This window comes from Hibiscus syriacus, unplaced genomic scaffold (genome assembly GCF_006381635.1).
Source record: "Hibiscus syriacus cultivar Baekdansim isolate YM2019G1 unplaced genomic scaffold, ASM638163v2 tig00011761_pilon, whole genome shotgun sequence".
Lineage (NCBI taxonomy): Eukaryota > Viridiplantae > Streptophyta > Magnoliopsida > Malvales > Malvaceae > Hibiscus > Hibiscus syriacus.
The window spans coordinates 889,739-961,827 of NW_024062256.1; the positions used below are offsets into that span (position 1 = coordinate 889,739).

General features: G+C 34.4%; 3 protein-coding genes and 1 pseudogene across 3 annotated transcripts; 1 reads left to right on the top strand and 3 right to left on the bottom strand.

The window, feature by feature from the left end:
• The window catches only part of LOC120204912, an 18,119-nt pseudogene extending 14,535 nt beyond the window's left edge, over positions 1-3,584 (bottom strand).
• Positions 3,585-24,874: 21,290 nt separating this feature from the next.
• Positions 24,875-26,092, bottom strand: LOC120204929 (ubiquitin-conjugating enzyme E2 19). Its single transcript, XM_039204918.1, has 6 exons — positions 25,789-26,092; positions 25,643-25,670; positions 25,335-25,562; positions 25,194-25,257; positions 25,057-25,116; positions 24,875-24,959 (listed from the first exon to the last, which is right to left on the bottom strand). The coding sequence occupies exons 1-6, from the start codon at positions 25,896-25,898 to the stop codon at positions 24,925-24,927; spliced, it is 525 nt and encodes a 174-aa protein (XP_039060849.1). The 5' UTR covers positions 25,899-26,092; the 3' UTR covers positions 24,875-24,924.
• Positions 26,093-40,156: 14,064 nt separating this feature from the next.
• LOC120204961 lies at positions 40,157-40,910 on the bottom strand. Its single transcript, XM_039204942.1, has one exon. The coding sequence runs from the start codon at positions 40,874-40,876 to the stop codon at positions 40,196-40,198; it is 681 nt and encodes a 226-aa protein (XP_039060873.1). The 5' UTR covers positions 40,877-40,910; the 3' UTR covers positions 40,157-40,195.
• A 15,224-nt stretch (positions 40,911-56,134) lies between these two features.
• Positions 56,135-58,221, top strand: LOC120204913 (zinc finger protein 7-like). Its single transcript, XM_039204907.1, has 2 exons — positions 56,135-56,299; positions 57,675-58,221. The coding sequence occupies exons 1-2, from the start codon at positions 56,135-56,137 to the stop codon at positions 58,179-58,181; spliced, it is 672 nt and encodes a 223-aa protein (XP_039060838.1). The 3' UTR covers positions 58,182-58,221.
• The last annotated feature ends 13,868 nt before the right edge of the window (positions 58,222-72,089 follow it).

A 72,089-nucleotide genomic window follows, 5' to 3' on the forward strand; every position in this document is an offset into this window, starting at 1 on the left:
TTGCTTTTCTTGGCCATGTTGTATCGGTAGATGTCACAAGGGTAGACCCCAAGAGAATTCATGCTATAGTGGATTGGAAACTCCCAAAGAATGTCTCAAAAGTTTAGAGTTTGTTGGGACTTGATGATTACTATCAAAGGTTCGTGAAGAACTTTACGATTTTAATGACCAAAATGAAAAATTTGAAAGTTTAGTGACCAAAGTATAAACTTTGGAAAAATTTAGGGACCAAAATGGGAATTTTTAAAAAATACATTTTGGCCTCGTAAATAAATAGTTTATCTCAATAATAATTTTTCTATGGGAATAATAATTTTAATACGAGTTTTATATTAAAAGTTATAAAGCAATGAAGTTTGAGGAAAATTCGGTAAATTAGATTGAATAAAAATTTTAGGAAAAAACTGAATGATGATAATTTAGACTTAGAAATATTATTTCCACATTTTAAAATGTTGGAAAATTATATAAATCTTTGGATTTGAGGATTTAATTCCATGTTTATTATGGACCGTTGGATTAAAGTGGCAAGATTGTAATTTTTGGAAAAATGCAAGGATAAATCGGTAAATTAAGATTTTGTTTGTCCATATTTGACTTTAAGAAGATGATAAGGTTGAGGTATCTTGGTTGGATGGTAAATGTGAAGTTTCATTAAGGGTAAGGTCTTTTTCCAATTTAATGAATTTAATATTCATTAAAGTTAAATTAAAGATAAATTTAGCATGAAATTATCTAAAATTCATGCCAAATTGTTGTCATCTTCTCCAAGTTTTCTATGAGCTTCCAAAGGTAAGAGAAAAATTTTTGGTTTCCATTTTTGAGCTATTTTATTTGGATTTCAAGTTATGCCGTGAAATAGAAAAATGATCTATTCGAAAAACGCTATCTTTTGGTACCAATTATGCTTGCTCAACTTGCTTGATTTTAAAAATCCCCAAATATTAGGGTTTGTGTTCACACTAGGGTATTGAAATTGATGATGAATCTTGATGATTTAGAGGTTGTAAATTCATTTTCAAGCTTGATTTATTATTAGAACATGTTCAAACTTCCTAGAAATCATTCTATGATTTTCAGCCAAAAGAGGAAATTGTAGAACTTTGTGTTTTGATGAGATTTGATTAGGGCTTTGATTATAGAGATGTTGTAAAGTTGTTTGGAAGTTGATTTCATGCTTGAATCGAATCGAAATCGAGTAAAATCATGAAAACCTAGATTTAAAGGTTAAAGCATTCGACCATGGTATTGTTGAGTGAGAAAATTATGGAAAACTTTTAAAAGGGCTGGAATTGATGTAGGAAGTATGTTTCAAGCCTTAGAAAAATTTAGGGACCATTATCTAATTTTTGAAAAGTTGGGGGACCAATTTGACAATTTTGGAAAAGTTGTGAATGGTTGTGGAATAATCTAATAGTTGATGTACTATGCTAGAATTTACTATTTTGCAATTGAAATGAGTATTAAGATGTGAAATATGACCATTTTGGAAGTTTGAAAAGCTTGGTGATCTAAGTGCAATATTCATATAGTTGGGGTGCTTAAATGTAATTGTACCTTGTAAAAGCACTTGGATGGTAATAATTTCAGTTTTGTAAACTTTGTATTAAAATTCAAGTGATAAAATGGTGAAGGACCATTTTGTGTAAATTGGAAAAGTTGGTGCCAATATTAAAAAGAATTATTAAGTGTTAAGTATTTTGGTAGGAAATAAGTTCCAAATATATTATGGATTTTGTTTTGAGGATGTGATTATGTTAGTATAACACTAACATATGTATCGACATCAATTTGTGATTTTGTACAGATGTGAATGAGTTTTGTGATCAAAGCAAATCGAATATAAAAGGATCTAGTGTGAAGCATAGTGAGGCACATCTTTTGATATATAAAGTGTCAAGGTGAGTGCATTTATTATGTACTTATATGATATGAGGACGACTTACAATGAGTCAACCTCGAATGTTTTTATAAAAGCATGTTTTACCATATTTTGAAATATTTTGGCATAATGCAAACAAATATCCCTAACGTTTGACAATATATGCAATATTGCCCATATTTTTTTGTAACATTTGACCTCCCTACGTTTCATTTTGGGTCAAAAAGCACCCTCGTTGGATGAAAACCGTTAGTCAACTGACGGTCAATGCCTGAAGCTGACTCAACAAGAACATGTGGAGGGAGATGCTGACGTGGCATGTCTATATCATAGTAGATGATGTCATGGCAGATCCATGTAGACTAAATGCTGACGTGACATGTACACGTGTAATGCCACATCAATAATCTTTTTTAAAAAATTAATAATAAATAATTATTTTTTACTAAATTAATAGCAACCAATCAAATGTTTCCACGTGGCACATGGATTTTTTATTAAATTAAGAAAAGAGAGATTAAATCTCCACAAAATTTTGCAACCCATGGGTCTAAGGGAGAAAGGCTTGATGCCTAACCACCAGGTTAAATCACTCGGTTGCTAATGTTAGGCTAATAACAATATTTAAGGTACATAGTAGCCAATAAAACCACCACTTACACAAGCACTTTTTTAAATTATAGTTAGATTTAAATTGTTAGAATTATTTGAGTCAATTTAAATTCTTATTTAAAATTTAAATTAATTTTAAATTTATAAACTTAAAATAAAAATAAAAATAAAACGATTTGAAGGGAGAAAGGTGTCCGTTGTGTTCTGGCTGTTGAGTGGTCCTCTTATAAGCCTCCATGGTATGCAATAGTTGCTCTAAAGAAATTAATCGCCCCACCAAATATCGAAGCTTGATCACTCTGGAAATGGTTAATGTATATATTAGTTTGTTGTATGATAAAGAAAGATATGTAGCTGACCTAGTCTACAAATCTAAATGGTTTCCATGATTCATGAAAGTCAATAATTTCTCAAGTTCTTCACCCAATGCCTTTTAAAGTTCATAAACAAAAACGGTTATATTATGTTAATAAGTGGGTGTTTGATTAGGGTTGTATAAACTTATTTTAAAGGTTAATATTCTTTTATTAATTGAAATTATCAAAAAGTGTGTGAGAGAGATAAAAACTGACACTTTGAACATAAGAAGATGGCATCAGAGCTCTAATCGCATCCAGATAGTCATTCATTTGTTTCCGACGATTGCGTTCAACAACGATATGAGTCATTCTCTGGTTCTCCAGATCTTCTTTGTTCTTGCTGCTCCTGGTGCGACGACGTTTTCTTCTAGTACCGTTGGTCTCCATTGTGTTGCACTGTAAGCTTGTTGTGGTTCCGTTGGAGCTTGGAAACCAGCAGTTGCAGGGGTGGGGAGAGACTGATCGGCAGTGCAAGCTTCGGATAAAGAAGGGTAAGGATCCCATAGTTCATTTGTATGTTGTTGCATGACTGAAGTAGAAGAGGAGTTCCAATTTGCATGCAAATAATGATGATGATTCTCTTGTTGTTCTAAATTGCTTTCAAGAATCACAATAAGAGCTTCATCTTCTTCTTGGAAGCCAAAAGCATAACCCCAAGCTCCTCCGAGAAATTGGTCCTTGAAACCATAGGTAAATCGATCTGGAGGGTAAACCACTGCTTCTAATGCCATGTTTTGAACGAACCTAGATCCTTATCACACTTGCAAAATTCACTATAATTTAAATTGACTCAAATAATTCTAACAATTTAAATCTAACTATAATTTAAAAAAATTACTTGTGTTAGTGGTGGTTTTATTGGCTACAATATACCTTAAATAATGTTATTAGCTTAACATTAATAACCAAGTGATTTGGCCTGGTGGTTAGGCATCAAGCCTTTCATCATTTAGACCTAGGTTCAAATCCCATAGGTTGTAAAATTTTGTGGAGGTTTAATCCCTCCTTTCTTAATTTAATAAAAAATTCATGTGTCACGTGGCAACATCTGATTGGTTGCTATTAATTTAGTAAAAAATAATTATTTATTATTAATTATTTATTTAAAAAAATTGCTTATGTGGTATCACACATGTACATGCCATGTCAGCATCCAATCTACGTGGATTTGCACGTCATCATCTACTATGATATGGACATGCCATGTCAGCATCTCCCTCCACATGTTCTTGCTGAGCCAGCTTCAGGCGTTGACCGTCAATTGACTAACGATTTTCATCCAACGAGGGTGATTTTTGACCCAAAATGAAACATGGGGAGGTCAAATGTTCCAAAAAAACAATATGGGCAAAATTGCATATAAAATGATTTTACGAATAATTTTAGGGTATGAACTGCCCTAAAATAGATGTATGAACTTTTATATTATTTTAACAACTATCGATGTTTCAGAATAAATGTTTAATCTGCGAATTTGATTTAAAGGCCTATTGTATGTGCATTGAGAGTCATAGGTGCATTTCGACATACTTTGTGTATGATGGTTATCGATCGATTTTGTTTAATGCATATGTTGCGTTTTTGTATCAGTACTTTGTGTACTTTTGACACTATGTGTGCACCCATGGTATTCATAACGAGTTTGTGAATTACCATTTCAACACTATGTGCATCTATGGTATTCATAATGAGTTTGTGAATTACCATTTCGTTACCTTAGTATAGTGTTGCTGTCACCACAGAACCTATGCTTTCGTTTAGCACTTATGTGCAACTCATGTACCTTGCATTCTCATTCGACATATATTGGGCAAATAAATGGATACTTTAGAAAAACAATGATTGATAGGTATGCTGGGCATACTAAATATTGTTTCGTAGGTTATGTGAATGAATGTTTTGGAATATATTGATTTATATGTATGCTAGGCATACAAAAATACTGTTTAGCAGGTTATTTGACGAAAAATTGGCTTATCAAGTCAGTTTTTATGCATTTATTTATTTTATACGATAAATCATATTTTGATCTTATAATGGTTTACTCATGTTTTTTAAAATGCCTTATTTGTTTTCTTATGTCTCACTAAGTGTATACTTAGCGTGTAATGATTTTCACATGTAGGTAAAAGATAGGATTAGAAGTAAAGAGTATTGAGCAACTCCAAGCATAAATAATTATACTACAATATCAGGAAGACATCCTATGATAAAATTTTGACTTAGTTTAGTAGAATGTATGTCCTATTAGCTCTGTTTAACTATTTTGGAAACTGGTTTGTAATGGATAAACTGAATCATTTTATGCTATTTTAAATATGGATAATATGAACCAGTATTATTATTTTGAGTAGACGTATTTAATATATATTATGTTCGAACTTAAACTAATGTTTGATGGATTTTAACATTATTATATATATATGTATTTGAATAATGTTTTAAAAACTATATTATTAAATTGTTTTATTTAAAGAAACAAAATTTTACTGGTTTTTAAGTACAAAAATATTTTGAAAGTCATGTGACATTTGTGACTCGTGTACGAGGACATATACGGGAAATGGGTGTTACAATCTGACTAGCTTTATATGTGCAATATATGGCACCAAGATGGGTCACTCGGGGTTTGACTCCGGTGCCTTAGTGGTACACGAGGTGGAGTGACTCGGTGCAATCTATTCTGGCGGTAAATCTGTATATAGCGCGCTCACTCGTTATCTGACTCACGTACCACGTATTCTCATGATAATACAGTGGGCAAAGTAATGATCTGAATAAAATATAGAAATGACCTATTTGAAATGGAAAAGTATAAGTTTGAAAATAAATTTAGTTAGGATGATTTATGGAAATTTTTATAATGTTATTTTTAATTCGAACATATGTATGATGTAAATTGCATATGTTTATTTTAGTAAAAAAAAAATTTTGGTATGTTTAATTATATCTATTAAACACTTTCTTTGTTTATGATGCCGTCTCACTAAGTGAAAAACTTAGCGTGTGATTGGTTAATACGTAGGTAAAGCAGAACCAAAGGAGTAAGGAGTCAGGCTAAACATCTTACATTCTGAATACATGTTCAGACATCCAGAATCAGTATGACATATTCCCGATGATTTGGTATTCATAGTTGACATGTATATATTTTATTTTGATGTTCTGATTCGAACATGTCTGAACTCTTTTTGATTTTGAGATGAATGAATAGTATTTTAAATACTTTATATTATAGTTTTAAATTACAATTACTTATTTAAATGTTGATTTTAAATGAAACAAAACTTTACTGACTTTTAAATAGTATATGTTTTATACGCATGATGTGACATCTCTACTTCGTATAAAAGGGCGTATACGGGATAGGGGTATTACAGTCTCCATAGCAAAGAAAGAGGTAACCCTTTCGATTCTTCTCCTACAAGCACCCAAAATCTGACCATCGACGTCTCGTACTATCACACCTGACTACGCTTGATTTCTTTCTTTGATGAAGCTGGCATCAAAATTATCTTTAACCGTTGGATGCAATGACGGCTTCCATCTGACAGGATATAAGCTAATCGGAGCATGGAGTCTCGAATGCATTTGTTGGGGTTCCTTGTAATGAGACTTTATGAAGGAAATAATCTCGCCAAATAAGGTAATTTTACCAGGATGATAAAATTGATTCCTTGCAAACCAAATTGCCCAAATAGTTGTCAATAGCTCACCATGTTTATGAGCTGGGTAGGTATCGATTAACCAGCTGAGCCACTCCTTAATATTCTATAATACCCCCTGACCTGGCCACCAAATGTGGAGACCAACCCATACTTCGGTAGAAAGGGGACACTGCCCCCTATGCCATATTGAGATGGACGATATGGTTCACGTTTTACGGAGGTGCCTAGCTGCTTTAAATATTTGGCAAAAATTGTTTAAGGCGGAAAAATTCCAAAACTTCATGACGATGCCCACCGACCGAGGTCGAGGTATGGCTCCTCGCAAATTTGAAGAGACAAGGTGACTTTGCGATCAATGATATGCACTGGGAGAAACTTTTTGCAGTCCTATGCTGAAAGATTTGGAAACGACGTTGCATGGTGCTGTTTCAACCTGGTTTTAACGATCATGAAGACTTTGAATCACTTGATAACTCAGAGTCTTCGTTTTCGGGATAAGATTGTGGCAACTGAGGCAGTTTACCAAAGGGATCGACAACTTAGAAGAGATGGTTCTTGTTGGCAATGTCCTGCAGATGATTGGGTTAAGGCAAACACTGACGGCATCGTCGGAAGGCCTGAGAATATGGCTGCGGCAGGTGGACTTATCTAGGATTCCCAGGGTGAGTAGATTTTTTGTTTTTCACGGAGCATTGGTATTTTCTCTGCTTTGAATGTTGAAATGTGGGCTATATACGACGTTCTTTTGCATTCTTGGAATCTTGGGTTCAAGAAAATAGTAGTGGAAACTGACTGTGTGATTGTTGTTGACCTCATCAATAGGTTTATGAATCCCTGATCCGTACAATCATTAACAGAGACTGGGAGCTTAAAATAGTGCACATTTATCGTGAAACAAACAAGGTGACAGATAAGCCGGCTGCCATGGCTAGAATGCTGTCCAATTGAAGCTGTTTTACATCGAGACATTCCGAGGGAGGTGGCGTCCCTAGCGGCTATCAATCATACCTAGCTCACTTGAGTTTTGATTTTGCTTCTGTATTACCAAGAAAATGTAGTTGCAACAAATGAAAACAGTGGGACACAAATGGAAACGAAATCTAGGGTTTTTTTTATATTTTATTTTAATCTATTACCGACTTAATGCTCGAATGATTAAAAAAAACTTTTAAAACTTGTTGACCAAATTGAATTTTTTATAATTGAATTACCAAAAATTAAACCATATTAAAAGTTGAATGACAAATTAGTAATTTACCCTTATTTTTAAGAATATCCCATTTAAGTACAAATGACATTATAAAATAGGGATTTTTTTTACCAAAACATCACCAAACAATCAATAACTACCTTTCATACACTCTTTCCCCAAATATTACCGATCTATTACCATTTCTGACAGAAGGATAATAAAGCGTGTTTCGGGATACGCGCCTTGCAGACGTGGATGAAAGGAGCGGATCATGAAGCGCGCATTCCTGGGGTTATATCTGAGTTGGTGTCACGGTGGAAAAACGCGAATTATAAACCGCGCCTTAGAGGGGAATTTGACACGTGATGAAAGACACGAACCATGATATGCGCTTTCCATTAAATTACCACCTACTCCCTTTAATACCACCCCTCCCTCCTATAAATACCCTCCCATACAACACTCAAACTACACAAAAATTTCATTATCTCCCTTATCAATTCTTGTAGCAAGCTTAAAGTAAGTTTTGCTATCTTTATTAGAAGCTATAATTTTTATTATATTATAACCATTTAATAGTTTATTATTTAATTACTATTTAATTTACTAATTTTCTTATTACTTTTTGCAGTTATAAAATGGAAGGCGGGTTGCTGCGTTTAGATGTGAATCATATCTCGAGTCATTTTGTCGATACGATAACAATTTTAAAATGTGTTATTTTAATTATTGTGAATGTTTTATTTATTTATTTTAGTATTACTTTATATGCTAATTTGTATATTATTTATTTAATTAGAAAAATGACCGTATATTAGATCCATTTATTCATAACGCTAAGTTAGAGATACCGAGTCGTGTCTGGTCGTATTTAGCTGAGGCTGGATTCAGTTATATAGCAAAATATGTAGGACACTATAACCTTGAATCCAACCTTATTTATGCACTGATTGAGAGGTGGAGACCAGAGACACATTTATCTTTTGTGTGGGGAGTGCACTATTATGCTGGAGGATGTTTCCATACATTTGGGGCTTTCGGTATATGGGGATGTTATTTCTGGTGTGGTGGATGGTAATTGACATTCCTTGTGCGAGGAGTATCTTGGAGGTATCCTTCCTAATTTCAATGATGGTCGAATACCGTTATCATGGTTGGCTAAAAATTTTCAACATTTAAGTGAAGACTATTTCGAGGAACAAGCTAAAATTTCGGGCTTGCATATTACAACTCATAGGAGGGATCTTGATGTCCGATAAACCCACAACCAAGTTCATTGTATGTGGTTGCGTCACATCGAACGTTTTCACATTACCGACAAACTCAGTTGGGGCTCCACAGTTTTGACATCTCTGTATAGAGAAATGTGTCGGGCAACTGATTATAAAAAAATGCTATCAGCGGATGTCTCATTTTCTCCAATCATGGCGTGGTATCGCATGTCCTTTTTATGTCCGTTCGTGAATAACCCATTTGTCTTCCCGTTATTGTTGAGGTGATTTCAATACTGAGTTCATATATAAATAATTATTTTGAGTATATAATGAAATATTTTTTTACATTGAATAAGTAGTCATGTATAGGGAAAAATTATCATGATATACTAGATGAATTGGAAGAAATTCAGCTATTCATTGATCAGAAGGCTGGTACAGAGATATGAATATAAATTTTATTATTTACCTTTAATGATCGTTATATAGTTAGAATACTATTTTGATAAGAATTATATATATTTGTTTTATTTTGAATGTGCTCCTTATTTTACTCAAGAAATGAGGTTTTGTATCCCAACTCACTTGAGTGGCTCATTAGATGTATGGATGCCGGTGGTCCCTATGATATGTTATGCTATTGTCGAGTGGCATCCTATTGACCGCTTGCTCCGCCAATTTGGTTTCGTACAACACATTCCTGAAGCACCTAAGAATATCAACAATATGTATAACGATGATAGATGGGGCAAAAAGGTTGTCAACTGGCTACTGAAGCATAATGAGTGGATAATGATCTGAGAGGATCAATGTGGACGCATTCCCCCTAGAGAGCCAATTTATGTGGATTATTATTTAATTGCGGATGATTATTATGAGTGGTTCAACACGAACATGAAGTCATTCCTACTTTTCGATGAAGCACGAGGCGGGAGTATTCATCGGCATCGAGAAAAGCATCCACCGTCACAACATCGTCGTCCCCTGACTCGTGGGTGGAGAGCAGGAACTTTCTGATCGTCCTCAGATGCAGCACTGGAACCATCACAGCAACCACCGTCTACACATGTTTACATTTCCAACCCACCACTATATATGGGTACACCGCAGCTGGTTCAGATGCCACCACTGTAGTGTTTTATGACACCTCATGGCGGATATTATACTGGCATGCTTATAGATCCAACATGAGATTCATATATTGCTTATTTGGAAGGTGTTGATTCACCACAGACACAGGCACCTCTGACTTAGTATGGATCACAGTCATCGATGTTGATGTTTTCACAGTTTTCTATGAGTTGTAGGATGGTTAGTCATACACCTCTAGGGTCCTTATTCTATGGAGTTGCTACATCGTCATCCGTCCCTCATCAACAAAATGTAGCTGTTACTACTGATGATGATGATGATGAGAGTGAGGAGGAAGAGTAAGTTATACAAAGAAACCATCATCGAAATAGACAGTCGTCGCCCCGTGGAACACATTCAAGACGCATACATCGATAGACTTGTTTGGTTTGTAATGTTTTTATCTAATTTTCTTTGTTTATCAGCAAATGTATTAAATTATTGACTTCTTATTTATTTTGTTTCTTAATGTTGTTATTATTTAATTGTTTGCATTGTAATGTTTGTATTTAATATTTCTATTTAATTATTTTAATTATTTTAATTATTTAGTTTGTAATGTTTTTATTTAATTTTTACTTGAGTAGACCATTAATTGTTGATGCTCAAATGACATTAATTGAAAGTAAACAAAAATGAAATAACACAAACTGAGAATTTAGAAACTACAATTACATTGTGATGCTCAACAATTATGTGATGATAAAAGAGATGGACATTTTTTCCTATTGTGGCATAAGTTTCTACAATGCTCACATATTTTGTTTTCTTTGTACGTCTCTCAAATATCCATATCACAATGAATTCAAGTGGATTTTGGACGACCTCCCTCCCTCAATAAGGACGAATCTAGTACAATCAGAAGCCAATTCTGAATCTCATCTGGGTCTTTCTCATTACCTATCAGGGGAAATCAAATTCTTATACCTTAAATACGGTTGTAAGTCGGTATAAAGGATTCACAAAATGGTTATAGTCTTGAGAAGTATAAGAGCAAGCTACTATGACATGAGAGCATGGATACTTCGGAGATTGAAAAAACCCACAGTTATACCACCTGTCTTGTAGATTAACTCTGAATGAGTTAGCTTCAATATCTTGAAGAGGTTGTGGTATTTATGTGAAACGAAATAATTTATGGGTTTGAGAAAAGCTTGTTACAGACATTCCATTTGATGCAACAATCATTTTTTGTAGATCTACAACTAATCTTGGGTGATAAACATGGCCATTTTGCATATAAGTTTGAGCTTGTCCCCCAAGCTTGGAAAAAAGCGCTCCCAAACAACAATATGTCATTTAACCAAAGTTTTTACTGGTAAATGGCACCCCCTTTAAGGTCGAATTAATAGCCTCAGCCAAGTTGGTTGTCATATGTCTATATTGATATCCACCATCATATGTATTTGTCCACATTTCTTTGTTGATGATACTAATATAATTGTATCCTTGCTCATTTTTTCCTCGTAAATCTTGAAGCATGAACTCAAACGTTTGAGGTAATAGTTCGTATCCTGTGCATCACATTTAGTACTTACTGTTAAGTTCCCATAAAAATGAAAATGATTGAGAAATAAAATTAGGCATTATGACATACCCATGCACACAAGTAATTGGAGTTCATCATTCTTCTTAAATTTTCCATGATAGTTCGCGACAATATGTCATATACAATATCGATGTTGGACATGGGGCGGTTGCCACATTGGACCCAAAGAGTCCATTGCGACTTTGATCCCAGTTCTACGGTATGAAATGATGCATATTTTTTCCCTCGTGACAACAAGTAAGTGTAAGTTTCTGAGGAAAAAAACTCAAGAATCTGTATATTCATCTTTAATAAGGGTAAAAGCAATTGGAAGAATGTTGCGATTATCATCTTGGACAACTGCCAATAGTAAAACTTACTTGTATTTTCCATACAAGAATGTCCCATCAATTTGGACTATGAGCTTGCAGTATTTCACAACATTAATGCACTGTGGGAAAATAAAAAAACCCGATAGAATTAGCATTGATCGCAAAGCACTCGATCATTGTGGTATGCATGGCAAGTTTCAAAGTCGACTATTATCCCAAGATTCAGTCTGCGCACTACCCTAAACCAACTAGGTAGTTCATTGTAAGATGAATCCCACTAGCCGTGAAGTTGTTTAATGGCATTCTGCTTTGCCTTCCATGATTTCCTGTAGGAGACAGTGTAGCCATATTAAGACTGTATAGCTGAAATCAGCACTACAATAGCTATATGGGAGCTTGCTTTGACCATGGGCATGATGTCTTAACAGATAATATCGAAGTCCAAGTTGGGATGGTCCCAGTTGATCCCTCTAGCACAATATGTATGAGGATCGTTGTATACTGTTAGTTCCCATATATTATTTTTCCTCTTACTCTTCGATACAAGAAACATCCAATTGTATTCATTATCACGTTGGACACAGTGGCAGATATATTTTTCGGTAGTGGATCAGTCGACTTTGGAGTAAACAAAATTACGAATGTTGTAATTCTTAATTGCAATTATCACTTCTTCTTTGGACGAAAACTCCATTATGATATATAACTCACCATCATTGACTAATAAGTTAAATCCGTAGTCACCAACATTAGGCATATCCATAAATTTTGGCATTTACATTGTATCATAGTCAGCTTCATTAATGTGTGTTGGAGGGTCGGTGTATATTGTATTCTTGGAAACTTCGTCTCCATCATCATCATCGGAGTCCATGTTAAACTACGATGAATCTGGCTCAACGAATAGTTCAGTCTCAATACCATCTGTATCTGGCTCATTAAGAGGTTCTTCAGATGGAGATGAGGGTTCCTCTATGATGCCGATATTTAGGTCGAACAAGCTGGTAATTAAATGTCTTCCCCTTGAACTTGAAGGCATCGTGTCATACGAGTTTTGAATTGAGTGTTGTGTCGCAAACATCTCCACATTGAGGTCAAAGCAACTCTCAGTTGAATGTCTCCCCCTGAAACTTGAAGGCATCATGTCAAATGGGTACTGAACAAATTGTTGTGTCGAGGACATCTCCGTATTAAGGTCAAAGAAATTGGCAGATGAATACCTTTCCCTTAAACTAGAAGCGGTGTTGCTATACAGGTTGTTCGTGGAGCCACCTCGATAGAGATCGTAATAAGTTGCTAATGAATTCTCCCCATTGAACTTGATGGGATGGTACTAGGATGTGACTTTCCATTAACAAGTTAAAATCATTACACATTATTTGAGTTGGGCTGTCAACTTGATCAGCTTGTTGAGTCAACCCATAGTGGGAGCATAATGACATACCATGAACCGCAGACACTTCAATAAATGTAGCATACATTTGTGTAACATCGTTTGAATTTTGATTCTGAGCATCAACCATCATAGCAACATCATCATCGTTGGAAAGTTCGAACGCTGTATAAGTTAACGAAAATAATGTAGTTGGAAATCTGTACTGAAGTGAGGACAATCTTCTAGTACTTCCAACATAAACCTTCATTCAAATTTTAGTGATCATCTCCTTAAGAGTGATATTTTTCTTGAAGGATAATGTGACATAATAATTTGATGTGAAGATAACGCCGGTTTCATCTTCTCGAATTTCTCCATCATAGTAAACAATAATTGAAGTACGCCTCATTTTGGGAGTTTGAGAGTTTCAAAGATTGAAAGTCTTATATCTGCAAAAATGAATAATTGTTTCTAATATACAATCATTCTCCTAATTAAATAAATAGAATACGAATTAAGATATAAACTAATACTAAAAAAAATTAAAAAAATATTCACAACAATTTAAATAACCAATTTAATATTGTTACTGTATCGATAAAATGTCTCAAGATATGATCACGTCTTCCATTTTACAACCACAAAAAGTAATAAAAAATAATTAGTTAAATAAAATTTGGTCAAATAAATTAAATATGAAATAAATATAATATAATTAAAAATAATTTTACCTTCTAAAAACTGTAACGAAATCTACTTGATAAAAGGAAGAATGTGAATGTAATTTTGGTGTGGTTTGATATTTGGATTTTGGGGTATTTATAGGGAAGGGGGATTAGTCGTCCGAGATTTAAGGCAACTACGGTAATAATAGAACGGGCAATAATTGAGGGGAATAATTGAAGGCACGCTTCATGATCCGCGCCTCCCTAACGTGTCAGAAAACCCCGTGAAGGCGCGGATTACAATCCGCACTTTTCCACCCTGACGCCAGCTCAGACAGAACCCCAGGAAGACACGCTTCATGATCTGCGCCTTCCGTCCACATCTATAAGGCGCGTGTCTTGAAACACACTTTATTATCACTCTATCAGAATGGGTGCTAGATCGGTAATATTTGGAGAAAGAGTGTTTGACAAGTAATTATTGATTATTTTGGGTGATTTTGGATAAAAAGGCCATAAAATAAAGGATTAAATTATACTAAATCAAAGTACACGTGTCGAAACTTTACATTTAAGTATAATAAGGGATCAAAAGTATTTGTTTCGTGGAAAAAGAAATTCATAACCTTACCTACTTTTCTCTGGTGTCATTAAATAATTTTTTGAAAACAAAGGATCACAAATAATATTAGTAAAATTATAAATGGGCCACTCAATTATTAATAATATTACAAATAAGTTATCTAATTCAAAAATCACAAAGAGTCGCTCAATTAATCGGAAGAGAAACCTCATTTTAGGTTTTGAATTCTCTGTGTGGTGGATCCATCAAATGATATGAATGGTGGAGAGACAATTGTTGGTGAGAGGAAAAACATATCTTGAGACAAAGACAATTTTATAGTGAACGATGTAGATTAAAGTTTAAGAAGTTTAAATGTTTTAGGATGATTTCATGGCGTTTGATAGAGATTCTTAAAAATATAATCAGATGAACTGAATGAAAAGATTATGATGAATCTTTTATAATAAAATTTGGGATTCATTGATAACCGTATAAGAATAATGCTAAAGATGATCGATGCAGTGACACATAACATAATTATTATAATCTATTAATCGAATGACTTGATTGTTACAATCAATTAATTGAATGATTTGTGAGTAACTCTCTAATATCTAACATTTTTAATGAAAACCCATCTAATATTTTGTGCACCAAGTGATATGTTTGTGACAATCAATGAATTGAGTTACTTATTTGTAAGTTCTTTTAAATTGAGTGACTCATTTGTAATCTTACAAACAATTAGATGATGTTGAATGAAATTTACCCAAGAACAAAGCTGTGATTCTTGCATCTGACCCCTAAACATATCCAAGTTCATTTGAAACGCTTCAAAAGCGAATTACGAAAGGCTCAAATACATCTTTAAAGGAAACCAACTCCATTGTTTCATTTTTCAGACCAGACACCAAATCTGACATGGATCTTAGTTTAATGATCCCCGTAATGTCTTCGCCGCTGGTATGGCCTCCTGTTTAGTTTTTTCAGACGGTAACGCCGCTCTTGTTCTCACTTACAGCTCCTAAAACCATCTTCTCCGCCACCCCTCCCCCAGATAAAATGAAATGACATTTTCTAAGTTCAGGCCTCTCGACGAGGAACCACTCGTCGAATACACAAAAGAAACGCCGTACTTTTCATCGGAGATCGGCGACAGTTACGACGATATAACGATAAAGGAAATCGGAGACGGTAATCTTAATTTCGTCTACATCGTCGATGGCACTTCGGGTTCTTTTGTCATCAAACAGGTTTGATTTCACTCGTTTTTTTTTCCTCCATCCTTTGCTTTCCCTTTTTACGTTCAAATAATTGAAAACTAACCCCTTTTCCTTAATATCACAGTCACTTATTTATGTACTCGGAGAATTTTGGTGAATGATAAAGGAAGGATCATATTTTGGAGCAAAAACGTTGAAAGAACACGGCGGATTGTGTCCTGAACATCTTCCTCAACTCTATCACTTTGACTGTACCGTGTCTTCCATTGAAATTGAACACCCATCATTGGCTGAGCACATGGCCGAGCATGAACGAGCTGGTAACTGATTCATATGCATTTCGTTTCCTTTAATCTTTTCAATCCTTAGTGTCTATTAAGATACAACATTTTGTTCATCGAGGAAATAGTAAGTCTTTAATAACCCATTGAGACCCATTGAACGATCTAAGTGATAAAATAGAGTATTAGAAAGCATTATTCTCTATGGACTTATTAGGTAATAGCAGTTGTGTTTATAGAGCAATGTATGTTGTTTACGACTACAAAATTATTCTAAACATAAACTAATCTTGCACATAATATATTTTTTTAAAGTCTTATGCATGAACCTTAACCTGGCACTCTTGAGATATTATTCAAACTTGGTCAAACTCTGATGGTGATTTTTTTAATGCTTAAATTTTGTAGGAGAATCGTTGATGTTGCTACTTGAATTAGCCAAGACTCTTCTCAACTGGAAGCGAGAATTGTTGTGGATGGTTGAAGTTATTTCAGGCATCAGGTAAGTCCATCAATGATGATGAAAATTACCTTGAAAAATGATATTAGTTCCCTCAGAAAAACTTCAAATATATGTACATTCCTGGCCAATTGCAGCTCAAGTTGGAGTTAAACAAGGTGTATATTGTTCATTGTTGGTCCATTATGAACCTGTGAATCTATCTTTGTTAGTGTTATGTACACGTGTCTATTGCATGCATGTATTCCATGGATAGGGTTTTCTGTTATCTTGTAGTTACAAGCTGTTAAGTTTGTTATGAGTCTGTTATGCATAGTTATTTCCTCATCCTTCATGTATAAATAACTGAACTCTAGTTCAAGAGAAATAAGCTTCTTGTTAATAAAAGTTACAGAGAGTTCTAGCTATCTTTCTTCAATTCTTCTTATAGATAGCTTGAGTGTTATCTTATCATGGTATCTTTCGCCAATATCTGGGCACGTCTTTTCCGCTGCTTCTTCTATTAAATCTTCGTTCTGGTGGCTGTACAAGATCATGTGGATGTATTGCTCATAAGCGTCCTTTGTTTGTAATCTTGATATTGTGTGTGGTTCTTAGTTTCATCACTGTGGAGTGTTTCTTTCTTTAGATTTTTCCTTGTGAGTGTTTGTTGTTTTTATGTGATTATCATGGTTGATTTGATGGTTGATCCTACTCGTGATCTTGAGGATGTGTCTCCGAATGCTTCTTCTTTAAGTCTGGGAGCTTCACGAGGCATGTTTGGTGTTCAATACATACCGAAGCATGGTACAGTTAAACTCACTGAATCTACCTATCTTCTTTGGAAGCATCAAGTAGCGTTGATAATTGACGGTTATGGGTTGTTGAGGTTTATTTTTACTGGTTCTATTGTACCTGATGAGTTTATTACTAATACTTCTGGTCAACTTGAAGATAATCCAGGTTTTGCAGCTTATCGTCAACAAGATAAGCTCCTTGCTTCTTGGATTTTAACTACTGTTAGTACAGAGGTTCTGCCTCACTTGACTGGTATTACAACGACAATTTCAATTTGGAATACTATAGCACATTTATTTGGTGCTCGTTCCAGTGCTAAAATTTATTCTCTCCGACATAGTCTTCATTCCCAACGCAAGTCTGGCTTGACGATCAGAGAGTATCTTGCTAAGGTTAAGTCTATTTGTGACTTGTTGAATGTTTCGGGTAGTGTGGTTATTGAACAAGAACATTTTAATGTTGTGCTAGTTGGGTTATCAATGGAGTTTGAATCCATTATTTCAATTACGTCACGAGAAGTATTGTCTCTCGACGTTGTTAGTAAAATGTTGTTAGATTTTGAGGCTCGACAGAAGGTGTTCTTAAGTGAGGGTATTTTTGCTAATCTTGTTCTCCATTCTTGAGAAAGTAATGCTGCTGAAACTGATACTCATGAGCCTCAGGATTCTGCCACCGAGTCATCACAGGGAAACTTGTCTCGTGGTCAATCGAGTGGCTATTGTGGTCGATGTCGAGGGCGTCACCATAATTCAAATTGTCATCAATGCCAGTTGTATGGTCGTTTTGGGCATGTGGTTCAAAAATGTTATCATCGTTTTTATAGGGAGTACACTGGTGTGTCTGGGTTTGATTTGCTGATTGAAAGTGTTTTGAAGACATCTGCTGTTGGGAATTCTACCAAACATGTGCAGTCTGTTGGACAACCTTATGCTCATACCATAACTTCTATGCCTTCTCATTCAACTTTTGTTCCCACTCCGATTTATTTTCCTTCCCCGTATGCTCCTGGGTATTATCTTTTTCCTGGCATTTCTCCTGGGTTCTCTTCAGATGCTCCTCGTATTTCTCATGATGTGTCCCACCCTTTCTTGGCTCTTAGTACTGCAACCTATGTTTCAACTGTTCCAACTACCTCGACTTCTAGCTCTCCAGCATCTGCTGACTCTTTGTGGTATCCTGACACTGGTGCCATGTATCATGTGACAAATGACATGTCAGTTTTTCAATCAGGTACTATTTATACCGGTGGTAGCTCCTTGGTCATGGGTAATGGTGATGGTGTTCCAATTACGCATGTTGGTCTAGGTTTTTTGAGTTCTAGTAAGAAGCCTTTACTTTTATAGAATATGTTACATGTACCTAACATAAAGAAAAAGTTATTATCTGTTTCTTAGTTCACCCGTGATAATGGTGTCTTTATGGAATTTCACCATTCTGAATGTCTTGTGAAGGATGCTCGGACTAAAGTGGTTCTATTTCATGGGAGGCTCATGAATGATGGGCTCTATCAGTTGTTGCCTTGTGGGGTTCAAGGTTCCTATTATTTGTTTGGTGAATAATGTTTCAAAGTCACTCGCTTCTTTGGACTTGTGGCATCAGCATCTTGGCTATCCCTCGCTTGATGTAGTTCAACTTGTTATGATATCGTGTAGTCTTGTTTTCAATAAAACTGAAGCATTGAGAGTATGTTCTACTTGTATGCAAGGGAAATCTTATAAATTTCCATTTTGTAAATCATTGACTGAATATAATGAACCATTTCAGTTTGTTACCTCTGATGTTTGGGGGCCAGCTCCTGTGTGTTTTACTGATGGCTTTATGTATTATGTTTCTTTCATTGATTTTTTAGTCGTTATACTTGGATGTATCTTTTGAAACGAAAATCCGAGGTGGCTCAGTGTTTTCTTGACTTTGCAAAATTTGTTGAAGTTCAGTTTGGATATAAGATTAAGGCTCTTCAAACTGATGGTGGTAGGGAGTATCAACCACTTAGAACATGGTTTTGTACAAATGGAGTTCAACATCGTCTCTTGTGTCATGGTACATCAGAGCAGAATGGTAAGGCCGAGAGAAAACATATGCATATTATTGAAATGGGGTTGTCTATGCTAGCTCAGGCCTCGTTACCTCAAAAATTTTTGGAGTTATGCTTTCATTTCTGCGGTTTATCTTATTAATCGGTTACCTACTCCTGTTTTGCATGACAAGTCTCATTTCGAAGTTCTAAATCATATATCTCCAGATTACTCATTTCTCCGGGTGTTTGGTTGTGCATGTTATCGTTGCTTGCGTTCTCTTAATCGACATGAGCTGGATTTTAGGCCAAAAAAGTGTGTTTTTCTGGGTTACAGAACTGCTCATAAGGGGTATAAGTGCTTGGATGATTCTGATAGGGTCATTATTTCTAGGCATGTTATTTTTTATGAAAGGGTTTTCCTTATGAGGTATGTAATTTTTCAAGTGTTTCTTCTCTGAGCAGTGGTGTTTTGACAGGTGTGCTTTCTCTTGTTTCTCCTTTACAGACACATGCTGATCCTATGAATGCAGATAGTCCACTTGCTGCATGACTTGAATAGTCTCTTATTGTTGAGGAGCATGTGTCTAATTCTCCTCTCTCTACTGATATTGAGGAGCATGTTCTTCATTGTAATTCGTGTAATGTATCTGTTCATGAGCCTTTGTCTGGACCACTTTCACTTGATAAAACTTTTCATGAACGTGAAGTGTCTTCTCATGCACCAGGTGAACCAGCTACTTCGTATGCATGTGATATACCATCCCTAGGGTCTGATTCTTTCCTTCCTTTGGTGCCTGAGACTGCTGTTTGTTCTTCTCCATCACGGGTTATTTCTGTTCAAAACTTACATCCCATGGTTACCAGAGCCAAAGATGGTATTCAAAAACCTCGTTTGCTACATGTTGAATATTTTAATTAAGAGCCTCGATCTATTAAGGAAGCTATGAAGATTCCTCATTGGAAGAAAGCTACTCAATAAGAGTATGATGCTTTGATTGCTAATAAGACTTGGTCTCTGGCTCCTCTTCCTGTAAACAATGTACCTGTCAACTGCAAGTGGATTTTTAAGGTGAAACGCAATGCTGATGGTTTGGTGTCTCAGTACATGGCTCGTCTTGTAGCAAAGGGTTTTCTTCAACAGCCGGGGATTGATTTTCATGAGGTTTTTAGTCCAGTTGTGAAACTTGTAACTATACGGGTGATAATTTCTCTTGCGTTGACGAAATGTTGGTTACTGCGACAAGTAGACATTAACAATGCTTTTTTAAATGGGATGTTGTTGGAAGAGGTTTACATGACTCAACCTCCTGGGTTTGTTCAAGATGGTGATCGCTTAGTTTGTAAATTGCATAAAATAATTTATGGTTTGAAACAGACTCCTCGGGCCTGGTTTAAGAGCCTTCGAGAATACCTGATTTCTGAACGATTTGTTTTATCCAAATCTGATTCATCTTTGTTTGTTCGAAAATCTGCTAGTACTGTTATCTACATGCTAGTATATGTTGATGATATCATTTTGACAGGAAGTGATGCTTGTGAGGTTCAACGTGTTATTGAAAAGTTGAATACTCGTTTTTCATTGAAGGACCTTGGTCCTCTTAGTTTTTCCTTGGTATTGAGGTATGTCTTGATGTTGATGGTTTTGTCTTGACTCAAAAAAAATACATTCATGAGCTGTTGCACAAACATGGGTTTGGTGATATAAAGAGCCTTCCTACTCTTATGATCTCTAATTGCAAGTTGTCTGCTGGTACTAGGACCCCATTGAAGATGCAGCTCAATACAAAAATATTGTTGGTGCTCTCCAGTATATCGTGGTTACTCGGTCGAACATTGTATTTGCGGTGAATAAGGTCTGTTAGTTCATGCAATCACCCCGTAATAGTCATTTTCAGGCTGTTAAGAGGATTTTACGTTATCTTCAAGGAACGATTGATTTTGGTTTACGGTTTACTGCATCATCTCGTATGTCTCTGACTGGCTTTGCGGATACGGACTGGGGATCTGACCCTGATGATAGGCGTTCCATGTCTGGCTATTGCATTTTCTTTGGTGGAAATCTCATTTTCTGGATTTTACGCAAGCAGCAAGTCGTTGCTCGATCCATGGCTAAAGTTGAATATAGAAGTGTTGCTTCTGCAGCTGTTGATATCATCTGGATTGAATCATTGCTTCAGGAATTGTTTGTTGTTCCACATGGTAAGGCTACCTTGTGGTGTGATAATTCTAGCACAGTTGCGGTTTGTACCAATCCTGTTATGCATTCGAAGTTCAAGAATGTTGAGCTTGACTTATTTTTTGTACGAGAAATGGTTGTTGATGGTAGACTGCAAGTTAGTGAGGTTCCTACTTATGAGCAGGTTGTAGATGTCTTGACAAAACCATTCTCTTAATTTTCATTTCTTAAGCATATACATAAACTCTTGGTAACACAACTGAGAGTTTCTTTTGAAAGCTTACAAAGGTGAAGTAACAGGGGGAATGTTGAAGTAAAAGATGAGGCTGAAGCAAATGCTGAAGAGTTCGATGATGTAGGATGAATGTTAGTGTTATGTACACGTGTCTATTACATGCATGTATTGCATAGATAGGGTTTTCTTTTATCTTGTAGTTACAAGTTGTTAAGTTTGTTACGAGTCTGTTATGCATAGTTATTTCCTCATCCTTCATGTATAAATAGTTGAACTCTAGTTAAAGATAAATCAACTTCTTGTTAATAAAAGTTACAGAGAGTTCTAGCTCTTTTTCTTCTATTCTTCTTATAGATAGCTTGAGTGCTATCTTATCAATCTTTTCTCTGCGTATAGCAATCATTTGTGGTGAATATTTTGCTTTGAGAAAATGTAACTTTTTCTTATCCTCTAATCAACTATGGAGTTTTCAAAACATGCTTGGCAAATTCAAGTTGATTTTTATTTAGAACCTTTTCCCACTACTTCTGCGATCTAGAGTACATAACAGGAAAATAAAACACAATAGTATTTGATTCATTTAATAGCCATACCTGGCCTTATAATCACTCCAGAGTTGATCAACAATATTCCCCAACATCTCAACAAAGCGCTAGAATTATAACCACTCATCTTTTTATTAAGCTATGCAACAAACCCATTTCTAAGACCATCACAATACACCAAAAACCTGGCTGTAACATCGTATCCTTGGTCCAATCTATCCCCTGCCCTGGTTTCACCCAATGGATCGGGATATAATTAGCCTTTAGCCTAGCCTAACAAAATCATAGAACCCTTCGTTCAATTCACCTAGGGTAGTGTATCGATACTCTCGGTAAGAGTATCGATACTAAATAATTTTTTAAAATATTAAAGCAAAATTTGGTATCGATATTCGGGATGGTAAATTCTTCCAAGGTCTTCAGAACGTTATAAATAAGATTATAAGTGAGAACAACATAAGTAAATTTAAGCACAACTAGAAATGGTGTAAATTAGGATGACACAAAGCTAACCTTTATATGACACTTGGGAAACAACCAGGACACTTGAGCTACTTTAGTCGTTGATGATTTTTTGTTTGTTAGAAATATTCAGATATATCTTAGCTAGTGCTAAGGAGCTTTAGTTACCAACTTGTTGTAGATGCCCCAAGACTCGACATAGTAAGTTGGTTGGGTGTATGCTTCCGATGCAGAAAATTCCTCCGACCATACCACTAGACTTACCCAACACTTTTTAGAATAGATTTGTGCGCCTATGTCCCCAATTGCCAACATGTTCATGAAATGAATTCATGTAGTATAAAATAGTTATTAGTATGGCATCTAGCTTGTGAGCTCAACGTTCGAAATTTGTTTTCATACGCAAGTTAGTAGAATGATCGACGAGGAGCCTATCGCACGATCACATTCCATATCAACTACAGTTCAGAGTACGTCTTGAGTCTTTTTAGAGGGCATGTACTGTCATGGACCTTTGTATTATTTCAAGTCGTAACTTTATTCAAAATTTTACATATTTTGGAGACATATCATTGGAAGCTCCTCGTATTTTGTAAATTGAAATATTAGGTTTTATTTATGACTTCTATTGATGGTTTTCGTATGATAATTGCACTTTTTTTAAGAACTTTTTTGGTCAGCCACTTCGGTGGTCCATGTAATACTTTAATTATTCAATTTTCGTGTCGAACCATATTAGGGTGTTATATCTATACCATCATTTCTCATATGTTTGATACTTTTAGATCATTGTCGATACTCATTATGCTTAAATACTAATGAAGCTTTAAATCCTATATCTCATATATTTTAAGTAAGAGTTACTTGCATCATATCCAAATTATGATCCTTATTTTAAATTAGTCCTTAATCTTTTAAACATTTTAATTTCATCTCAAAACTATGACTCATTCTAAATTGGTCCCCAATCTTTTGAATATTCCAATTCCATCTTCAAATTCATCCAAATATATAACTAGTTTCAACCATAGTTTAACCTAAATTTTATTTTTTTCAAACATATAATAATAAAGCTTAACCTAACGATTTATTAACAAGGGATGTTTATTTGTATACAAGTATATTTTGAGATGAAATTGAAATGTTAAAAAGTTTGGGGACCAATTTAAAATAAACGTCATAGTTTGGTGATGGAACTGGAATACTCAAAAGTTTGAGGACTAATTTAGAATAATAGTTATAGTTCAGAGATGAAATTGAAACATTTAAAAGTTTAGAGACCAATTTAGTATGAGAGCCACAATTTGAGAAAGTATGATGCAATTAGCTCTTTAAGTAAATTAAAATTCAAGTTTGAAACTTGTGGAATTTACCTCTTTTGGTTAACCTGAAACAAATCTATAGATCTACGACAGTGGCGGATCTAGAAATTAAAAAATGGGGGTCCAAAATTTTAATACTCTATTCTAAAAAAATTTGGATATGCAAATTTTCTTATTTTTTCTATTCCTATTAACAAATTAAATTAAATTTAACACTTTTCTCGAAATAATGGGTGTGCAATGGCTCCCAAGAGAATTGACTGTCGAGTCGTATGTGGTAGGAAACTCTCAAGAACAGATCTAAGGAAAGGAACTAAACCGCCTATTTCGATCGGGTCCGAGCATGCCTTCGACTGGGGGATTCAAAAATAACAAAGGCTTGGTTCAACCAACTCATGTATCATTTGAGAGGACCATAATCCTAATAACAAATTAAATTAAATTTAACACTTTTCTCGAAATAATGGGTGTGCAATGGCTCCCAAGAGAATTGACTGTCGAGCCGTATGTGGTAGGAAACTCTCAAGCACAGATCTAAGGAAAGGAACTAAACCGCCTATTTCGATCGGGTCCGAGCATGCCTTCGACTGGGGGATTCAAAAATAACAAAGGCTTGGTTCAACCAACTCATGTATCATTTGAGAGGACCATAATCCTAATATAAATATAGTTTTGTAAATTAACTTTAATTTATTTTCAATGGCATCAACAAGTTTTGCTGACTATTATAGAACCATACTTAAATCCATCAATAACATCTGTATTGATTATCATATTATACATTAAGCTTCTCAATAATGCAAATAAAAAAACATAAATCTGGTTGTAAAAACTCATCAAAACAAAAAAATAAAAATAAAAAACACATCTCGTTGTAATAACATCTGTATTGATTTCTGAAAATCATGCATTAAGCTTCTCAACCATCTTCCTGTACTCTGCAAAGCCCAGAAACAATAAAACAACCGCTTTCAGATACAATGGAACTGATAAAACATTGAAAATGTCAAGCTATCTGTATTCAATGTATAATACCTTCTTGATTGCTCCAAAGCTGAGCTGCTTGGGTGTTCAATGGTGAGCTAATGTTTGGTTCTGCGTTTTAAAGAAACCTTGTAAATCTCATTGTAAAACACTAAAAATAGAAGATAAGAAGAAACCACAATAAATACCTCCAAGCAGACTCTGGATAGACAGCAGTATGGTTCTTACATCATAAGCAGATGACCATTTATCCTACAAAACACACCAACAATTATTATTATTCTTTTGTTGTACAAAATTTGGTCCTGCAAAAAAAAATCTTATTTTACCTGAAGAATGTCCAAGCAAATGTTGCCGTAGACATCAACATTGGGATGGAAACAGGCCGTCTCAAACTTAACCTTTGGGGGTTTAAAAGGGTAATCATTGGGGAAAGCAAGAGAGAGCTTGTATTCTTTTCCTTCGAACACCGTGTCTTTGCTTCCCTTAATTGTTCCTTTCCAGCAAAATATGTTGTCCTCTTCTGGGAATGCTGAGATTCCAGGATCCCCACCCATCTATCATACAATATATACATTTAGAAAACTTTATTTGTCATTAATCAAAGAGATTCAAGGCATTAGAGTTGAATTCTTACCATCAAAGCCATCAATTCAGTTTGCAACCTGTTGACATCATAAAACAAGAGAAGATACAAATAAAAATAATAACTTTCACCTAGTTAAGAAACAAAATCCAATGCAAATAAACTAATAAAAATAGGGAAAACATTAGATAAAAAACCTTTTAAGAACAGATTGAGAATCAACGGTCCTAGCAGTGGGGGTAGATTGTTTTGATGCAGTGATAGTGGCAACTGGTGTGTTTCCAGTGTACCCATTTGATGTTGCCATTCCTTTCTTTTTTTTATGACAGAGGGAAAGTCACAGAGTAGTTTTGAAAAGGAGAAAGAAAAACAGGCCCACAAAGGTTTTCCGAATGAATCAAAATAAAAGGGAGTCGTTAACAGAAGGTGAGCGAATGGGCATACGGAGAACGGATACACAACCAAAAAGGGAGGTTTAATTCCTCTTCTTCGTATACAGAGAGAGCGAGAGATATGACTTGTGAGGGTTTCAAAGACTGCTTTTGGCTTTTAATTTGGACAAGACAAGCGGAAACGTCGTCGGTTTAACAAGGTGGGAGCTATTTGACCGTTATCTGCAATTTGAAAATTCTAACGGCTAGTGGGCCAGTTTCCTTTTTTATAGCTTAATACACTTTTTGGCTTTTTACCAAAATAAAACCTACAATAGATATTTTTCCTAATTTAGCATTTTTTTAGATTATTTTCCTAAATGACACTTATTTACTCATCAAAAGTATCTTTATCGCACGAATCTATCGACCTCGATTTTAATTGAACTATTGTTATTTTTTAGGGTTTTAGGTTCGAGCATTAAGAATGTCAGGGGATTGAATGTTCAATGTAAAATGGTTGAGGGTTATCTTTAAACATATATTGTCTTACACTTATCCAAGATTAATAAAAAAACATCTTTTATCTATTTGACGACCTGATCAACATGGGTATTTATTTAATTTGTTTAGGTCTTTTGTGTTAGAATTTTTTTTAGATTTTATAGTTTTAATTTGAGATTTAGGGCTAGATTTTTCATTAAATTATGAATTTTAATTTATTACTTTTTTAAACTCAAACAATCAAAATTTAAACACATATTAAACGTATATAATATATATATAGTTTTGAAAATATATATATATATATATATATATATATATATATATTTTTTAAAAACATTTTGAAAACATATATATATATAATATATAGTTTTTGAAAACATTATGAAAACATATATATATATATATAATATATAGTTTTTGTAAACAATTTGAAAACATATATAATATATAATGTTTTGTAAACATTTTTTAAATATATATAATATATAAGTTTTGAAAACGTTTTTGAAATTTTGAAAACGTTTTAGAAAATATAATATATATATATATATATATATATATATATATATTTAAAAATTTAGTATTCTTTTTTATTTATTATTTATTTTTCGTCTTTATTTATTTATTTGTTTGTTTTGCTTTTTTGTTTCTTTTTCAGAGTCCAATAAACGTCCAAATGGGCATGGGCCCAAATCAGGGTTCGAGCCTGAACCAGCCCAGCAGAGGACTAGGGTTTTCATGTTTCAGCCAAGGCACCACACAGATCAAAGGGATACATGCAAATCAATCTGGTATGTTAGATCTGATCCAATCCAATGGCCAGGAAGGCCCCAGAACGTTTTATAATACATAATATCACATCAAGATTCACGTATCGCGCGTAAGGATCACGCGCCGGTAAGAGAGCAAAACGCGCCCAAAACAGAAAATCACGGTGAGCTCAGAGATCAAATCGGAATAAAATCTGAACAGATCAGGGGAAAACCTCCGCCATTTTTAGCAACTACATGCCGAGAAAATCAGCCACAATCCCGTCAAAATTGGGGCTACAACACCCGATTCAAGGGAGATAAACCCCCTCGAAGGCTATAATAGGAGCATCACCGGAGCATTAAACAACAACATCAGAGAAGAACAAACACCAGAGAGACAGTCAAGCAAATAAACACAAAAAAAACATCAAATCTCGCAAACCCGCGAAAAAAATCACAAAATAATAGAGGAAAAGTTTCGATTGTGGCCTAGGAGAGGAGTGGTCATCGGAAGGTGAAGAGTCTCACCGAAAAAGGTAAAACTCGAGAGCTTCCCTTTTAGATCTAGGCTGATTGGGGCATTTTTGTGGTAATCGGACTTTGGTTTCGTATTCACGAGATTGAGAGGAATCTTTTAGGTGAAGTTTGTTTTTTCCGAAATGATTTTTTTGGTTTTTCGGCTATTTATAGCCGAGGGACGATTGTGCAAATAGGAGATAGTTAAATTATTTTCGCAGTCCCTCAAGTTTTGATGTGTAATTCGTTTTGGTCACCCGTTGTAATTTTATCTCTGAATTTTCAATTTATGCAATTTAATCCCTGTTTACATTTCGTATATTTTATAAATTGGTCCCCTAACTTTCTATTTTTCTCTCGCAGCCCATTTTTAGCATCAACTTGGTATGTAAATTTTAATTCGTTCCTATTTGATCCTTTAATATTATTTTTTATTTCTTACTTTTTTATTTATTTATTTTTTGGAATAAAAATTATTATTTTTTCTAAATGTTTTTCTTTCATTTTTATTTTATTTTTTTCCTTTTTTCTTTGAAATTTAACATTTTTTACTAATTTTATTTTATTTATTTCCTTGAAAATTTATTTTCTTCATTTTTTTCATTAATCTTTCTTTAAACTTTATTATATATATATATATATATATATATTAAAAATACCTTTTTTATTTTTATTTCAATTTTATTTATTTATTCTATTTTACAATCTAACATTTTTTATGATTTTTAGAGGAATTCCAACCAATGAAAGGTAAGTAATTTGAATCGAGTTTTTTAAATTTTAATTTTAATTTCAATTTTCGCAATTAAGACAACCGAAAAATTAAAACTGTACCGAAAGGGCAGTTCAAGGGTGCTAATCCTTCCTTGACTGTAACCGACTCCCAAATTCGACATATTTCTGGTAAGATACAGATCATGTAAAATGGTGTTCGATCAACCTAAATAATGATTTTTAAATGATAGGTGGCGTCTCTAACATTTTTTCAAGTCAAATCCCAATTCTGAGCCCACCCGAAAGACAGTTGTGACAGTTTGGCGACTCCATTGGGGACAGGTAAGTGAGTAGACCAGAATTAATTTCCGGTTGTCTTTTAAGTGGAAAAAAGTTTAAATTTTAATTTATTTATTCGATTCATATTGTTTATCTTTGATTATTTTTTTTAAATAAATAATTGTATTAACGTTTTTCAATGATTTCATATTTTAAAATTTTTCATCTCAGGCTCTATACCCGAGCTCCAAACCCTTTTTAAGTGAGGGTGAAAACAACGTCTTCGTGAGAATTTATTCTCCGTGCGGGCCTAGCTAGTAACCTTCGAGATTCATATACCTTTATGTCTTCTTGTAAATTTATTCTCCGTGCAGACATAAGAGAATGTATCCTCTCGAGTTTAACTTAGTCCACATAAGCTTGTAATAGGCTTAGGACTAAGGGTTTGGCAAGCCCAAGGGGGCACCGACAAGGAGAACTCGGGTACCTTCTCTAGAACCTAAACTGGAAGACTACAGGGAATAGAGCCCACCCCAAAACTTCATTTCAAAACCTAGGTTGTCTTGAGTTATTTCCTGCTTTACTTTCTGTTCAAAGCATGCGAACTAGACTTATTCAAAATTAACATGCGGGATAAAGATCATGTCCGGGTATGAATAATAAACATGTGGGGTAGGACTTTTTATTTTCATTATTGTTTTGATTATTATCCTTACCTCACTAACTCTTTCCTATCATTTTTTCCTCTTTCATTTTATTTTTACCATTTACATCATTCAAAAGAGGTGTTGATCCACAAAAACGTGTTCGTTAAACATAAAAAATTTGTATTAATGGATAAAGGGGTTGTAATATAAGAGGTGAAAAACGCAGAGGTTCGGCTATGGTCAGAAAAGACTTAGAAGGAAAAGGGAGACAATTTGCAAGGCCACTATATGTCACATTCAATCAAGAAGACATGGTGCCCACAATTGAAGTGTATACCACTCTGCTGCTCTCAGAATGGACCAGGTTTATACCAGGCACATTAAAAGGAAACTTTTTGAGTTGGAAAAGTTGCAGGGGCAGATGAGAAAAAGGTTACTGACCTGGAAAGTCCCTTCAAAGACAACAAGAACAAGATGCCAAAGCGATAGCTGAAACCGGAGGCCATTGTTGACGAATTCAAGAAACAGACAAATGAATTTCAGATAGTTCTTATCGATGATGGGATCCAATGGCGTTTTTGTTGGGAACATGTTCAACAAAGGATGAAAGTCAGAGATACAGTCATTCGAGACTTCTTGGAACAAGTACAAAAGCAGCTCGACACTTGCACGGTTTAGCCCGAGAAGCTAGAGTGGTTCGACAGGGTATTCAACCGATGATAAACAAAGGCAGAAGACTAGTCAACATGTTAGAAGTTGTTCAGGGTCTAGAAGACTCAGCCAGAATATACCTTTAAGATGTGTTTGTCCCTTAAAAAATAACACTTTTGTCCCAATAAAGATTATTTATAGTAACAGACACTTTTTGGATCAGGGCCTTGAAACTTCATGCATTCTTGCATATTTCACATTATTTTTTCCTCTTTTCTTTTTTTTTATTTACATTCACATTAACTAACAAGAGATGTCTCATAGAAAAGGAACAAACACTGGACACACCGATCATTGGACACACCTCATCCTCATAACGCTCGTTCAAAGAAAAGACAATTAAAAGATAATCTTTGAAAGCAAATTGAAGTTACCTAAAGCGTGTCTGTAAAAAGATCCAAAGTGATGAATGAGATACTAGCACTTGTTGGTAAGATTGAGAAAATTCAAGAGCAACTCGTAAAAACCCAATAGGAGATGATCGATCAAGCAAAAAGATTTCAGAATGAATCAAGAGAACAAATGACCAAATTAATGGACATGGTAAATGTTGTGATCCATGGAGAGAAACCATTAGTGGATCCCATTTTGGATGGGACTATGAATGCTGGTGCTGAAACTGAAATGACAGTGGCAAGATGACCTGTTAAGGAGCCGGATATTTTAGGCCAGCTCCAAAAATCAAATGTGGTTGTAGAAGGTTTAACTGGGCCAACAATAAATTAAGAGCTAATGAGGGATAAAGTTTCCCATTGTGAGAGATAAGCTTTACTCAAAGAAGAGGGGCATAGAAGAGGACCAAATATGGACAAGAAAGCTAAGAATGATCAATCTCTCATGATTAGAGGTTCTAACCCTTTACAATCATCCATTCAAGACAATCAAGTTCTATCTATAAAGTCATTATCAAGTAGTCTATCGTCATGGGGATTAGATGAGAAGAAAAAGAGAGTGCAGGGTTTTCAGTTCCCTCCCTTCCATTTTTCGCTTGAAAAATTACGTTAAAAAATACTCACAGTCGGATTGGTTACAGCGGGATGTGTCCAGCCACAGTGGTCCCCGAATGAGAAGTGGACCTATAAGGAGATTCCTTGGATAAACCAGAATAGAACCCCAGATTGTTCAGTTAATGTTATTAGAAATCTTGAGGATCCTTTAGAGCAAGCAATTCAAGGGTGTAAGGTAGAAGAGAAAGGGGTTAAGGTCCAAAACTCAGAAGTTGTTGCTTCAACAGAGATTAATACAAGCAATACATGTGGAGAACATAAGACGCAAGAGGAGGGAAAAAGAAGTCCAAGCAAAAGGGCTTCCATGAATGTAATCTGAGACTGGCCCGTGGGTTTAAGAATGGATGGCACAGATGCAGCCTTGAAGATACCTCAAACACCTATATCAGATTTCCTGAAGGCAAGTGGGGTTTTGGGCAGCTTAGAAGGCCTGGCGAATATTACGCCAATCACAGCTGCAAGATGCGTTCGGGATCCAACCAAAACTATCACCACCAAGGAAAATCGTTTTGGATCTAAATTTGGACCCAATTTCCAACTAGGAAAGGAAAAGTTGAGAAATAAAAAGGAAGTGGTATTTTCCCAAGAAGCTGCTCAGGAAGAAGTAGAAATTTGTGCGTCTGAGGGTACATCAAAATGATCTCCGACAAGTAAAACGATTAAGAAATGGGGAGAAAGTGTATACGAAGGCCATAATCCAATTAGTGGGGCATCTTAATGAGGCTTTATTCCATTTTGCAGCATCATGTTTGAACTTTCTCATATTTCTTTTTGTACCTTGTTTTTTGAACTTTCTCATATTTCTTTTTATAAGGATATTTAAATGAATTTATGTTGAGCATTGAATCAAATTTACAACTTGAAATTCATTGAATATCAACTGAATTAAAAAACTCTGTAACTAATTCAAAGTTACAGATCTTTGACAAAGTGACATGATTAAATTTGATAAAACAAAGACCTTGACCTTACCCCAGAAGATACGCTCGAACACCATACCCTTCTCTTGCAAAAACTGATATAGCATTCTCCTCTCATAAGGGAATGAACAAGAGGCTTGGTATTAGGTATGCATAGGAGCGGACAACATGAGACATTCCTTGCGTATGACATTACTACACTTTTATTGAGGACGTTCAATGATGATTATGATCTTTGCAGATAGAATAGTCGAGTAGGTAAATCTAATTTAGGTCGGTTGCTTGGAAATTGAACTCTAAAGATGAGATTTCTTGACTTTCAACAACACCTAGACTATAACATGTTCTTCTTGGCAAACTTAAGAAACTGGATCCGTATACCTAGATTATAATATTATATGTATACAATAAAGCTTGAGTTATCCCTCTAGAACAATTGGTTAAACGACCATGCTTTATGGATAAGATTCAGCTGGCCTGATAAAGGTGATTATAATATATATACAATAAAACTTGAGCTGTCCCTCTAGAGAAATTGGTTAAACGCACCGGCTTTATAGATATAATTCAGCTAGCCTGATAAAAGTGATTATAATATTTAGCTATCCCTCTAGAGCAATTGGTTAAATGCCCCAGCTTTATGGATAAGATTCAGTTGGCCTGATAAAGGTTATTATAATATATATACAATAAAGCTTGAGTTGTCCCTCTAGAGCAATTGGTTAAACGCCTTGGCTTTATGGATAAGATTAAGCTAACCAGACAATGGCAAACTAAATCAAATTTATCTAAATAAGGAGTTTTGGTAAATATGGACTAAGGGAGTTAAAGAACACATATTATAGTCAATTTAACACGAGTACTCAGGAATTTCATTTTTAGATCGATTTTCAGTACTGCCTTTGTTAGAGGAGTCTATGAAGCTTGAACAAATGGAAGATTTCAGAGAACTGAAATAGAAGGTCTAGTAATTGATTATGCTAGTTGCGTCATTTTGTCTACATCTAATTAAAATACCAAGCCAAGAAAAAGGGGCATGTTGCAATATTCAACAAGACTGAGAAAAAATGACATTTTGGTGGCCGAAACCTTAGAAAATAGGAGGCTAACCTAAAGTTAACTCATCAATTTGGACATTTGTCAAAGAGCTATAACTCTGAAAGCATTAAAGAACTATTGATTCTTTTGATTTTCTGTAAACTCATGTTTATGATTTGGTTCGATTGTGAGCCTGAATTAAGGGCAATATTTTATAAAATTCTTATATTATTTTTTTCCTAAAATAAGAGAAAGGAGAAAACATTTTCAAACAGGACAATCTAAAATGTGAAAGGCCCTTAAAGTTGCAACACGAGAAGAAAATGGGGCATGATCAATTCCAAGGACCAGATCGGCAGACAAAGAACGAGACTCCATCCAGGAGATAAAACCAGAACTAATTCATGTTTCATACATCTTAGACATACTTAAGAGCATCACATTTATCATTTTTCCCGCATACATAATTTTTGCAACGTTAGAGTCAAGTTTCAACTTCAAGACGAAAAATACTTGATTCAAAAGCACATTCAAAAAGGTCGATGGTGGTTGCTTAACTCAGCAGTAGGGAGCTACACCTAAACCAACTTGACATATTGAAAGATCGACAGATCTTAGAATCAACTTCAGACGGGTTCGAGAGCCAATTCAGAATGGATCCAGTTCAGCTTAACTCAACGACGAGTGGCCAGTTTTCGGTTAACATTTTCAAGCCAGATTTCAACTCCACGGCGGATGATATCCGACTGACAGAATTTACCACTTGGCTTTCCCGTAAAGGGGAGTTATCTAAAGAATTATGATCGGCTTAGACCCGCGAAAGGGGGCCATCCTTTTTTAGAGGAAATTTATAGCATAGTGTAAGCTGAGAAAAACTGTATGTCAACAAACAACTTTCCAGTTTCATTCAGAATCAATTTTAACTTCACAACGAAAGATATTAAACTCGAAAGCAATTCAATTTTGGATTTCAAATTTGCAACGAAGGACATCCAATTCAAAGCTCAACTTCACAGCGAATGAGTTATCCACGATTTCAACTTCATGACAAAGAATATCGTGCACAAGTGGATTGGCTTAGTTTCATAGCAAATGAGTCATCTGTAATAATAGGGGGTTATCTCCCAGCCTATTACATTACAGCTTAAGGCGAGAAGGGCTATCTGTCAACAAACACCTTCGAGTTTGATTCCATTCAGCTCAAGGCCATATCAAATTTACAGCATAGCTCAAGGCGAGAAGGGTTATCTGTCAACAAAAACCTTCGAGTTCGATTTCATTCAGCTCAAGGGTAGCCAAATTTACAGCATAGTTCAAGGCGGAAGGGCTATCTGTCAACAAAAAACTTTGAGTTCAATTACATTCAACTTAAGGGCGTATCAAATTTATAGTATAACTCAAGGCGAGAAGGGTTATCTGTCAACAAAAACATTCGAGTTCGATTCCATTCAGCTCAAGGGCATATCAAATTTACAGTATAACTCAAGGCGAGAAGGGTTATCTGTCAACAAAAACTTTTGAGTTCGATTCCATTCAGCTCAAGGGAATATCAAATTTACAACATAACTCAAGGCGAGAAGGGCTATCAGTCAACAAAAAACAGTCGAGTTCGATTCCATTCAGCTCGATGACATATCAATCGCATGGTAGCAGCGAGGAACTACTTTTTGGTTGAAGTTTAAACCGACGTCTTTAAGTCAAGAGGAAGATCTGGGGCAATCTCTCATCTTAGTACAACATAACTCAAGGCGAGAAGGGTTATCTGTCAATAAAAAAACTTTCAAGTTCGATTCCATTCAGCTCAAATGTCTATCAACCACATGGTAGTGTCGAGGAACTACCTTCCAGTCGAATTTTCAAACCAAATTCTTAAACCGAAAAGAAGACCAAGGTTGACTACGATTTGGCGACAAAAAGCCATCTTCCGATTCAAATTCTGAACTATAGTTTGAATTTCATGAAGAATGATATCATTTCAATACTGACTCGAATTCGCGACGGATGAGTCATTCGTAACTCAATTTAATAGGGAGTTATCCCTAATTGCAATATCAGAGTCAATTTTCAACTCCACAAGGGAGGATATTAGACTCGAGGACCCCTTTATACCGAAAGAAAATTTGTGTCATTTTATTTTTGTCCTATTTTTCGTTACACGTAAAGGACAATGAGTGGCAGCTGTAGACACTCATTTGTTTTGGGCTTGTTTAGACAATAGTTTGAAAACATATAATATATACTTTTTTTAAAAAATCTGTTTTTGAAACTATATTATATAGTTTTGAAAATGATTTTTGAAAATATATATTATATAGTTTTTGAAAATGATTTTTGAAAATACATATATTATATAGTTTTTGAAGATATTTTTAAACGTATATAATATGTAGTTTTGAAAACATATATATAATATATAGTTTCTGAAAACATTTTGAAAACATATATAATATATAGTTTTGAAAACATTTTGAAAACATATATATAATATATATAGTTTTTGAAAACATATATATAATATATAGTTCTTGAAAACATTTTAAAACATATATAATATATAGTGTTTTTGAAAATATTTTTGAAATATATATAATATATAAGTTTTGAAAACGTTTTTGAAATTTTTAAAACGTTTTAGAAAATATATAATATATATTTTTTTTAAAAATTAGTATTCTTTTTTTTTTGTTTCTTTCTCAGAGTCCAATTAACGTCCAAATGGGCATGGGCCCAAATCAGGGTTCGAGCCTGAACTAGCCCAACAGAGGCTTAGGGTTTTTATCTTTCAACTAAGGCGTCACACATATCAAAGAGATACATGCAGATCAATCTAGTATGTTGGATCTGACCCAATCCAATGGCCAGGAAGGCCCCAGAACATTCTAGAATGCATAATACCACATCAAGAGTCACGTATGGTGCGTAAGGATCACGAGCAGGCAAAGGAGCAATACGTGCCCAAAACAGAAAATCACGGTGAGCTCAAAGATCAAATCGGAACAAAATCCGAACAGATCAGGAGGAAAACCTCCCTCATTTTTTAGCAACTACATGTCGAGAAAATCGGCCACAATCCCGTTGAAATCGGGACTACAGCACCTGATTCAAGGAAGATAAACCCCCCTCGAAGTCTATAAAAAGAGCATCACTGGAGCATTAAACAACAACATCGGAGAACCACAAACACAATAGAGACAATCAAGCAAATAAACACAAAAAACAAGCATCAAATCTCGCAAACCCGCGAAAAAATCACAAAATAATAGAGAATTTTTTTGATTGTGGCCTAGGAGAGAAGCGGTCATCGGAAGGTGAAGAGGCTCGCCGAAAAGGTAAAACCCGGAGCTTCCCTTTTAGATCTAGGTCGATTGGGGCTTTTTTATTGTAATCGGACTTTGGTTTCGTATTCACGAGATTGGGAGGAATCTTTTGGGTGAAGTTAGTTTTTTCCGGCCGCCCGAGGCGGCGGTCGGAGGCTACCAGGCGATGTTCGTCCATCGGGGCAGGTTGAAGATGAGAGAGCTTTTTTTTAGGGATTTGAGGGGTTTTTTTCCTATTTTGGTGAGAAATGAAGTTTTTTGGTTTTTCGTTTATTTATAGTCGAGGGACCTTTGTGCAAATAAGAGATAGTTAAATTATTTCAGCAGTCCCTCAAGTTTTGATATGTAATTCGTTTTGGTCACCTATTGTAATTTTGTCTCTAGATTTTCAATTTATTCAATTTAATCCTTATTTACATTTCGTATATTTTTTAAATTGGTCCCCTAACTTTCTATTTTTCTCTTGCAGCCCATTTTTAGCATCAACTTGGTATGTAAATTTTAATTCGTTCCTATTTGATCCTTTAATATTGTTTTTTATTTCTTACTTTTTATTTTTTATTTTTTTGGAATAAAATTTTTATTTTTTTTAAATGTTTTCTTTTGTTTTCTTTTTCTTTTATTTTATTTTATCTTTTTTTTCTTTGAAATTTAACATTTTTTTACTCTTTTTTTATTTTTTATTTTATTTATTTCCTTGAAATTTTATTTTCTTCATTAATCTTTCTTTAAACTTGATTATATATATTTATTTTTATTTCATATTTATTTATTTATTCTATTTTACAATGTAACATTCTTTATGATTTTTTAGAGGAATTTCAACCAATCAAAGGTAAGTAATTTGAATCGAGTTTTTTAAATTTTAATTTTAATTTCAATTTTCGCAATTAAGACAACCGACAAATTAAAACGGTATCGAAAGGGCAGTTCAATGGTTCTAATCCTTCATTGACTGTAACCGACTCCCGAATCCGACATATTTCTGGTAAGATGCAGATCATGTAAGATGGTGTTCGATCAACCTAAATAATGTTTTTTTAAATGATCGGTGGCAGCTCTAACATTTTTTCAAGTCGAAGCTCAATTCCGAACCCACCCGAAAGAAGATTGGGATAGTTATCAATCAAAATAACTATTTAATAAAATAGTTCAATAAAAAATCTTTTTTTTGGACGGGGAATAATGCACCGATGGTCAGTCTTCAAAGCAAATTAGAAGAACCTCATAACTTCGGTATCGTTGAAGTGATTTTCACATCAATAAAAGAAATAAAAGCGGAAGGACAAAAGAAACAACGTAAAAATCTATAATATTTATAAGGATTAATATATTTTTATGTGCATGATTTTAGGTGTCTACTGTTACAAAAACCTTTAAGTAACACTAACACGTGTCACGTTCAGTTTTTTTAAAAAATATATATTTAAAAAAATTATTTTATAAAAAAATATATAAATGTGACGCGTGTCACTTAACGAGTTTTTAACGGTAACATTATATGCCTATTTTCAGCAAAAATTCTTTATAAACCAAAAGTTAATTTAAGGTACAATTTAGGCATCCAAAAAAAAATTTAGTCCTATTCTTATTTTATTTTATTTGATAAAAATGGCATGATTAAAGGAGAAAACCGTACTATGAAGGGCCACCCAACTATATTTACAAAATATAGAAGACCACCCAACTATCATTACGAGATATAGAGGACCACCCAACTACACTATCCACATACACAATGCCTTTTGTGACAACCAATTACTCCATATAGATATCCGACCCCATAGACTAGGCGCACTAGGCACCAATTATATTATCTCAACACATGTATCAAAGGGTAAAGTACACAAATGGTCTCCGAGTATAGAATATCGCTTTATTAAGTCTCTTGACTATTAAAAGTTATAAAATGATCTTTCGATTATAGAATGTTACTTTGTTGAGTCCATTGACTATTAAAAGTTACAAAATGGTCATCCAACTATTCATATGTTCAAACTCGTTATTTTCCATTAAAAATTTGACGACAAACTAAAATGGATCGTAATACCCTGAATCCCAGGTTAGTAGTTCGGGTCAACCCAAGACCCATAAGTTGAGCCCATTAGATTTCCTAGACTAGCTTGGACCAGTTTATAAGGGTATTAGGCTTAAGCTTGGCCCAAGAGTTTAAGCTAAGTGGCAGTTTTAAGTTGGGTTTAAAATGAGAGGGGAAAATTAGCATTTACCCATAGCTTGTTTTAAAGGATAGAAACCCTTTTATATTTAGTGTTTTATGTGAAACCAAACTATCTTCTTTTTCTCTCTCCATTTCCTTCCCTAGAGTAAGCTTAAAGGAGAAAGTTTTTCAAATTCCAAGCTTAGTTAGAAGCAACCAAGGTAAGAATCCAAATCCTCGCCCTCGCCCTCATAGTTTTCATTTAAGCCCCTAATATTGAGTTTTGAGTGTGGATTTCAAAAAATGGGGTTTTAGGGAGGTTAAGGAATTCAAAGGATTCAAGTTTATTCTAGTAAATTTGAGTTGTTTGAAGTATCCTTAACCTTGTTTTAAGCCTAGATAAGTAGTAGTCCCTTTTCTTAGATTTGTTTAGCTAAGGAAGTGGGAGAAAGATCAAAGGCAAGGGGGAAAGAAAAAGTGAATCCTAGCTGAGTTGAGGGGGATTCTAGCAACCAAGAAAGTCAGGTAACACACTCACAACTTCCTTATACCAGTTGTAGATCATTATAAATGAGTTTTAGCTAGAAAGTTAATAATTAAGCATGTTGAGTAGAATTTCGTAGTAGATTCTTTAATAAAGTGTTTTAGCATATTTTAAAAGCCTTATTTATGCCCCTTAATATCACATAAGACATTAATCACAATTGGAAACCTTATGAAAGTCAAAATGGGGAGTTTGAGTGGGATTTTTGAGCCCAAATAGAGCATTTTCGAGTAGGGATATCGGTACTGTATGAGTAAGTACCGAAAATATTCTTCAGAAAAGCAAGAATGTGCTTAAGTATAAAGAGAGTATCGATACTCATGCAAAGAGTATCGATAATATAGGGTTGATATTGATACCGAGATCACATTTCATATTCCAGTTTACCATTTTCATATCGATACTTAAGAGAGTATCGATACCTAAGGTATAATATCGATACTCCCCATAAGAGTATCGATACTACTTCTATTCTTTTTCTTCCTTATAAGATAGCAGTAGAGTATCGATACTACTTCTATTCTTTTTCTTCCTTACAAGATAGCAGTAGAGTCAACCGAAAGTATAGGCTTGTTTAGGGTGTTACATGAACATTATCTTGTTGACTTTGATATGATAAAATATGATCCCAGAATCTCAAACGATTATCATATCCCAATCATCATTTTAACGTCCATCTCATACAACCACCAATTTTATAATCGATTGGTTCAACAAAACAACACTTTATAATGATAGAATCATTTTATATTTTTTAATAGTCAAAGAATTAATAAAGTTGTACTTTATAATCAAGGTACCATTTTTGTTCTTTACCCTATATAAAATGATTGTATCGGTGGTTTAAGTTATGAGATTATCCATAAATTTACGACCATACTTTTAATAATCTTTACTATATATTAAAATTTAAGATCATTAATTGATTGAATAATTAAAGATACTCATGCTATCTTATATTATGTGGTTTAAAATCTTAACATTTATGTTTGAAACCATGATATTTTTCTACTTAATAGAAAAAAGAAATTAAAATCAAGTGGTTAATTTATTCAAGATATTTTTCACGTAATATTTTCCATTACATTTGTTCGAGAACATAACACAATAGAAATTGAGTCATTTAATTGCCATACTTGGCCTTATAATCACTCCAAAGCTGATCAACAGTCTTCCCCAGCAGGTCAACGAAATAGCCAGAATTATAACCACTCCTCATCTTCTTATTAAGCTCAGCAACGAACCCATTTCTAAGACCATCACAGTAGTCCAAAAACCTAGCCGTAACATCGTACCCTTGGTCCCATCTGTCCCCCTGCCCTGGCTTCACCCAATGGCTCGGAATATAATTAGCCTTTAGCCTCACAAAATCAGCTATGCCTTCGATCAACCCACCGGGGGTCTGCCCGTTCCCATTCCATTGCCAGATATGCGTCATTTCATGGTACAGCACCCCATTGAATTCCCTTCTCAAGTCGCCCGTGTAGTTTCCGAGATAATTCGCGTTGACGTGGATCTCGTTGTTGACGGCGAAAGCTACTCCGTCGCCGTTTTCGATGAACAGTGTTACTTTCGGCACGTTTTTCCTGTCGGATGGGTTGTTTTGTTGGAAGATGTTCCAGATAAAGTTTGTGGCGGCGGACATGGTTTGAAGGGCGTTGGCCGCCCCGATCTCGTTCCTGAAACGTATACCGCCGCCGCTGTTGCCGGTGTTGTCGTTGACGGCGTAGTCGACTGCATGGGTGCCTTGCATGGTTGCAAGACTTAATATTAGCAGACTGAAGGAAAAGAAGGTGTTAGCCATGGTTGTTTCACTAACTTATAACTAGCTTTCAGATGTTTTTTCTGGCAAGAGATGCCTTGATGTTTGCAGTATTTATAGGAGCTGGACGGCAGCAAGCACCAACTTGAAGTCTCAATTTTCAAGGTAAAATTATGGTTTTAGTCCATGTATTAATTTTTTAAAAATATATATTACTCTATAATTACTCCGAATTATTTTACAGAGTGGGAGAATGTTTACACATGACCCTCTACAAGTGTATATACATAGAAAAATTTTCAAAAAGTTAAACCCACTGAAATCCAGGATTAAGGAGTAATTTGATTAATTATACGAAGAGTTTTTTTATTTATTTATTAAACTAAGGTGATTATAATAAAATTGAAAAACAACAATGATTTGTTTATCTATTGAGTTAAATTTGTTCGTACAATTATACGAAGAGCAGTTCCATTGGTTGAAGAACAAAAATCATTTGAGAAAAAAAAAATACAATTTTGGTACCATTTCATTTAAGAAATAAAAGTCGAGAAATTAATGCAATTAGCTGTGGCGTTGGGTCTGCTTCATATGATGCAGACCTGGTCAAAATTGGAGAGATAATAAAGAAAACATTGACTTTGACTGGACATGTTGCAAAACCGACCTTGTATTTTGCCCAATTCCGTGATAAACCAAAGGTATGTTCCTTCTAGAGAATCAACATCTTTATTTTAATCGATTTTCTTGCTAACAAGTTAAAACTTCAAAGTAATATCTAAGTTCGATTAAATATTATTCATAATATTCGATTAAAAAAATACGTTATTTATTAACAAGTATTGAATATAATGGTTAATTTTTTTGAAAAAAAAATATTTTAATTGTTTGGGTCGATATCACACATGAGATCAAAAATGTTGAAAATAATAACGTTACAAAATAAAATATTAACAGTGACAATAAGAGTAATCAACAAATAAAAGAAAAAGTTTATTGAATTATGGTATAGAACTATTATTTTAGAAGTGATTTTATCGTGTTTAGTATAGTCATATTAGATGTCATCCTTAAGATTAACATAATATCTAGGGACGAAAACATTATTTTTTTTTGTTAGTGCCGAACTTAAAATTATAAAATTTTAAGGGACAAAAACATATTTTTAATAGAAAATATATAAAAAAAATCTGAAATTTATGATAAATTTAAATTTTTAAGGGGACGACTGCCCTCTCTTACCCACTCGATCCATCCGTGATAACATCCTATTAGAAGGATAACATTTTGGCTTTCATCTTTCTATCCTATTAAAATTTGGAATTTAATCTTTATATTAAATTTGATATTATATAATTTTGTTTTTATAAGAGATAGGATTTAATATGCTGACACTGATTTTAATGTATGGAAGGACCAAAATAAAAAATTAATGTAATCAAGTTTTGAAATGATATTTGTTAGAAAGTAACACAAAACAAGAAGAAAATAACAAGTGGAAACAAACACGGGTCTTCTCAACAAATGACATATTTCCAAACAAATCTTCTCAACACAAGTCCAACCACCCACGCTTCTATACGGTACAAGTCTCAGCTCCGCCGGCCTAATTTTTTATTTTATTAATTCTTTCTTTTTATGGCACCGGAGGTACATTTAAATTGTTGGCATGAAATTAAGCTGTAACAGAATTTAATTTTACAAGTATGGAATCCAACTGTAAGTTTTAAGTAAATCATTTAACATATAAGTTGTTTGTATTGAATTTTGTGTGAAATGGAAGGAGTGGTTAATGATGATGGGTCAAGTTTACCGAAAGGCTCTGGTTCGACATCGGTTGAGACACACATGGCTCAGGAAATGTTTCGTATGCCTCCATGGATGCTAAGAAGGTGGGGTGGATCCTAAAGATAGTTTTGGACTTGGGTTTGGTTCAGATAATGTAGTGGTCTTAGATGAGGATTGTACCATTGATGAAACTAGGGCGTTTCCTAAGATACACTTCTCGGAATGAATCCATGAGCAAATCAACCAAAGTATGTGTAATACGATTATTGTTCGGCTTCTTGGTCACTCAACTGGGTACTTTGCCTTATCTACATGCATTCTTGCTTTGTGGAAATCGCATGCGAGCTTCAGCTAGTGGATCTCGATAATAGCTACTTGGTGAAGTTTGAGGATGAAAGGGATTACATTCATGTGCTCACGGAGGGATGATGGACGATCTATGGCAACTATCTGATTGTGCAACCTTGGAGTCGAAATTTTTCTACTTCGGAGAAGCATCATTCACATGTAAGGTTCGTCTCCCGGGTCTTTCTTATAGATATTACTGCAAAGCTATGTTTAGACATATTACTCAAGTGGTGGGACGAGTAATAAAAGTGGATTATAATACGCAAGTAGGCGAAAGGGGTAAATTTTCCAGTTTGGCCATCATGGTGGACCTGAATAAGCTGTTACGTCCGTGTATTGGAATTGATAATTTTATCCAAAAATTGGAATATGAAGGGCTTAATCAGATTTGTTTTGGGTGTGGTACCCATGTCCATTCGAAGGAGAATTGCAACACCTTAAATCCTCTCATTGAGGAACCGAGTAACATGAAAGTTCAACAAGGAACAGATAGCCGGGTCGAAGAAACAGAACCAAAATGTAAAGTTATATATGATTTTGGAAAAATATAATGATTGGGTGATCAAAACAGAAACTAAGTCATAGGTTGGTGATCAAATTGGTAGTTTACTCTAAAATATATACCAATTGGAAAGTGAGCCGGGTCGAAGGAACAGTAGCCTTGAAACGGTAGGAAAGCCCATAAAGGGTTTATTTGATCTCTGTCACTGGGGAACTGGCTCGGCGCCAAATTGGATGATCAGTTGACCACTCTCTCGCTTCGTCATATCTACCGCCCGAGCTCCACCGCGCCGCTCCTCTCTGCCGCTACTTCCGCCTCCAGTCCCACTGTTTCTCCTTTGATCCTTCCAGATCGTTACTTTAAACACTTGTTTGAATCCTTATCGGATAAAAGAATAAAAAGGAAGAAAAATGAACGTGAAATTGCTAGGTTTTCAGTCAAACATTGGATTGCTTTTTATTCTTTTATCCGACAAGTGATAGAATGAACACGAATCTAAATATTTTTTTTAAAAAAAAAATTATATTTTAAAAAAAATTAATTAGGTATTATTTTTTTAATTTTTCCCTATACAAGAAATAATCAGGACGGACCATGACACAAGGATTCAAATATTTCAACCTTGCTAACTTTACTGACTTATTAGCAACGGAAAACTTCCTTTTAGACAGCTAAAAGAGAGGTAATTATACCAGGTTTTAGTTTTTTGTTATGTTGTAATATGAAAGTGTATTATAGGGTTTTATTACATATTGATGAGGAATTTACGTAAATCTTGCTAGCTACATCATATGTGATCCCAAACAATAAGATTTATTTATCTCAAAGTAACTTTTAAGTAATTAATCACTCCTTATTTACCTGTAAGAATAAGGTGGAGATTCACCTTAAAATATGGGATATGTGAATCTTATTAACTAGGTTTACATATGATGTGAAGAGACATACGAATCTTATTAACTTTTGTGGGACTTCACAAGATCAAAGTTAGAATAATTAATTTGGGTGTTAAATTTGAAAATTTGTATAAGGTTATAATAACTTTTTAATTAGATTAATTGAATTTTGTTAGTTTGCTTGCTTTCTTATTTCTCAAACTTGACTTCCTGGGGTTTTTGATTTTCCTGGTGAAGGATTCTTGAGTGGCAAAGCTTTGCATTATGAGTAAAATCAATTTTAATAATGATTTGTCGATTGAACAACTTTGTTAGACAACGACGACAACAAAAATGTTGATACAATTTAATCCAAAGTGATTGACGTAACTTATGTGGATAGAAGTTTTGCACTTCCCTGTGGTATTGTGGTGGTCATGTTTTAACAACACTGTTGTTTCATAGTTCCCTATGGTATGATTTTGGTCGACAGTCCCATTGTGGAGCACATGTTTCTGGAGTATATTTGCCTGTTGGGTTATTGACTATTTGACATTTGGTCAGTGTAATTGAGCACATGGGGTGCCTCTAGTCAGCAAACGCAGCTGGTGCCCATCCCTTTACGCAGCATGGCCCACGTGGCCGACATTTTAGCCCACAACAACCGAAGCTCCAACTTTTTAGATTTGGAGTGTGTGGATTGCCCACAACAATTGGTATGACTTGGTTCCTCTAACTCGAGCTTCCTCCGTCACTTAGAACTTTCAATTTTGACATGAAATAAAATAAAATCCGACCTAATGAACTTGAATTTAAATCCGATCAAGTGTATTACAACTATAAGAGATTCAATTGTTGCAGCTTGAATGAGTCCAAATTTAAATTTGTACAAATCGAAATACAAATTTAAAATGATTTTATCCCGAAATAAATTAAACCTTAAAAGATCTCACCCTAAGATGACTCATACCTTTAATGACCTAACTCAAGGAATCCGAACTTAGAATAATTTGAATCCAGAATTAATTAAACTCGAGATGAGTTGAATACCAAACGAACTTTTCTTTGTTCCAACAACTTTTAAAACTAATCCCACTTGTCTAATTTAAAGTATTAGATCGATCTAAAAACTCTCTATCCTAACAATTTTTTCTCTGACTAGGGACGAACATGGGATCTTAGGTTAGAAATGGTGAACTTGAACTTTTAAAATTTTAGAAAGCGAACTTAAACTTATAAAGTTTCAGGAGGTGAAAACAGATGTTCAAGAGAAAATACATTGAAAAAATCTAAAATATATGATAATTTTAAAATTTCAAGGATGATGACTGCCCTCACCCGCCCCTTTAGTTGGTCCTGTTTCTAACCCAACAACCAGTAGTCGTTAGGTCATGCGAGATATGTTCTATGCTATCGAGTTATACTAATCATCTAACTGAAGATATCCCCAACAGTCCAAACGAAGCTTGGCCGAAAGCGAAAGAACGACCCTTTCGTGTTGCAAAAAGTTACATAGAGAAACAAAGCAAAATGATGCTTACCCATGCCTTACTGTTTAGGGCTGGATTCTTGTTTTTCTTCCTTCTTCTCTCACCACTTGGAACCGAAAAGGCTGTTTTCATGTTCTCATATCATCGCAAGTAGGGTTGTAAATTAGTCGAGTCGAATTTGAGTATTGTTGAGTTTAACTCAACTTGAAAACTTTAAAATTAAGTTCGACTCGAAAACTCGCGAGCATAAAATTATCAAGCTCGACTCGAACTTAAAATAAAAAATTGAAGCTCGAACTTGAACCCTATATCTATTTTCACTCCTCCAAAAATTGTGTAAAACTAAAGAGTTTTATATTGTGTAAGTGGATTCTAACCCTATATTAAATTTAAAAATAACATAAAATATTAATATTATTAATATTTTAATTTTAAAAATCTAAATTTTTAATATATATTATTTTTTTCGAATAGCTCGCAAGCTTTTTGATTTAAGTATTAATTAACTCGTTTCGACTTTAAGAATTCAAATTAAGCTCAAGCTCAAGAAACTCGACTCGAGTCCAATCGATTTGAATGTTAACTCAACTTTAACCGAGTTAATCAAAAATAAAATTCAAGAATAGGTTGGGGTTGGATCCCATCTGACGCGTTGCATTATGTGTATATTAATTAAAGGGTAAAATAAGTATTTAATCGCTCAATTATCGCTTTAGTTTTGTTTTGGTCACTAAATTATTCTTTTTCAAAATCATCGTTAATATTATGTTTTGATTTCATTTTGGTCATCATTCGTTAAAAAATTAACGTTGATGTTGATGTGTCACCATAAATAATATCACGTCATCTTTGAAAAAAAATACTATGTCAACAGTTATGTTAATTTTTTAATGATGGATAACCAAAATGAAACTCAAACCCAACGTTAGTGATGATTTAAACAAAATAGTTAATTGACAAAAACGGAATCAAAGTAATAGTTAGATGACTAAATATGTGGTTTATCCATTAATTAAATAGTGCGTCATCAAAACTTTTCGGCCAAACCCAGCTCGAATGGTCCAATTACAAGTGTGTGTTGATGCACTTGTCCCTGTTGAACATATAAAATTGCCCACCCCACTGCTACATGTTACAAAGGAAAAGCCAAGAAGAAGTCTCAACATGAAGACAGTCTCATAGATATTCCTGTCTAACAACATCTTAATTTGGCCATAAAGATGCCATTCTATCTTATGCCTTTGCTTTATCACCATTATTGGCCATTCTTGGGTCCCCATTTTCTCCCTCCAGAGCCAATAAAGCTTATTCAAATCCATACTAAAACCACAATCTCTTCCATTCCATAAACATACCTCTCTCTCATTTAACATCCAACAAATCAGTCACTTCCCCTAAGAAACTACCATAATTTCTTAGTGGGTTCCCCCAACCTTTTCATGTCTCTGGCTTGAGACGAAGAAAATATATATATATATATATATATATATATAAACATCAATTATAAATGTATAACTTTTTTTTATTAAAATAGATGTCCAAGTACGAATCAAACGATTTCAATGGTAAATGAATTATTGTTAGTACTTTGATGTAGTGGTAAACAACAATCTACAGTAGAATTGTCAACGTTGAAGATGAGAAAAAGAGCCGAGGGAGAGGGTGGTGTGAATGACATGATAGACGATGGAGATGAATCTAGATTCGAGCTTCAAATCTTTTTTTCTTCAAATCACCATCCACTGTCAAATCGACTTGGTTTTAAGATATGTACATGTCCTTGACGAAGCTTTTGATTGTTTCAACAACTTCAATTCTTATCAAATATATATTGAAGCATTGCTAAGTTGATTGAAAATTACTCCTCATGTAATTGAAAACTCTTTAAGCAAAACTCTTATTATAAATCTCAAATATTGATAACAAAATTCACAATAATAGATTTCTTGAGAATTTCACAACTCAAATCATAGTTTTGATATCACTTCTAAGAAATTTGTGAGCGAAAAATAAACAATATGAGATCAACATATAATAAATAACACAACAAATGCGATTTGACGTGGTTTGACCCTACAAACTTCCATTGAGGACAAAAATAATAATCTATTGTAAACTTAGAAATTATTATTTTTTTACCACTGATGTCACTTAGTTTGTGCATAAACTTAGAAATTACAAAGAGCATAAACACATAAAATTCTCTATATATCTCAAAATTAAAGATGGGCACGGTCAGGTTTGGGTACCAGACCCAACTTTTTGAGAAAAAATTCGAACCTAACCCGACCTGACCCGAAATAATTTAAAATATTATTTTTATTCAATAAAAATAGGGATTTAATTAAAAAATAATTATAGAGAAGTATTATTGTAATTATCTCTAAATATATAAGGTAAAATTATATTTTTCGGCTTGAGTCGGATCAGATTTTTTACTCTAAATTCGAACCCAACCCAACCATAACCCAATTTATTTTTAAAACTCGACCAGATCAGATCGAGTTAGGTCGTAATCCGTCGGTTCGGGTCTCATACCCATCCCTATTCAAAATCCAATAAATCTAAAAATCTTTCCCAACGTCCTTATAAAGTTCATTTTTACAACTCACAAAAAGAAGTATATCTCTTCAAAAATTTCTCTCTCTAGAATTTAAAATCTACTCTATATTTATTCATTATGAATTCTTACATTAGTAAATTTTATCGTCAAATATTTTTCAGTTATTAGAATTATAATTTAATTTAACTTAATTAAAATTTAAATCAATAGGTAATACAAATTTTATTTAAAGTTCTAGCATATAGAATCGCATTGGCATAATTCAATATCAATGTATAAAGTTTGAACTAACCTGGCTTTTGGGAAGCAGTGGTTTGGAAGGTTAAATGATAATTTGAGCATGAGTGGTCTGGTATGTCAAACCCTGAGTTTCTTACTTGACTCCAAAAGGAATCCACGAAAAGGCGTTCTCATTTCACAAAGATAACAGTGGCGAATCCTATAGCTTTGATCAATGGCAACAGTAATGACGGCAACCATTGTCCCCCTGGATAAAATACCAAAGAATTGCTGTCAATGTGGGGTCAATGTCATGACTTGAAATGTGAACATAAAATGGTCAACTTATATTTTGGTCATTCTGCTATGATCAAATTTGAGATATAGTCCATGTATTTTATTTAGTATATGCCAGTCCTTAGCTTTTATAATTCTATTAGTTAGTTCAAATAGTTAAAGTCCATTAATAGTCTGATCACCATTTTAATGAATAATTAAAGTTTATTATTGTGTTTTTAAAACACTACTTCTGTTGATGGGAAAAAATTTATTTTGTCAATCTTTGGTGGTTCACTCCTTTTAATGTAGTTACAGGGGAATAAGGGCGTAGAAACGATTTATACAAGTATTTTACACAAGGATGGTGATACAAAAGAAAGAGAACGAAATTACAAAGAAAAACCTAAGAGAACTAAGCTGGAGAGGAGAGTGGTTGATGCACTCATTTTTCGCGTCAAAATAATTATTTTTTCTCAATTAATAAATAAAGAAATTTAACGTAGTAAAAGAGAAGTAACGGTTGATCCCACATAGAATAAGGAATCTTCTTGATTTATTCGTGCTTTGTTTAATCTTTGAGCCAAGAAGTGGATGGAGTAGAATTTGAGTAATGGTCGAATTATAGATGAAGAGAAATAAATAGAAGAAAGAAAAATAAAAAGATTTCAAAGAAGATTAAAAAGAAATTTAAAAAGAAAGTATAAAAGAAAATTCAATATGGTAAAATCACCTTGGCTTTGTCCGCAATTGAATTAAAATGTTCGGGGTACCTACAAAATTCAAATTAAAGATAAAAAAACTTAAAATAAACGAACCAAAATAACAAACGAAAATTGAAAACTAAAAATTGAAAATAAATTAAAATAAACGAATTAAAAGAAAACAAAATGGGTTATCTTCTATAAAACGCTATTTTAACGTCATTAGCTCGACGACCTGATTCAGACTACAGATTCTAAGATAGATGCTTCCTCCACTTCCTGGTCATAAATTAAAAACAAAGAAAGAAAGAAATCAGTAACTCGTCGTTAGTCCCCGACAACGGCGCCAATTTGACGCACATCTTTTTTCACGTCAAAATAATTATTTCTTCTCAATTAATAAATAAAGAAAATTTAACGTATTAAAAGAGAAGTAAAGGTTGATCCCCGTAGACCAAGGAATCTTCTTGATTTATTCGTTCTTTGTTTAATCTTTGAGCCAAGAAGTGGATGAAGTAGAATTTGAGTAATGGTGGGGATTATAGATGAAAAGAAATAAAAATAAAAATATTTCAAAAAGATTAAAAAAATTTTAAAAGAAATTCAATATGGTAAAATCAACCTTAGGTTTTCGCTTTGACTTAATTTTCTTCGAATCATTGAATTAGATTTTTCCTTCAGGATTCACGTTGATTACTTTGTCTACAAGGGCAATCCTCGTGACTCTTCTTTGTATACCGAACCCAAGACAATCTTTGATTCCGGCTTCAGAAATTGATGATCAACATCAATTGTCGTAGATCAATAACCGTTTAAGTTCGTGAAGACCAACTCAGATTGTTGTTTCAATAACAACTAATTTCGATCTCAATTACCTCTTAGCAAGGCAATCTTGCCAGCTGTGTTCCCAAGAAGTCGAATGTGCTTTCAATAAGCTGATCATTCCTCCCACACATTTAATCACAACAACATCTTGACCAAAGTCAATCTTTGATTTTGAAAATAAACGCAAAGACTGAGAGAGATATTCCAAAGTTTTTCAAGTACTTTTCAATTCTCACGTTGGAAAAAAGTCATCGCTTTAGCCATAGTCTTGAAATAAAATTAAAGAAAACGAAAATAGAAGAAAATATTTTTTATTAAACTAAAGAAAGAAAGGATGAATCCATTAGGCTTTCCCCAAGGAGTGTTAATAGACTTCTAAAAACCCTAAGATATTACATTTAAAATGAAAGAGTAATTCCTAAAAAAATAAAAAAATAAATCCTAATTTGAATTTGAAAAATGTAACTAAGTCTCCTTATCCACACAATCTGTTTATTGGACCTTCTAGAAGTTACTAACTGGACCTTGTAGAAGTTGCTGATTGGATGCCACATCAGCGATGTCATGCCACTAATCCGGCTATGATTCTAGAAAATAAAAAATTACACAATTCATCAGTTTTAGCAACATTTCTGGAATCTATTGTCCTGCATTGAAAATGAACGAAAAGGGCCAAGTTAACAACTTAAAATAGCTAATCAAGGAGTAATTGATCATAAAATAATGTATAATTTAAGCACTAATCAAATTTCCCCCTCACTTATTCAATACTTGTACTCAAGCATTTCTCAATTATCATGCAAAAAATCTTAAGTTGTCAACTCCAATTTCATAGAATTTCTAAGATTTCTAAGTAAATTCAATCAAGCAAGTGTCGAAATTCAAGATCAATCAAGCAAGGCATAACCAATTAAGTGTAAATCAATCAAGGCATTTCAATCATCCATCAATTTCAAAGAATTCAAGACTTAGTTCCTCACATGGGTTCACTCATTTCGCTCAAGTGTTTCGTGTAACTCCCTTAGACCGATGCTGGTGGCCCGATCCAATCTAGGATATCACATTAGGGCCACCGGAGCACCCACTGTAAAAAATCTCGAAAAATTAATTTTTTATTAAAACATGTAAAATCATAAAATATTTATATACACAATAGTGACATTTAACAATATTCAGAAATAAAATAGATTCCAGACTCGAATATAAAAACAAAATACAACCTACATGCCCCTAAACATGATGTACTCTGCAAGCAACGCCGGTGGAACTCCCTTACCGATGTCGATAATTGAATTGGTTCAATCCCTTTTAAACTGAAAATATGAGTAATAGAGTGAGCTTTTGAAAGCTCAGTAATACAGAACTACCAGATGATGCTGAAGAACATGCAAATAACAAATAAACATATGTTTCTTATGATTCGGACATATACAGATTTTTTGTTGAGCCGACGTCCCACTGATATATCAGATAGTAAAAGATAGAAAACTTTCAGTTCAGAGAAATGTTTCAGATGACTGGGTTCAGGAGATCAGAATAGGTTATCTAGTGTGTTCGCACAAAATCAGTGAAAATATATATATCAATTTTGAAGCAGTAGTAGTTTAAAACGTATCTTTAAAAACCATAGTAAAACCCTCCAACCGATCATCATATGTAGTTCCCTAGAACTACATAACCTAAGGGACACATTGGGGCCTGAGAGCCTACCCAAGAAAGATTCTCGGGGCTTCAAATCCTACCCAAGGGTTGCCTTAGGTCTATAAGGAATTACCAGTCAATGTTGAACCTATAAAAGGAATTACCAGCAGAGACTGAACCTACTAGAGATAAGAATTACCAGTCGATGCTGAACCTATTACAAGGAATGACCAGCAGCGACTGAACCTGCCAGAGATAGAAATTACCAGTCGATGTTGAACCTAATCAATGAATTACTAGCAACTACTGAACCCGTTAGAGTCTTCATATCAAATCCCAGAGTACCCGAATAAAAACATTTTTCAAACAGTAACAGAGATATCAGAAATCAGAGCAAAGATCAGAACAAAAATAAGAGAAAACATGTGATCATGGAACACTAGATGTTCCAGATATTATTCGGAGATACTAGATAATCTTTTCGGGCAGAGAAACACGGATCTTAAGTATACCAGTAGAATTCCAAAAATTAGAATCACTATCTAAAGATTTTATTAGTTGACAGGATCATCAGTTATTCAGAATGTGATTTATCAAGATCATATAGTATTCAGACATTTTTCAGAGGCATTAGGTAATCAGAAAGGTATTCAGAATCCTTTGCATCTGAGTTAATTGTGTTTTCAGATATGACAGGAGTGATTCCATTATTCAAAAATTCAGAGACATTTTGTTCATTAGGTTCTTGGAGAATTCTTAGCGATTTGAGTCGTTCAGGGAGAAACGAAGATTCATGGCATTTATTTGTGTTGACCTATCAGAATATCGAGTCAACCCGAACTGTACAAGACCCATCACTGATATATGTCAATCGGTCCAATCGTTGCACTTCCAAAGTATTCACTTCAGGGGTAAATTTCATAATTCCAATATAGATCTGGAATTTAAATCAATAATTCCAAGGTTCAAGTGGTTCAAGATATGAGTTCTCAGGTCGTCTCCATTATCACTAGCCATCCATTGTGCTTTTTACTCTATAAGCGTATCATTGTCATTTCATTCCAATCTGTCAGTGACATTACTTCTGATATATTATGCTTCAAGTATTCTAGTTCCTTTAAAGTTCAGGGTATTTGTTTCTTTGACCAGTAGAGGTTATTATAGTTATTACGAATCTCGATGACATTTCAGTAATTCATTTTAATTCAATCATATGTAATATTTCTGATAACTGGTCAAGAATATCTTTGTTGGGTTATCTTTCACCATCCGGGGAAGTCTTGGTTTTTTATAGTACAAGGGCATTTTCATAATTTTACCCCATAGGATTATTTTGGTAATTTCTTATCCACATAATCCCGGTATTTAACCTTTAACAAAATTTTATCAAAATTTACGGATCTTGAAAGCAATTCTTTATTATTGAATCACCGAACTTATTATTATTATTTCTGATTGATCTTCCACTTTCTTACGCGAGCCATATGAGTCATTTTGGTTACTGATTTTTTATCATATTCGGATCGAGTTTAGGAATAATTTACTATGTAGATGAGACCAATCATATTTATCCTTATATGTATCAATTTCCAACATGTTCCATAAAGCATGCATAAGGTAGAAATGTATTACCTCAATTTTTGTGCCATATCGGTCGACCAATTAAACTTCATTCGATCACTCTCAAACTTTAATCCAATGTCCAATAATTTCTCGAATACAAAGCAAAAAAATTTACGTCAGAACTAAACTTAAATGAGAAACCAACTTGAACCTAAAGATAAAACCTTGAAAAATGGCTTACCATGTGCAAATTTGGCAAAACGATCTTCGAAATTGGACTCATGACGTCGAAAAACATAAAATATGGCTTTTCAAAAAATTTGACTTTTTCGGTCAAAGTCAACGGTCTGACCGGTCAACTCTAACCAAAGTTAATGGGTCGAGTCAAAGTGGTTCGGGTGGGGCAGTTGAGTCAGATCGGTTCGGGTTGACTTGGCTCGGTTCAAATCGGGTTGACCGATTCGGGTTGGTCTATACCGACTGGACTGGTTCCAGAAGAATCTAGAGCTGGGGACAAGCCCCACGCGCACCCAGCGATGCGTGAAGCACGTGAGCCGGTAAGAATATGGCTGGTCGACGGTCGATTACTCCCTAGCTCATCAAACATCGATTGCAACCATCAATTTCACTTAAAATGAAATCAACCAAACCAAATAACCGAAAATAGAACCGGACTTACCGAACGATGATCGACGAAAGAAACGACGACGATACGACAACCCACTAGCTGGGTTTAAAGTGCACGGTGAAGGTGAACCCAATGGTGCAGGCAGTGAGGCAAGATAACGTCGATGGCGGTCAGAATCATCGAAAATGAGCGGCGGTCAGGTTTTTTTTACGGGTTTCATGACGTGATTTACAACGAACGTCACTGATTCACGATAGGCTAGGGGTTAGGTTTTTATCACCGTTCGATGGTGAGTCTATAGGTGGCGTCGAAATGGTGAAGGTGGCCAGACGGTAGTGGATTGAGGCTGCAAAGGAGGTCAACGGGGAGAGAGATTCGGGGAATTGGTTTGGGGACCAAAGTGGGGTTAAACCGATCATGTAAATTTAGTTTTCCCTGGGTCTAAAAAAATGGTCAAATTCGAGTTCCAATCCCTAGGTTTTCCTCTAACTTCCTAAAAAGGCCTGTAAATTTTGAAATCTTGCATTTTGGTCCTTAGTTTCTCCCTTGTTACTACCTTAATTCAACACTTTAAATTTAATAAAAATTTAGCCCCAAAATTGGGGCGTGACATTTCGGGTGAAAGAATCACTCAAGCTTAAGATAATCAACACATTACCTTAGGCTTGTAACTAAATCTAATCTCCACTACTTAGTATGAAAAGGATGTATTAATCAAGAGGACTTCAAATGGGTTGTAATTGGGCTAAGGTTCGGATAGGATAAAGGTTGAAAAATGGGGTTTCAAAAATTCAAGACATAGTAGAGAATATTTTGAAAATTTATTCAAATGAAGGTAAAATGAAAGAAAGGCGAAACAAAAAAACAAAGCTATTCACTCATTTTTTCTGTTTTTTCTTTTTTTTTATTTTCCTTTTCTGAAATGTTTTTTCTGCTCGAACAAAAAAAATTGCACTGAATTTTTGCTCACGCGAATCAAAACTGCATTGTTTAAATTTTTTTGTATTGAATTTCTGATATGTTTGAACTAAATTGCACTGGTTTTTTTCTGCTATTCGAACATGGTAAATTTTTTTATTGTTTTGTTCGATTTTGTACTTTATTTTTGAACAATTTTTTCTATTTTTTTAAATAATCTCACCTTGTCTTGAAGAAGGGTAACAAAAAGAGGAAAAACAAATTTGGCTCGGGTATAAAAATGTGGTGAATCAAAGAAAATGATATAAGGCTCAAAGTGGTTCTCTAGGGAAAATAAAAAGGGTAGGCTATTTTGTTTGGGGAAAAAAATGGGTTTAATCCTAATGTCTCTATCACATTAAAGTATCACAATCAAAAGTGTAGTCTCAACAGCATTGAATTACAAGTTCTAGAATGCAATCAATTAGTTCGACACACTCAATTAAAAAAAGAGAAAGAATAAAATATGTTCATTAAGCTCAAAATCACATGAAATGTCTATTGAACTAAGTCATGCATCCAAATCAATCAATGAATTCATCAAATTGCCACGAAAATTTACCTAAACTAATCATGACTTGCTATCTTGAATCCCAAACTCAACAAGAACATGATTGATTTCACAAAGAAACATAAAGAAATTAAATCAAACAAGATATCGACAACCAAGATAATCAACAATTCAAATCAAGAAATAACTCAATTTCAATCTCAAAAAATAGACAAGAGTTAACTTGATTTCTAATTCCACCCCCTCACTTAAAATCATATTGTCCCAATATGAACAATAAAAAGTAAAATGCAAAAGAAAGAGGATAAGGTACTCCCCGATCAATTTCAGCCACGGCCACGTCGTGGAGGGCTCTAGAGAATGTACAAAAGAATCTCAGTAATGTTGGTCTCGATGGAGTCTAGCCGCCCATGCACCTCATGGATTTCGCTATGCATGTTCGAGGGTGGAACAATGTACGACGCAATGGGAATTTCGACGAGGAGTCCCATCGAGTCCAAACACATAGCATCCAAAGGGTCCATTCCAGTGCCGCGGGATGTATAGTCCGAAGAAATACGCGCTCATTACGCGGGGTAATTGTGTCGGGAAAAACAATGTGCGACTCACTGGGAGTTCCGACGAGGAGTCCCATCGAGTCCAGACACCTAGCATCCATAGGGTCAATTGAAAAGCATAAGTAAATTGATTATAATCAAGGTTAACGAAATAAACGAGATGCAAGGCGATAAATTTAAGGTTCCAGAATTAGTGAGCGATCGGAATGCACAACACACTCAAAGGCACATAAACCAAAAACCCAAATTTACCTTCACACCGGTTTGCATACACCATAGAAAAAATAGTTCAACCTTACTTAACGAGGACGTAGTGTCATTATGTCCGGAATAATTATATGCAAGGAACCGGTGTATGTAATTGAGAGCGGGATCATGACTATGCCATCCTTTGGTGTTGCACACATTGTAGGTAGCACCGGGTGAACCGATAATATGAAGGACCTAAATCTATATCATCTTCTTGTTTAGAAGATATCACAACTTGATATAATTTATTACTAATATCATATAAAATATTTCACATTCACCATTTAGATCTATTTCAGATACCTCTCCAAGATTACTAATTTTTTGTTCTATTTTATTAACTTTATTATACATCTTATTAAAATATAGATATGTCATATCTATTAAACTATTAAAATCTTTACTAATATAAGTAATATTATTTTCATTCTTAGAGTATATATGCATAGTATGATTGCAATTTTTATCATTAAACAAACAATCTATTTCTTCCATGATTTTATCTTTCGTACTTAAAACCATCCGTTATCTGTGAAAATAACAAGCTTTACAACAACAAGGCTTAAATGTCACTTCACCGAACTAAGGCAAAAGTAAAGCAGAATAATATATACGAGTTTTAAGATAAATACTAAAATGAACAGAGTGCAAGATAAGATAGAACTTACAATAGTATTTGTATATTACTCACAGTCAGTGATAAATAAATCAAGTGACTTTCTATGTTAGGATGAAGGTGGCGTAGAGTAGAGAATAAGGTAGCTTTCTCTAGGTGAGCATGTTCTGGTGGTGAGTATCATCTTTCGAGTGTTGTTATTGGACGGGCTTTGGTGTTCTCGGGGAGTTTTTCTCCGAAGGCATAACAACTTATAATTCAATAATACTAAAAAGAATAGAGACAAAATCTAATATAAGCATAGTAAAGGGACCAAAACTATAATATGACCAAATAAAGTAAAAAAGAAAAGGCCAACCATCAAATATCAAACCTCATTCTCTCGGATCACCATTTAATCCACTTCCCCAATTTAGTTCAAGTCTTCAAAACTATATCAAGTTTCGTAGATCCCTCTGTATTCTTTCAACTTCCAAAAAGAAAAAAAATGGTTTTCCAAAGAGAAGAAGCAGATGAAACTGAAAGTAGATCTACAAAACAAGAGGAAGGGCTAATGAAGGAATCGAAGAAGAGGATCCTGGAGAGTGGTTGAACCTGACACTCGGTGGGAACTTATTACCAGCACGAGACTCGGAGTCTGAGTTGGACCCGCTGTTAAGACCAGTTCCTTCCAAGGTTTTCTCATGCAACTTCTGCAAGAGGAAGTTTTACAGTTCACAAGCCTTGGGTGGCCACCAAAACGCCCACAAGAGGGAGCGAGGTGCAGCCAGAAGATATCAATCCCATAGGACGATGATGAGTTTGCCGATGAACAGTCATGTGGTTCGATCACTTGGCGTTCGACAGCATTCGCTTGTGCACAAATCAACCATAGATAGAGCTGCTGCTGCTGCGAGATTTAATGATACCTACACGGTGCAGTTGGCAGTTGATGATGGGATGGATTTTATGTGGCCGGGCAGTTTCCGTTTGGATCCTCCACCATCTGAACAGCCTGCAGAACCATCCAAGCTTGACTTGAATCTTCGACTCTGATTTATCTATCTACTATCTTGTCCAAGTTTAGAAATCTCTTGAACTTTGGATAATTGTGAGGCATAAGTTTTGAGATTAGTTGTACTTTACTGTAAACATAGTGTTGAACAGATTTTTTGTTTATTTTACGTTTTCCTATAAAGTCGAGAAAATATACTTTTTGCAATTTGATCACTCACACAACCAACTGGAATCACACTTTCCTGCGGTGATGGAATGTTTGGAGCATTTTGCTTTTCATCTCACCGCAGCCTAGTTGGTGAGGTTGTTTTGCACTTAAACGTGCCTCATCCTTATCCAATTTTAACCACAGCTCAAGGCTCCCAGTGAACACATTCTGCCATCCCCAGGGAAACGGTAAGTTCTATTTCACCCTTTTCTTCACTTTTAAACAAGTATTATCCTTTTTGTTATATTATTTATTAGTACACATAATTTTAATATATTTTATTAACCAATGAGAATGCATCAAAGCTACGATATCTAGTCTCATCAAAATAAATGGACCTTAGTTTAAATGGTTTCAGCCTAGGTTGGTGACAAACGTCGTTTCATTGTCAAATAATATTTCTTAATCTTAAATAAAAATAAAAATAACATAGTAGAGAAGAAGGATTGATCTATAGGGACTTAAGAATTGTTGATATAGAAAGCTTTTGATTCTGATGTGGGAATGATAAGTATGGGGGTTTTTGTTTGAAAGGAAACAAATGTAAAATAAAATGAAGAATTAAATCTAAGTGATTTAAGTAAAACAGTCTCATGTTAGCTTTGCCTAAATTCCAATTGATCATTGAATAAGATTTTTACTTAGGATTAATGCAGTTACACTCTACAAGGCTCAACCTTTGTTCCTTGTTTTTCTATCAAGTAAACTGACAATCCAAAGCCAATCATTCGATCCCAGTCATTATTTGGACTAATCACGACTATCGTCACCACCACCAATTCAAAATTAAGTTTTGGAAAAACCCAACTCGGATTATGTTGTCTCAATGAGAATCAAATTTGATCTCAATTTCCCATAGCAGACTACCACTAAGTGTGTTCCCAGGAAGTCAAACTTGCTACCAACCAATTCTTCCTCCCAACTTTAAATCGAAACAACAATCAAGCCAACGTACACTTTTTGAAATGAAAGTGTTTTGATTTTTAAAGGAAAGGTCGATTACCAATCAAATTTTGCAGAAATTTGTTTTTTGAAACTATATAATATACATTTTCAAAAAATTGTTTTCAAAACTATAATATATGTTTAAATCGTATTTTCAAAACCATATAATATGTTTTTAAACCGATTTTTAAAAATATATATTATATGCTTAGAAAACATTTAAATTATGTGTTTTCAAAAAAAAAAATTTCAAAGACCACATTATATTATTATATATGTGCTAAATCAACCCTGGACGAAAATGAGTGTCTACAAGAGGGTTATGAGTAGTTTAGAAATTGTATAAAGAAAATGTATTGAGATGCTTTTTGAGAAATTTAATCTTATGCTTTTGTAGTTCTGTTATCAGAGATTTTGCTGCAGTTTTGAACATGCCTTCTATAATTGAGTAAAGCTAACCTCTTTTACATATGTTTTTCTATGAGAGATTAGAACACTTGATAATTTAGCAGCCAGTCAAATTTAATTAGCTTATCAAGATGCTTTATGTAACCCCTCATATCGATGCGAGTGACCCGATCCGATCCGGGGTGTCACATTAGGGCCCCGGAGCGACCCACCATAGAAAATCTCAAAAAATTAAATTTTTTATTAAAACATGTAAAATCATAAAATCATTTATAAATACAAAAGTAAAATTTTACAATATTCAAAAGTAAAACAAATTTCAGACTCATATGTAAAACAAATTACAACCTACATGCCCCATAATCACATGCACCGTACTCCGAAAGCAATGCCGATGAAATTCTCTTGCTGATGTCGAAGCTTCACTGGTACGATTCTTTTAACCTGAAATAATGAGTAATAGAGTGAGCTTTAGGAAGCTCAGTAATACAGAACTACCTATTGATGCTACAAGACATGCAGATAAATGAAAAACCATATAATTTCCTTATTTAAACAGACATATACAGGTTTTCGGGATAAGCTGGGGTTCCACTGGTAGTTCATTGAGTAGAGGCCATGAAGATCTCAGTTCATAGAAAACATTCATAATATCAAGTTTCAGGAGATCAAATAAGATGTCTAGTGTGTTCCAACCAAAACCAGTGAAAAGATATAATCTTTTAAAACATTAATTGTTACAACATATTTTCAAAATCATAGTGGAACCCTCCAACCAAACACCGTTATGCAGTTCCTCAGAACTGCATCCGTAAGGGCTTACCCTAAGCACACAACACATGAAGCCAACCTAAGGGAATGCCTTGGGGCCTATAGGCCTACCCAAGGGTATCCGTACATCTGTAAGGATTTACCAGCTAAATCAGGGCTTTACCTCCGTACTCCAAATCCTACCCATATAAAATCCAATAGAAATTAGTTTTAACCGTAAATCATAATATCTGGATCGTGATTCAGTAATATCTCATAACCGTGATAGTGAAATAAGCCATATAATTGATCACCACCTGTACACCATAAGTAGTCACATGATTAACCCAAGAGAGTGCTTGGGGCCTGAGAGCCTACCCAAGGATCACCTTAGGTCTGTAAGGATTACCATCTTGATCAGAGCTGTACCTCCATACTCCAGTCTACCCAGATAATGTCCCAATAAAACAATTCAAGTAATAACAAATGAAACCAGAAACCATAGTTCATAACTCAGTAAATTCCATGATTCCATAAATTAGGAACAATTCATATTTTTGGTGAAAACAAAAATCGGAGAACACATATCATGTTGCCATGGTTCATAAACCAGTAAATCAATACTTTCGTTAAAACTCATTTCAAAATATATAAAATCGTCATGTATTACATGTGGAACACACTAGTATTTTTCAGAAGCACTGAATAGTTATTAGGAAAACGTGAAACTTATATACTTTGATCAGATTCTAGAAACGAGGTCTGATTGAAAAGAATTGATTATTAATGGAGCTAATCAGGTATATAAAGTTGATAATTTAGAATCCATCTAGGATTCAGGTGAATCAAGAAGGTGTTCAGGACCTTTATACAAAATAATTCTAGATTCAGATTTACTGAGAGTGATTCCATTACCCAAATAATCAGGGATATTCGACATTATGCATTGAATTATTAGGATCTTATATTCGACATTAAACCAAATGGGTATTCAGGATCATTTGTATCTGAGTTACTCTTGTGTGTTTATATATGACCGAAGTGATTTGAACTAATAAGGCAGAAAAAAATTTCAGGATATTTACAATCTGTGTCGATATATCAGATTATCGAAATAACTCAAGCTGAACAACTCCCATAACTAATGCATGTCGACTGGCCCATTCGTTGCCCTTTCAGGGTATTCACTCTTTAATACCAATAATTCTTGTCCATTGATCACCTTCAGAATCATAGTTCAATATATCTTTTAAGGAGAGGAACATATATTCCAATGGTCTTTATCTAATTTCCACATAGCAACAATATCAGGAATTGACAATATACTATAATTCGTGGTTCATAACCCATAGGGATAATACATCATGTAAGATCAACAGTGTTTTCAGACTTTTCCAAGTTATTCACTTAATTCAAGATCATCAAGATACTTAATTCAATTAGTATTTAAAGCTATCTTGATCGCTTAGGGTTTCCTGAGTAATTCAATTGTTTCCACAAATTCGAATACATACAATACTTCCATTCCGTTTAACTTGGTCAAAGAATATAGTCATAGGTATTCAAGGTTGATTTATTCATTTCAAAGCTTGAGGGCATTAGTCATTCCAGGTCTTGGTAATACTTTAGGTCATTCTACACTTTAGGGGTATTTTGGTCATTTTACACTTTAAGGCATTTCTATAAATCCAATATAGATCCGGAATTTAAATCGATGATTCTAAGGTTCAAGTAAATCAAGACATGACCTTTCAGGTCGCCTCTATTATCAATAGTCATCCATTTGTTTTTTACTCTTTAAGGGTATTATCGTAATTTTATTCAATTCTGTCATTGGAATTACTTCGGGTAACTTAAGCTTGAAAGTATTCCAGTTCCATTAAAGTTTAGAGTACTTTTCTCATTTGCTCACTAGAGGTTAATTTCACCACTAAGGAAAGTTTTGGTCATTTTTCAGTACAAGGGCATTTCATAATTTTACCCCTTAGGGTTAATTTTGGTAATTTCTTATCCAAATAATCTCGATATTAAACCTTTAAAGAGATTTATCAAAACTTACAAATCTTGAAATCGATTCATTTATTATTAATCAATGAACTCATAATTATTTTTTATTGATCTTCCAATTCTTAAGAGAAACCATATAAGTCCTATCCGGTTACCGACTTTTATAATATTCGGATCGATTTTAGGAAATGATCACTGCATACATGTGACCAATTATACTCATCCATGTAGAAATCAATACTAACATGTTCCATAAAGCATGAAACAGGTAGTAATGTATTACCTCAGTTTTCGTGCCATACCGATAGACCAATTAATCTCCATTTGATTACCCTCGAACTTTAGTTCAACGTTTAATAATTCCTCGGATATAGCAACCAAATTTACATCAGAAATTGAACTTAATTGAGAAACCATAATGAATCCGAAGATAAAACATTGAAAATTGACTTACCGGGTGCGAATTTGGAAAAATAGACTTCAGATTCAGAGTCAGGACATCGAAAACATAAAATAGGGCTTTTCAGAAATTTTAACTTTTCGGTCAAAGTCACGGTCAGACTAGTCAAAGTCAATGGTCTAACCAGTCAACTCTGACCAAAGTCAACGGGTCAGGTCAGGTCAACAGTTCGGGTCGGGTAGACGGGTTGACTCGGTTCAGTTCAAACAGGGTTGACATATTCAGACCGATCCAGACATGTGGACTAGTTCTGAAGACTTCCCTGGCGTGGACAACCCCACGTGCACACGGCAGTGTGTGGTAGAGCGTAAGATGATGACAAGAGTTTTTCGGGCGGCCGATTACTCCCTAGTTCAATAATTACCATAATCAATCCAAATAGCCTTAATCATCAACCAAAACCAACGAAATTAGAAGAAAAGATTTGAAATGCTTACCCTCACCGGTGGTAGGTGAAAACGATGATAATGCTTCGACCCACCAGTCGGGTTTTGAGCGGAACAGGCCGGAGAACACAAGGGGAATGGTGATGAACTCGACGCTCGTCGGTTCGGCTGGAATCTTTGAAATATCAAGGCGCGCCGGGGAAAAATTTTGAAGCTTTAAGACACGATTTCATAGTGTTAGATGACATTTATGTGAATTGGGGTTGGGCTTTGTTCGTCGATCGACGACATGTCTATATGTGGCGTTGGAGCGCGAACGGTGGGTCGGACGGTGACGAATCAAGGCTACAAAGGGAGGTCGACGGGGAGAGGATTGGTTAAATTTGGGGGAAAATAATTTGATTTTACCCAATCGGGTATATATTTTCAATTATTTAGAAAATGGGCAATTTGGATTAAAGTCCCTAAATTTTCCTTCACTTCCAAAAATGGTTTGCTAGCTTTACGATTTTACACTTTAATCCTCTATTTCTTCCAAAATACCACTTTAATTCGAGACTTGTAATTTCTAAAACTTAGCACCTAAATTGGGGTATGACAATTCTCTCATCCTTAAAAGAATTTTATCCTCAAAATTCATTGAAGTCACAAAAATGCAGAAATGAGGCTTTCATCAGTTTTCCATATCTTTCAATAGCTTTTACAAAAGTATGGATCCTTTAATCCTTAACCGACTGGACTATACCTTCTCGTCAAGACTCTCCCTCATTATATTAAAAGAATCAGACGAAATTGTCCTTGTGGAATTAATTCGACCTTAGTTATGGGGTTAAGTTCATAGAGAGGTAACATATCCCAATTCATTTCTGGAGTCAGGTCAAAATTTCTCGAATGAGTAACTTTCGTATTACTCGTGAGACACTTTACAGAATTTTGAAAAATGTTATTGGTATTCCTATATGTATAGGTCGAGCCCTAATGAATAAAAAACTTAGGTTAGCTCGTTATAGAGAGGGACACGACCTCGGAGTTCCGGCTTGAGAAGTACGGTTGTAGTGTAGGGGCATGTACTGACCAACCATCTTTTGAAATTCGACCGGCCGGTCTATCTAGAAAAAATTGACTCAACCTAAGCTCTGATACCACTAAATATAACCCACTCAGACCAATGCGGGTGGCCCGATCTGATCTGGGGTGTCACATTAGGGCCACTAGAGCGACACACCATAGAAAATCTCAAAAAATTAAATTTTTTTATTAAAACATGTAAAATCATAAAATCATTTATAAATACAAAAGTAAAATTTTACAATATTCAAGAGTAAAATTTTGCAATATTCAAAAGTAAAACAAATTACAACCTACATGCCCCTTAATCACATGTACCGTACTCCGAAAGCAATGTCGGTGGAACTCTTTTACTGATGTCGAAAGCTTCACTGGTACGATTCTTTTAACCTGAAATGGTAAGTAACAGAGTGGGATTTGGGAAGCTCAGTAATACATAACTACCTATTGATGCAACATGACATGCAAATAAAAGAAAAGCCATACAATTTCCTTATTTAAACATACATATACATGTTTTCGGGATAAAATGGGGTTCCACTGGTAGTTCTTTGAGTAAAGGCCATGAAGATATTAGTTCATAGGAAACATTCATAGTATCAAGTTTCAGGAGATCAAATAGGATGTCTAGTGTGTTCTAACCAAAACTAGTAAAAATTTATAATCTTTTAAAACATTAATTCTTTACAACATATTTTCAAAACCATAGTGAAACCCTCTAACTAAACATCGTTATGCAATTCCCAGAACTGCATCCGTAAGGGCTTACCCTAAGTACACAACATAGAAAGCCAACCTAAGGGAGTGCCTTGGGGCCTATAGGCCTACCCAAGGGTATCTATAGGTCCGTAAGGATTTACCAGCTGGATCAGGGCTGTACCTCCATACTACAGAATCCTACCCATATAAAAATCTAGTAGAAATCAGTTTACCAATAAATCATAATATCTGGATCGTGATCGAGTAATATCTCATAACCATGATAATAAAAAAATCATATAACTGATCTACACCTGTATATCGTAAGTAATCCATGATTAACCAAGGGAGTGCCTTGGGGTCTGAGAGTCTACCCAAGAATCACCTTAGGTCCGTAAGGATTTACCAGCTTGATCAGAGCTGTACCTCCATACTTCATTCTACCCAGATAATGTCCCAATAAAATAGTTCATGTAATAACCAATGAAACAGGAAACCATAGTTCATAACTCAGCAAATTCCATGATTCCATAAATCAGGAACAATTCATATTTTTCGGTGAAAACTGAAATCGGAGAACACATACCATGTTGTCATGGTTCATAAACCAGTAAATCAATAATTTCATCAAAACTCATTTCAAAACATATAAAATCGTCATGTAGTACATGTGGAACACACTAGAGGATCCAAGTATTTTTCAGAAGCACTGAATAGTTATTAGGAAAACGTAAAACTTATATACTTTGGTCGGATTCCAGGAACGAGTTTCTATTGAAAGGAATTGATTATTAATGGAACTAATCAGACATATAAAGTTGATACTTTAGAATCCAACTAGGATTCAGGTGAATCAAGAAGGTGTTCAGGGACCTTTATACAGAATAATTCTAGATTCAGATTTACTGAGAGTGATTCTATTACACAAACAATCAGGGATATTCGGGATTATGCATTGAATTATCAGGATTTTTAAGTCTAATTAAACCAAATGGGTATTCAGGATCCTTTGCATTTGAGTTACTCTTCTATGTTCAAATATGACTGGAGTGATTTGAGCTAATAAAGGAGAAAAGAAAGTTCAGAACATTTACAATCTATTTCGATCTATTGGATTATCGAAATAACTCAAGCAGAACAACTCCCAAAACTAATGCATATCGACTGGTTCATTCGTTACCCTTCTAGGGTATTCACTTTTTAATGCCAACAATTATTGTTCGTTGATCACCTTCAGAATCATAGTTGAATATATATCTTTTAAAGAGAGTAACATATATTCCAATGGTTTTTATCTCATTTCCACATTACAACAATATCAGGAATTGTCAACGTACTATAATTTGTGGTTCATAACCCATAGGGATAATACATCATGTAAGATCGGCGGTGTTTCCAGACTTATCCAAGTTATTATCTTAATTCAATGTCATCGAGGTACTTAATTCAATTAGTATTTAAAGTTATCTTGATCGCTTAGGAGTTTCCTGAATAATTTGGTCGTTTTCGCAAATTCAAATACATACAATACTTCTAAACTTGGTCAAATAATATAGTTATATAGGTATTCGAGGCTAATTTATTAATTTCAGAGCTTGAGGGCATTTAGTCATTCTAGGTCTTAGAAATACTTTAGGTTATTTTACACTTTAGTCATTTTACACTTTGAGGTATATCTATAAATCTAATATAGATCCGAAATTTAAATCGATGATTCTAAAGTTCAAGTAAATCAAGCCATGAGCTCTCAGGTCGCTTCCATTATTAATAGTAATCCCTTTACTTTTTAGTTTTAAGGGTATTATCGTAATTTCATTCAATTCTGTCATTGGCATTACTTCGGGTAACTTAAGCTTGAAAGTATTCCAGTCCCATTAAAGTTCAAAGTTCTTTTCTCATTTGCTCACTAGAGTGTTAGGATTTTCGGAAGCTCGAATCGACAACCGGAACGGTTTGCAAAGAGGGGTCAGAATGGTTTTGTGTTTAGGGAGTAAGGAGATTGAAAGATAGAGAATTGCACAGCGATTTATAGTGGTTTGACTTTCTCAATCAAAGTCTACGTCCACTACCTTAGCTCCTCACCAAGGATTTTCCAACAAATTCACTAATTTGTTCTTTCTTTTGAGGATAAAGAGTAACCTTACAAACTCCCTAGTTTTTTTCGGGCTAAACTAGAACCTTTCCCTAGTTTTTACACGGGATTAGCTAGAACATTTCCCCTTTATAAAAGGATAAGAAATGTAAACAAGAAAACCTCTCTAAGGTAGGTGTTTACAAGATTGAGCTCACAAGAACAAAATATATACAAGAGAAAGATGAAATAAGAATGAAAAACTCTTCTCTTGTGTTTGATTGCTTAGATAGTTGTTATATTACTTCTTCAAGTGTCCTTAGGCTGTATTTATAGCTTGGAATGTGTTTGAAGTCGTATATAGCCGTTAGGGATGTTTTGGAGCCATTTAGGGATGAGAAACAATTAATAAAATAGCTTGGAGCGTGGGGGGAATCAGTACCCCCTCATGGGGAATCGGTTCCCTAATTGCAATATGTTTTTGACCGTTAAACAGGGGGGAATCGGTACCCCCTGGGGGTAATCTGTTCCCCTAGGGGGGAATCTGTACCCCCTAGGGGGAGAATCTATACCCCCTGGGCAATCTGATTTTTCTTGAAACCCTTTAAAAAGAAAATATTTTTGGCTCGATTAAGGCTCGAAATACTTTGTAAAATTGTTTTAAAATATTTAAGTATAAAACACAATTTTACACTTTAGTAAGGATTAAAATGAACTTTGAAAGACTTGGAGTAATATTTTGATATTCGAATAATTACATCGAATATACTTAGAAAATCTTTTGTAAAATCTTAAAATTCATTTAACTTAATTTGTTATATCGAAACATCGTTTTCAACAATCTCCCCCTTTTTGATATAACAAAACATTTGAGTAATTTTAAGATTTTGAAATAAAGTTTGAAATTACTCCCCCTTACTTTAACACTTCTCCCGTTTAACACCTTAACACTTCTCCCCCTTTTTGTTAAATCAAAAAGACTCTAATCTTTGAAGTTCAAAATAACTTTGGAGAGTAACTAGTAAATTTGACATTTTAAAAATCATTTGAAAAAAAAATCAAAGCTCCCCATCAATAAATGCATTCCAAATAAAATTTTGCTTTTAGGATCTTGACACTTAAACAAAATTGAATTTCAACAAAGAATAACAAACATGTTAGTAGCATATGAAATTCAATATATCCAAGACTAAAATACTTTATGCAATACCAAATGTTGAATTTAAGATCATATGCATAAAGTTTTCTAAAAATGTTATGCATTTAAAAAAATTTTGATATCAATTATTAGAGAGATATCATTTTTATTTAAACCACATGCATAAACATTCAAATTTAGGTCAAATTTTTTTAAAGATTTATAAAATCAAAGTATTTGAAAAGTTGATATCAAATGTTAGAGAGATATCATTTGCATTAAAACAAATTTTAACCAAAATTTTATTATGATGAACTAAAAATTCTGAAAAATCATTACAACTTTAAAATGTTCATAATAATCATCTTTTCAACATAAATGAGATTAAAACAATGATGCATAATCATTTAAAACCAAAACTCATGCATGCTTAAAATCAAATGAGCAACCAAATAATCCAAAATTAAAAGTATTAAGCTTAGAGGTTACCCATTCCTTTTTCATGTGTGGCTAGAGCATCTTGAATATCATCATTTTCATCGCAATTGCTTCCATAAACCTAAAAGAGACATTTAAGTAGATTTTGGTATCCAAATTGCTTTGGATCCTTGAACGTTAGTTACAATGACCCTTGTTCCTTTTGGAACCCATACTTGCCTAATTTTAAAACGTTTTCCTTTCTTAAAAGGACAAGTATGTTCCATATGACCATGATAATGGCAATGTGAGCATTTTGCCATATTTAAACATAATAGGTTGTTTTTAGAAATTAATTTTTTTTCTTTTATTAAGCTTTCAAACTTAACACCTAACTCAAAATTTTCTTTTTCTAAATCATTTATTTTGATTTTTGAAAGCTCTAAATTATTTTTCAAAATTTCATTTTGATTTTCAAAATAAACTTTTGCCTTCAAAATCAAATTATCTTTATTTTTGAGTTTTGAAATTAATTTCGTATATTTGGAATTCATGGTCTCAAATCCCAAATACAACATATTATAAGCATCTTGTAACTCATCAAAAGTAAATGAATTAAATTCATTTGAGTTAGAAGATACCTCGAATTCTTCTTGAGTGGTCATGAGGCATAGGTTGACTACTTCATCTTCATCATTGGAATCATCTTCGTCACTACAAGATGCAACAAATGCCTTCTTCCCCTTTTTCTTTAGAAGAGGACATTCATACATGACATGCCCCTTTCTTTGACAATCGAAACATACCAGGGGACTCTTCTTCTTGGTTGATTCATGTTTGACTTCCTTGGAAATCATGAATCTCTTGAGTTCCTTCAAGAGCTTGACCATCTCTTCTTTTTGTTCATCTTTGTCTTCATCCACCTCATCACTTGAATCTTGATAGCTTTCATTGATGCCTACGTCCTCATTCTTCTTCTTCTTCTTCTTGTTTTTCTTCTCTTCCCTTTCTTCATCTTCCTTCACCATCATCTCATGAGTGATAAGGGAACCAATTAGCTCGTCGAGAGTGAGAGACTTTAGGTTTCTTGCTTCGATAATGGCCGTCTTCTTTGATTGCCACTCCTTTGGAAGAGAGTAAATCATCTTCCTCACAAGCTTCTCATTTGGGATTACTTCTCCATATCCCTTGAGACCATTGACAATCACGGAAAATCTATCCGTCATAGCTTTGATGTCTTCATCGGGTTTCATCTTGAAGTTCTCGTAGCTATGGTTGAGAAGACTTTTCTTTGATTCCCTCACTTCGTCAGTTCCTTCATGAGTGACTTGGAGCTTATCCCAAATCTCTTTGGCACTGGAAAAAGATGAGACTCTTCCATATTCATTTGGGCCTAAAGCACAAAATAGAATATGTATAGCCTTAGAATTAAGCTAAAAAATTTTCTGCTCTTCTCTACTCCAATCATTGTACTTGCCGGGTGGAGAGGAGTAACCGTCCATGATTGAGTACCAAGCTCCTAGATTGTATGATTGAATGAAGTACATCATCTTATTCTTCCAATGTGCATAATTTACTCCATTGAAGAAGGGTGGCTTGTTGACCGGTTGTGAATCCATAATAGGATATTCTTCAAGATAATAAGCACTAGAAGAAAAAGTCATTTCTTTGTCGATTGCGTCGAGAATTGGTAGAGCTTATTCTAGGATCATCTTAAGGTGATTAAACCTTCTTAACAAGTTAGGCTCTGATGCCAATTGTTAGGATTTTTGGAAGCTCGAATCGACAACCAGAACGGTTTGCAAAGAGGGGTCGGAACGGTTTTGTGTTTAGGGAGTAAGGAGATTGAAAGATAGAGAATTGTACAGCAATTTATAGTGGTTCGACTTTCTCAATCAAAGTCTGTGTCCACTACCTTAGCTCCTTACCAAGGATTTTCCAACAAATTCACTAATTTGTTCTTTCTTTTGAGGATAAAGAGTAACCTTACAAACTCCCTAGTTTTTTTGGGGCTAAACTAGAACTTTTCCCTAGCTTTTACACGGGATTAGCTATAACCTTTCCCCTTTATAAAATGATAAGAAATGTAAACAAGAAAACATCTCTAAGGTAGGTGTTTACAAGATTGAGCTCACAAGAACAAAATATATACAAGTGTCCTTAGCCTGTATTTATAGCTTGGAATGTGTTTGAAGTCGTATATAGCCGTTAGGGATGTTTTGGAGTCGTTTGGGGATGAGAGACAATTAATAAAATAGCTTGGAGCGTGGGGGGAATCGGTAACCCCTCATGGGGAATCGATTCCCTAATTGCAATCTGTTTTTGACCGTTAGATAGGGGGAATCGGTACCCCCTGGGAGGGGAATCGATACCCCCTGGGGGGGAATCTGTTCCCCCTAGGGGAATCTGTACCCCTTGGGGGGGAATCGATACCCCATGGGCAATCTGATTTTTCTTGAAACCCTTTAAAAAATATTTTTGGCTCGATTAAGGCTCGAAATACTTTGTAAAATTGTTTTAAAATAGTTTAAGTATAAAACACAATTTTACACTTTAGTAAGGATTAAAATGAACTTTGAAAGACTTGGAGTAATATTTTGATATTCGAATAATTACATCGAATATACTTAGAAAATCTTTTGTAAAATCTTAAAATTCATTTAACTTAATTTGTTATATCGAAACATCAAAATGTTTTCAACATAGAGGTTAATTTCACCACTAAGGAAAGTCTTGGTCCTTTTTTTAGTAAAAGGGTATTTTCATAATTTTACCACTTAGGGTTATTTTTGGTAATTTTTTATCCAAATAATCTCGATATTAAACCTTTAAAGAGATTTATCAAAATTTACAAATCTTGAAACTGATTCATTTATTATTGAATCACTGAACTCATAATTATTTTCGATTGTTCTTCCAATTCCTTAAGTGAGCCATATAAGTCCTATCCAGTTACCAACTTTTAATAATATTCAAATCGATTTTAGGAAATGATTACTACATACATATGACCAATTATACTCATCTATACAGAAATCAATACTAACTTGTTCCATAAAGCATGAAACATGTAGTAATGTATTACCTCAGTTTTCGTGTCATACCGATCGACCAATTAATCTCCATTTTATCGCCCTCGAACTTGAATTCAACGTCCAATAATTCCTCGGGTACATAGAAACCAAATTTACGTCAGAAACTGAACTTAATTGAGAAACCATATTCAATCCGAAGATAAAACATTGAAAAATGACTTACTGGGTGCGAATTTGGCAAAACGGACTTCAGATTCGGACTCAGAGTGTCGAAAAATATAAATTAAGGCTTTCGGAAATTTTGACTTTTCCGGTCAACGGTTAACGATCAGACCAATCAAAGTCAATGGTCAAC

Coding starts and splice junctions, on each gene's coding strand:
- LOC120204913 (XM_039204907.1), top strand. CDS start 56,135: ATGCACCTCATGGATTTCGCTATGCATGTTCGAGGGTGGAACAATGTA. Junction 56,300..57,674: donor ATACGCGCTCATTACGCGGG/GTAATTGTGTCG, acceptor AACTGAAAGTAG/ATCTACAAAACAAGAGGAAG.
- LOC120204929 (XM_039204918.1), bottom strand. CDS start 25,898: ATGGCAACATCAAATGGGTACACTGGAAACACACCAGTTGCCACTATC. Junction 25,671..25,788: donor TCTCAATCTGTTCTTAAAAG/GTTTTTTATCTA, acceptor TGATGTCAACAG/GTTGCAAACTGAATTGATGG. Junction 25,117..25,193: donor TATCCAGAGTCTGCTTGGAG/GTATTTATTGTG, acceptor TTTAAAACGCAG/AACCAAACATTAGCTCACCA.
- LOC120204961 (XM_039204942.1), bottom strand. CDS start 40,876: ATGGCTAACACCTTCTTTTCCTTCAGTCTGCTAATATTAAGTCTTGCA.